Genomic DNA, 60,948 nt, shown 5'->3' on the forward strand with positions numbered 1-60,948 from the left:
CAGTATGGTGTTTACGATTAACCAACTTTATAGTAGCATCCAGATTCACACATCTTACAGTCGCTAATCAAACAACACCAATAAAAAACCACGCAGGGTTTCTATTACAAATTCTAACGCAATTATGTTACAGTCGTCTGAATAGCATTTTTTTACCAAGGTGACCCGTCAAGGTAAAACAACGTAACGGTTTATACAACACCATTTTTTTCGTTTTTTATATCCTATTAAATCAGTGCTATTGTAGGCTGGACTTGAAGTATGAAAATCGGTGGCCTTTAGAAACCTGTTAAGAAACACTAGAGATGTTAAAAGCGCATTTCGTTTAAAAACACAATCATTGGAACCCCTGTTGTTTGATCGCCAGCACCTTTATTTTTACACCTGAAATATTCGCGCCAGCATTTGTTTTTCAAGAACCTATCCAAGCTCTTAAATCCGTGTAAAAAAATGGCATCTTGCGACAGAAAGCGTCCTTTTCCAGCGTCTCTGCTCTCCAAATTGATCAAAACGGCTCCGAAAAGCTGCTTTTGCAACATTTTTGAGACTTCGGACTAACCGCCCGTTTTTTTGTACAACGGCCCATGGTTATTTATCGCTGGTTCCGAGTTCTTATCGTCCGCATCGTTGTACAGTTTTACCGCTTCTGCCCAATTGTTTTCCTTTTCGGCCATAATAAAAAATACTGTGTAAACTTGCCGCGTGTTTGTTTGAGTTGGGTTGTCGCAGGTAATGCGCGTTTAGGCTCTTATACGATTGAAGTACCTATCGATGGTAGGTAACCCCCTTTTCATTACAGGGATGGTAATCCCCTTTCAATGACTGTTAACTCTAAAAAAAATAGACTTTTCAAGCTGCGTGCTTAGGCCACTCTTATACAATTGCATTGCATATTGATAGCAACCACCTTTCGATGACTGTGGACTCAAAAAATAGGATTTTTTGGTTTAAGACCTGTCGCTATCCTTACTCTTAGGCCAGGGTTTCGGAGTTGGCTCAAGGCTTGGCGAAGTCGGTTTATTTGCCGGAGTCAGACTCTGGACTCGAGTATAGGAATACGTAACTACCAGAATCTGACGTGTACAAACTCCAAATTGCAAACGTGGAATATTTTCTAACTATAGTCACATTGTTATTCATCATTTTAATAAGATAATGTCTGAATTAATAAACAGGATGATACCAAAACCGAAAAAAGTGTTCGAAAACTTTAAGCCTTAGATTAGTAGGCCTACAATTATAAAAAAAATTATACCGACATTGTTTTAAATGGGGCCACCTATATGGCAAGAATTGGCTAAACTTTTACTCGTTAATAATTTCAGTAACTATATTACTAAGTCGTTATAGTTGGTCTGTACAACAATGGTCGTCTTAATTGAGCGTTTTGGTGATGATTCTAGTGTGGATATATCGCAATTGAACCTCTAGGCTGGCAAATAAAAACTACCGTAGAGCATTAAGTCTTTCTCTGTAAGATATTTAACACAAAATAACAAACACGAAACTGCTGTGGACCGATCAAATATTTTGCACAAGTCGGCATTTACATTTATTTATTGCACTTTAAGCTTTACGGGAATATGCACGATGAAAGTAACAATGCAAGTAGTTCAAACTTTAAAAGTCATGTAGACTTATTTCATACACAGGCCCCTAAACGTTTCTGCAAAGCGTGACAAGACAGTAGGACTGCATTTATATTGCCATAAATGTAAAATAATGGTAACATTAGTAATTGAATAGTGAGCATTAAATGATAGGTAAATTAGGCAATACAAGGGTTTGATGTACAGCAGGGGTTTCCAACCTAGGGGCCATAATAAATTTTAAACTTAATGAAACTTTTATGCCATTGCTGTTGCCATTCCCATCAACAAATCGTTGTGAATGTGGGTTTACAACAATTGCTACTTCTAAAGACAAAGCAGCGTAGTGTCTTGGATATTCAATATGACATGCGGCTGGCTCTTTCCACCACTAAACCAGCAAAGACATTGTCAGGGCAAAACAACCATCACATTAACTGAATATGTAATATCTACTGTACTATCATGTTTTTGTGTGTTTTATTTTTTATCATTCTAACTACTGGTTACTGTATAAACCAGTTTTTTAATTAAAATGAAGTTTCTTAAATTTTCCCAAAATTTTCAAAGGGCCGCGGTGTAAAACAGGTTGGTAACTCCTGGTGTACAGCAAGTATATGAGTAATTGCAATTTGAGCAAATTTATAACATGCTTCAGTAGCTTGCAAATATCGATCAATGGGAAAACGTACTCTACAAAAAGAAAGATACATTATGATAAACACATGAACGATTTTGTGATACAATTCTACAATACAACTTTTTGCTGCAGGCTTTAAATATTCGTTTTGTTGTAGATTTTATTATTGGAATTTTTTGCATAAATGATTGATAGTAGGGTTAAAGAGAACGTCCAAGATTTAAAATATTAAATAAATTGCTTAAAATGCCTCGCTATAAATCAGTTAAAAGCGGTCTATAAATGATATATAATATAATACTCGGTGATTATATAGTACGCGTTGCTTCAGCGACTAATACAAATAACATAAAAAAAACTAACATGAACGATATAAGATTCTTCGGAGCATAATGGTTGGATGTTGTAGTAAGACGTAAAAGGAATCAAAGCTCATAGAGGAGCAGGTACAACTTTAAACGTTTCAAATAACTCTATTCATTTTCAGCATAGACTAGCCAGTGTTATCTTACGGTGTTTAGAGAAACAAGATGTATTGCGCAGCAAGAATTCCAAAGCCCATACAGAAGTAGGTAGCATTTTGAACGTTTCGAATAGGATGTTAAAAATGAATAAGAGATATTGGAAACGTTCAAAAATGCTACCTACTTCTGTATGGGCTTTCATATTCTTACTACACAAAACATTTTGTTTCTCTAAACACCGTAAGATAACACTGGCTAGTCTATGCTGAAAATGAATGGAGTTATTTGAAACTTTTAAAATGCTACCTACTTCAGTATGGGCTTTAATATTCTTACGATTAAAAATTCGTCTTAAGATCCTTGGGCTGTCAGTTTACGTTAGCAAGAAGGCGGGGCAAATTCCCGCGCCTAAACCAAGTAGACCTGAGCGCCTGCGCCTGGCGGACTCGCGAACATGTTGTTGGCCACGTCGTCTGGGAACATCTCGCTGTAGAACTGGTTGTGTAACTCAAGCTGAAACTGGGCCACTTGGTCCTCTGGCACCAGGGACGCGGCGCACCCGCCCCAACCGGCACCGATCATACGGGACCCCAGGGCACCGTTGTCCCTGTGAAATTTAAAGGGGGACTTATTTTAAGGCCATTTTACACTGGAACTGAGCAAAGCGTGCTGAGGTGAGCTGGGCGTGAAAATCGTTTGTACTACGGCTGCGTTGACCAGTAATAACATATATATGGAATTATTAGTAATGGATTTCTTATAGTGTCGTTGCTCGTCCCTGCGAAAGTCGAACATTGAGCTTACTCTTAAACTAAACAGCGTTTTTTAAAACGTGTAACGTTAAACAGTGTAGATTACTTATTCAGCAGCGCAAACAAAGAACGATAAAATGGAATCCAGCCATAAGACCGAAATGAGAACAACATCAACGTCGGAATAAACCACAATACAATTCGTAACAAGACCAAAATAGGACTAATACCTAAAAGTCGTAATAACGTATAAATCGATATAGGACGTTATTTCGTCGAAATAAGACCTAAATGGCCCGAATCAGGCCCTTTGCAACCTTTTACCTAACCCTAAACCACACGCCGAACTTCATCACTAACTATCCTAAGAATTTCAACCCTGACACAACAATTGCAAATTACAATTACCAGAGGAGCTGCTTTTATTATTATTCCATAGACATGTCTGGTAATTTTACCTGCAGATCTGCGTAAGTTCATCAAGTTGCGGGCAGCTGCACTCGTACATCTTACTCAGGCTTTCGTGGCTGGCGTTTATAAGCTGTCCCAGCTCCACCAGCGCCTCTTTGCCCGATCGACTTGTGCATACGTCAAGAAACTTGTGCACTCGTCGCGCCTCGCTGAACACGTGCTGCGCCCTCTGGTGGAGCTTGAATGACGTCACTGTGCAGAATAAAGGCTTGATTTTGAATAAGTTCGCCAACACTTGCTATTCCGAAGGCAGTGTTTCTTAACCTTTATAGCGCTCGTACCCTTTGATCTTTCATGAAAATTCCTCGTACTCCCCGTCTACAATGGCCGACGGAAGTTAATAAAATTGTAATAATAGGAATTAAACTAAGTGTATTTATAAATTAAGTATTGAATGCATGCATTAAAAACAGTCTTGCAAGTTCAACAATATTTACAACAAACAAACAATCAGTCAATTTACTAATGGCTTTTTGTTGTTGCTTTTCGTAAATTACGCAATCTTCCCAAATATGCCTAAATAGCGCATAATTTCACACTTCATGTCGTACCCCCTGCTTTGGTGTTTCGTACCACAAAGGGGTACCCGTACCCCTGGTTAAGAACCCCATTCGAAACCGTATTGGACAGGTGGGATAATATTTGACCTTCAGATCGCAGACGGCTTTTCAGATTGTAAAAATCACCAACAAGTTGTCCCGACCGAAGGGTATTAATTCAAACTCTTTGTTTCGACTGAGAGACTAAAATTGCCATTGGGACAAGTAGCCTATTTGGTGAAATCCGAATTTCATTAGAGTTATAGAGCACAAGCAATTCACAAATTCGATTGGAATTACAATTAACCGCATTTTGTTTTAATTCAATGAATTATAAATCTAGAATTATCTAGTTGTCCAAGTCTGCTCAATAGCTGCTTTAATAGCGGCCTTTAGTAATTCAACTTCTTTTGAGCGTTCTCAAAGGCTAAAAACGTAAATTCTAGTTCAAATTCAAGTTGAAATTTGTTGTTTGAAGAATTCGGTAATTCTAATTTAGGTTGAAAAACTCAAAAACAAAACTGATTTTACTTCTAATCTAATTTAAAGAAAACTAAAATGAATTTAATTGTCCAAGTTTGATCACAGCCACCGCCCAACCTTACCATCTTGGGTGTTTTGGACACACTAGATATATTTTGTAGCTTTTTCAAATTAGATTAGAGTTAGAATTAGATCATTTTAGTTTTTTCAACCTAAATTAGAATTGGAAGTACCGTATTCTTAAAAAAACGAATTTCCACATGAATTTGAACTAGATTTACATTACAATTTTTATACATTTTAGCATATAGCCTATGCTTTTTAGAATGTAATCAACAAGTCGTTTCAACCAAAGAGTTTTATTTCAAGTTCTTTGTTTTGGCAAAAAAAAAATGCCGTTGGACAAAGTAACATTTTTCGGTAAAGCCCAAATTAGATTAGAACTAGAATTAGAGCACACGAGCAATTTAGAAACTAGATTAGAATTAGAATTAGAATTAGAATTAGCCACATTTTGCTCCTATTCATTGAATTAAAAAACTAGAATTATCTAGTTGTCCAAGTTTGCCCCCAACCTTACCATCTTGAGTGTTTTGGCTGAGCAGAGTAGCTTTCAATTCGTCGTCTGTAATCTCCAAAACTCTGCATACTTCCTCACGGCTGTAAGGCTCGCTGTGTAGAACCTCGTCCACCAGAGCCAGCATCTCGTCGAACGAAGCGTTGGCTGCCTTCTGAACGTCGAAGAACTTCTTTATGTTGGTTCGGTCGAGCGCCTTGTGCTTGGCCAAGATCTGAAAAAATGAGTCAGGCTAAACTAACGGAGTTTTTTTTATTCCTCCCTTACAAGCCCCAAAACTGTCAATTCTTCCCCAGCATAAAAACACGTAGTAATCTACATTTTCTATTGATATTTCGATGCGCCCTGCTAACATAAATTAAACATACAAGAAGAGTCGGCAAAGTTAATGAAAAGAAAAAATGTAAGACAGGTTTGCGCCAAAAGACTCGATACAAAATTTGGATGCGCTAATCGTCCAAAAATTGACTTTGTTTGAACGTATGACTCTACAGCAATGCTTCTTAAACTTTTTTAGTTCTGTTCACCCCTAGCATCTATCTCCAGATTTCATTCTCCCTTGTCTTTTTGGCAATTCTCACCTGTTTAATGAACAGGTTGAACACCCGGAATTATCCGTCCTGCTCGCAAGCTATCATCCATTTCTGACGGTTCACCCTTATTTATCGATTTTAGTTGGTTCACCCATGCAAAAATCTTATTCACCCTGGGGTAAACTATTCACCTGATTAGGAAACACTGCTGTACAGTATCGGGTCGGGAGATAAAGTGGAAGTTCATTAAAACTTTTCTTAGGTTTACTATTTGAAATAGGTAATGCTAAATTTTGTCGTGGTTACTACTTTTTTCACGTGTCGCCAACAAAGCCTTTGGTAAACTTGATCGAGTCTACCTGGGTTACAATCTTAAATCTCCCCCTAAATTTGCTCCCCTGAAATGGCACATGGAAAACTTTGTGAAATACGACAATGCTGAAAAACATTTTTAAGTTTACCATTTGAAATAGGTAATGTTGAATTTCGTCGTGGTCACAACTTTTTCTAGTGCAATTAACATATATATTACGAACGATGCCTTTAGTGCCCACAACCACAGAGGTCAACTGAATGAGCTGCTTTTTGTGGCAAAACTAGGGAAAAGTGTTTTATAAATATATAATATAACTTTAAAAACAAAAAATCTAGATAATGATATCTAATGATATTGTGTTTATAATTTAGGGTTTTTGCCCCACAAATGTAAGGCCCCATAGGGGGTAAACTCCTAAACCCCTGAAACTATCTACGTACCGCCCTATGTCATGTGTGAAACTTTTATTTATACAATTGTCGTCAACGACGCCTTCGGTAAACGCTTAACGGTGTCAGCCATGATGGCCGAAAAAGACGTGAGCTACCGGTCGTACGAATGCGAGCATGTGCTTCCCAGGATGCGCGATATGGAACAGATAGTACGTCGCTACCAGAGAGGACAAAATGCTGACAACGTCAACTTAAGCCTCGCATCTTGCCTCGATTTTATTGGAAACATTAATTTTGAATCTCCCCCTAAATTTACTCCCCTGGAATGGCACACGGCAAACTTTGTGAAATACGACCAGAGATATTGCTAAAGCGTCTGATCGACGGAAGCAGTCTGATTTAAAACATTTTTAGGTTTACTATTTGAAATAGGTAGTGTGGAATTTCCTCGTGCAATCGACATATATATTACCAACGATGCCTTAAGTAAACTTGTACCTGGGTTGCAATCTTGCACTCGGCCACCCTGGCGTTGAAATGCGAAGTCACGGCCTTCTCTGCCTTCACGCAGCTGTTTGTGATCACGAAAACTGCGCCCTTCGGAAGCGCCACGTCTTCCGCCCTCAGCGGGTTGAACGAAATATGTTTTGCCTGAAACACAGCAAAGAAGTTTGGTTTCCAGACCGAAAACAACATAATTAGGGTGGATTGCTAACTCAATACAGACCTGGACAACTAGATTTATTTAGATTGTCAAAATCAGATTTTTTATCAAATTAGATTAGAATTAAAATTACCGAATTCTTCAAAACCAAAACTTAAACTGATTTTTTAAAATGCATGGCCATGGTTTAAAGATGGTAAAAATTACCTACAATCCGTTTCTAACAAAGTATTAATATCGATTATTTGTTTCGACCGAGAGATTAAAAATACGGTGGGACAAGCAGCATTTTGGCTAAAATCCGAAATAGATTAGAACTAGGATTTACACAAAAGCAGTTCACGATTTCGATTAGAATTAGAATTAAACGCAATTTGCTCCAATCCATTGAATTAGAAAACTAGAATTATCTAGTTAACAATTCTGCTTAATAGCTGCTTTATTATGGCATTTTGAGGCTTAAAATGTTGTTTTTAGCGGCCTTAGGAATTAACTTTTTTGGGGGCATTTTTGATGGTATTGTGACAAATACGAGATATTTGCCCGCAATGTATGTGGTTTTTCCTCTAAACAGATTATTATCATTTATGGCAGTTCAGAAAATCTGGCTCGCTGTGTTTATTCTAATAAGACCCAAATTTCTCAGCAAAAAAATAGAAAAGTATTTGTAGCTTACATTAACTGTATAACATTTTGTTAAAGAATCAATTTGTAATTCGCCAATTTTAATAAATTATCTGTGAGAAGCTATGGTTTCAAAAATCCATTTTTTTATTTTTAATTAATTCAAAAAACAGAAGCTGTTTGCTAACTAACCGTTCCTTTTTCAGCAAGAAATGATATAGATTGGTCCATTCCACCTCCTTGTGTTCCAATGTACATTTCGCACTTTGCGCAAAGATCAGCAAAGTTGGTCTACAATTGAATAAGATAACAATACTTTTAAATGTGATAAAATCTTTAAATTTTGAAACTAACTAAGTTAAAAAAATAGTACTGTTTACTTGGATTTTAAGCTGGGTTTTGCAACAAAACACATTAAAAATACATGTAAAAAAAAATTATATCTTAAATAAAAAAAAATCCTCTAAAAAATTATTTCTTATTTTTCTTAAATAAAAACTATTATTAACTGAAACCAGTGTTAGTTTCAAGTCATTTTAAAGCAATAACTGAACTTATAACAAGAAAAATGCGACATATAGCAAGCAAACTGTTTTATGTGCAAAAATTATGACAAATTTGTCCAAAAGACTTGAGTCAAGTCAATGACTTAAGCAAGGTAAAGTCATTTGAAAACAGCAACTTAAGTGAAGTTATCGAGTCACATTACAACATTGATCAAAACCAATATGATAGCCCAGGGTAGAAAATGGTCACACCCTTGAAATATCCAAGTTGTTGCTGACGGCAGTAGCAAGCGCCGCTGCACAAACCATGGCACTGGAACTGGATAATCCCGCCGCCTTTGGGACATTTCCATGAACCATAATCTCCATTCCTGCCAATAATAATAGTTTTGACCATATTTGGAATTTAGTGCAAAGTGCTGGTTCATATGAAAAAAAATTAGCAACATTTTGTTGTATTTATTTTTTCAAAAGAAATATAAAATAAAGCTTAATTGTGTGTAATTTTAATAGTTTTTAGTTGTAACAGTTAATAGAGTTAAAATTGAATGTGAATTTTCAGTGAAATAATAAAGGTAAAGTGTTGTTTTTGTTGACAAAAAAGAAAAACTTCCAAAAGAAAACATATTTGCATTATGTATCCATACTTGTGTTTGGTATCCCAGTGTAGTTAAGTTAATAATTAATTTAAAATTGACGGGACAAACAAACAACAGGCGGGACAAACAAAACAACAGCTCTTACCCACTGGATTTGCAAGACAATCAAATTCACACACACCCTTCAACCCGCAAAGGATGTAATGATACCATTGTGGATTTGAGCTGTCAATAACATAACTTTCCACTGTGCTACTGTAGTCACTAAATAAAATTAGAAAAAAGTTTTTAGATGAGTTAAACAAGTGCTACTTTTTGTCAATTACGTAAATAAGAATTTTGAAAGTCAATTTATATAATTTGGTTTTCACAAGGGACTTTTGCACAATTTACAACACAAAAACATCTACTTCATGCAATTATGTAACATGTTTTCTGATTTAAATAAAACCAAATACACCTAATCCAATTGAAGATTGAGTAGAGATAACACAAAATTAGAAATTGACAAGTTATGTCAAAATGGGTTACTTGTAAATATTAGGTATATGCAACAAGTCAGCTCGCTCACCAAGTAAATAAAAATATTCAGCAGTATGAAACAAAAACCCAAAGCAGTGCAGGTTCAATAATAGTGTGAATATTACTTCACAACAGCAGTCCAAATGTCTCAAAGGTTTACTTTACCAAAAAAAGAATTATATATACTTTATAAAATATCTATTTGTATAATAAAGTATACCTAAACTTGCTTTCAATATTAGCAAATTTTAGTGTACCATCAGTTGTTTTGGCCACCACAAAACTGATATCTTGACTCACAGCCATAGGCAACACTGAATATCCACAATAATCAATATGTTCCCCAATTAAATTCACCTGAAAAAGTGATATAGTAAATTAATTAAAATATGATTACTGGCACTTCAGACAAAAAAAGCTTTTCAAAAATATATGCTAGTCTTGTTTTTTTTGCAATTTTCTTTTTACATTATATTTAAACTAAACTGTTAACTGAACAAATTTCTAATTTCTAATAATCTGCGTCTCATTTTCCTATGGCATTTTAATAGTTACCAAGAAACTATGTAATACTTCATGCAACAAATGTGTTGCTTGTGTCAAGGTATTTTTAGAGGTCAAGTTTTGTCAAGTCAAAATTTTTTATTTTTTTAGGTAAAAAAATAATTACTCTATACAAATTACTAATCTAGTAGATATATGCAATACAAATTAAAAAAAAGGAAAAACTTTTGACAAACCCTGCCAGGTGCACAACAAATAAAATCTGGTGATTTTCCATATTCTTGTTTGAAATGCTTGATAAGCATCTCATACCTGAAATAACCATTCAACAAATGAAAATACTTTTTTTAGTTAACACATGGTCTTAAAATAGAAAGTTTACCTCTGGAACTTGGGTGGGTCGCTTTCCCTGAGGCTGTTGACATTTTGAGGAACAACAGACATTATTAAATTAACTGATAATAAACTGATATACTATTAATATGGGTAAACTGAAAATAACTTTTATTAATTCCGAACGAAGTATGGTAACGATCCATTTTCCATAATTATGGAAGAATGAACCATAACCAAAGTTTTATATTTAAAGTTTGATAAAATCTATAGAATTAGTTTGCAATTAAGACGTACTTAGGCGCTGTTCTAGAATCCAACAATATTTATTAAATCAACGCAAAATATTTGGGTTAGGGTGCGAGTTAGCCTTAGGGTGTGGGTGGGTCAAGTAGGCTATTATTATATTCATTATTTAATAATAATACCCACCCTCCAGGTTGGAAAGTAAGGATTTATCCCCCGCGCATTTCAAGTAAAATGCGGTCAGTAGCGAAAAATCGCTCCAACGTGCAAAACTATCGTCGCGCTAAAGGTTTTCAGTATAGTACTCCATTTTCAGAGTGCAAGTTTTGCAAATAACGTTATTACAGCCGCGCAATTTCAAGATGCAAAATCGTCTCCCCCGTGCAAAATCCAAAGTTTCCAATCTGGCCCACCCTAACCCAAATCGCTAAACCGCACCCTAACCCAAATAATGAGCGCTGTAGTAGGATTCTAGACCAGCGCCAGTACCCACTTTTGCAATATATTTTGGTTAGGGTGTCGGTTAGTGTCTGGGGGAGTGAGGGTCAATACTATTTAATTTAATAATACTGCTTACCCAAAACGCTAACCCACACCCTAAACCAAATAATGTTCGTTGTGTAGTATTTTAGACATGCGCCAAAGTTTTCCCATCCGTTTGCCGAATTATCCGGTTATCGAACTTCAATTCTCAAAGTAGGTTTTAGCAATAAATCGTATTGTATTTGCACTTTGCAGATACTTTAATTTGGACCAACGTTGGTTTGGCTGTAGCGAACTCACGATAACAAATGTCGATACAAAAAATTGGTCAACCATGACCATCTCGCGGGAAATATCGGGAATTACCCTAAATTTTAACAATATCTTCACAAAGTTTAAAACCATTGCGAGTTTAAACTTGTTTTAAGCAATTTTTTAGCCACAAACATTAAGTCAAGGAGTAGAGCTAACAGTATAAACCTCCTGGAGTTAGAGCAAGACCAATAAATTCCAAGGATGGCAGTTTCGGCACAAAAAGTGAAGAGCAATATTACAACTGCATTTAAAATGCACGGACTTACTTTGAGAAGGTTGGCTTAACTTATTTTAGTATATTTGCAACTATTGGCGCTGATCTACAATCCTACCACAATTATTAAATCAACGCACAATATTTGGGTTACGGTTCGCGTTAGGTAGGTCAACTAATAGTAATTTAATATTTAAAAATATTGCATAAAATATAACCTACCCTAACCCAAACTCTAACCCTAACCCAAATAATGTGCGTTATGGAAGGATTCTAGACCAGCGCCAACAATTTGTGATGTTGGATAAATTGTTACCCAATAATTGTGTCTGCTACCCGGACTTAAAGGTGTATATAAGCAGCTGAATACAAATCACTGAATATTTCACCTAACTTGAGGTTGCATTAGTTATCCTTATGTTTATATAGTGATGCAAGCAGTTATTTAACGGAGATCTTAACCCCAGTAAATGATGTGGAGAGGGAAGATTGGATTGATCGCATTCTGGATGCCGTCCAGAAACAAAACTGTTAAGTATTTTTTGATATGCCTCTTATCTATAGTTCACACCATGCCTCTGGCCAAGATAATAAACAGGAATCTTTGGTCCAACTTTGACCAAATGTTTCATTTTGTCAAGTCTCCAGCTCGTCTCCAACTCTACAGCCTGAAATTAATCCATTTACTTAACTAAAATAAAGTTAATATTTCAGTATGCTTCCGACTTTGGTTGTTTTACATAGTGTTACTTCAATCCCGAGTCCGACTTTGCAGCCCTGGTTCACACTTTAGACTGCAAAATAATTTAAACCATCATCCATACCCAAAATAACCTCAATCCTGTTATGTGACTCAAAACTGCTGGAAGAGATTTCCCCTATGTATTACTGTTTAATCCCAATACACCAAGTCTTACGACAATACTGCCAAATATATAAGTATATAGAAAAAATGGTTATTACAAATATGATAGTGATTCACAATTTTTATTTTAGTGCCAATTTACAAAAGGTAGAAAGATAGATGGGGGCTAGTCTAGAATCCTACCACATTTGCATCTGGGGGTTTGTATTGCTAACTTTATTTGGGTTAGGGAGCAACCTAGTGATTGGCAAGTATTATTATTATGTATATTCTTCCCTATTTACTTCTTACAATTTTATTCTTGAAAACTCGTTTTGTTAACTGTAAAAAAGTTGTAGGACCATCTAGACCAGCGCCGATAACTGTTTATGCCAAAAAAAAACAAAACAAACCTAGTAGTTCTGATTTGCGAGGTCTGACCATCATCTGTTCACTTTTATCAATTTTTTCCAGTTCAAAATTCTTATTTTGCAACCTAACTGTTTGATTTATTATAGTGGCCAGTGACATTATTGATGCTGACATGGTGGAAGAAGCAATAAAAGAATGTGACACTGGCGATGAAGAAAGGTAAAAAATCACATCATAACTTATTATGTTTTGTTTCTGATTTTTACTGTTAAACTATTAAACCTGATGAGGTCAGCTGGTATCTGCTTCTGAAACGTCAGTTTAAAAGAGTGATTTCTAATATTGGTATGTTGCCTAGTGAAGCTAACTCTATTTTCATATCTCGGTTTAAAACTTGCATTTCACCTATATAATAGGACATTTTAGTTAGACATATTAGAAATATCAAAGTGCATATAGAAGTACATAGCATTTTGTAAATGTTTTGAATAAATCTTAAGATAATGGCTGGAGGTTGTAGTTAGACATAGAATTAATAATAAAGCCAATCAAGAAGTTGGTGACATTTTAATGTTTATAATAAGACTTAAAATATTGGTTGGAGGTTTAGTTCGACATATTAGGAATATCTAAGCCTATATAGAAGTAGGTAACGTTTTTTGGTTTTTTTTGTACATTTCAAATTGTAGTGCATTTTTACCCAGAATAAAAATTAATGGTTAAAAATAATAATCAAGCAAAACGTTTCCCACCCTCAATATTAATGTTTAATTTCTTAATTTAAAATTTACAGAAGTGTGTAAAAATACAAATGATCCTTTTTTGTGGACATTTAAAGTACTGAGAATTTTACTAAAAAAATGTTTATCTTCGTAGTGATCAAACTTTATTTGTGTTTGACGCATTTCAAACTCCAAAATACGTCTATAATGAAGAGAGAAAGAAGTTTATAAAGTAAGATTATAATCTTGTTTAACTGTAGATTTGTTTTTATAAATATAAACCTAAAAAAATAATTTACCGAAAAAAAAAAATCTACCAATAAAAAACATAAACTGCCGACCAAGCGTGTTTGCTTATGTATCCATGTCTAGCAACTAGCTAACAGCCTAACACTAACTTTGTATGCAACTTTGGGTTGATTTGTTTTCTGAAACATATGCTTTAAATTAGAGCTGAAGAACTTGGTCTTCCACCCCCAAAATTACTGGGATCCGCGGATGACAAAGCAGAATTGTTCAGAGAGCGATACAAAACCCTGTATCAAAGAACCTCAAGGCATAAGCTCTTTACCCCTCCTATCCCAGGTAAATTTAAGTTATAGATTTAGGTGAAGAAATCCATGGATTTGCAATCAAGCACTGTTACTGGCCCGATTTGTGTTAAACTGAAAGCTTCAGTACTTCAGTAAAAGTTGCAAGATTTATAATGCTTTCTCCACCTAAAGACCTCCATGTACGATTTCCTCACAAATGTTTTTTTCCTGATCTCGGAAAACTCCATCAATGATGGTTTCTATTTGCGTGTTTTCGCCGTTCGATTTTGACTTGGCAGTTTTCACCATTTTTTATCGTTGAGCCCTATGTAGAGATTTCAATTTTAATAAAATTTTATTTATGTGTTTTTTTTTTGAAAAACGATAAATTGTATTAAAATCTTTATTTCTTTACTTTCGCTCAACTATTTTTTATCAGGTCAAGGTAAAAAATCTGTGTTTTTCGTTAAATGCTCTAATTTTTATCAGGACTGGATGAGGCTAACGCTAAAAAGTTTCAGTTGAGAAATGTGGAGTATCTTCTTGGTTGCACAGCAAAGCTTAAGGAAATCATTGTGTTGGGGATGATCACACAACTAAAAGAGGTCGGTGTTGCAAAACTGATGTGTAACAAAAAACACCTAGATTAAATGTAAAACAGCGAATAACAATATTTTTTATATAAAAATAACAAAATTTCTTTGTTGCTACTAGGCATAGTAATATTAACCAAAAGCAGCTACTTTGATAACTGCAATTCTTAACCAGCTTTTTGGCAACTTATGCAAACCGCCTTTGTGATTGGTTACCCTTGCCGAAACGTTGGTTAATAATTACGATTACCAGACAAGCTGTTTTTCATTAATATAACAACACTGTTTGTTTTGTTTTAAGGCAAAATACTTTCTGGAAGATTTGTCAGGGGCGGTTGAGCTGGATCTAACAGAGGCAGTAAGGATTTACAACCAATATTTAAAAAATTAAACAATTATCCACATTTCTATTAAAAGATCGACCTTTTTTTTCTTTTTAATTAAAAGATAAATCCAACACATTTTTTTATCATTTTTTTTATTTTCTTTCGCCTGTTTTATTATTATTTAATCCAACATATATTTTTTTTTTTATTTCGCTTATTTCCTAGAAATTCCACACCGGTTTGTTTACTGAGAACAGCTTTGTGCTGGCCGAAGGATGGTACGAAGACGAAGTTTTTCATATTACCGCCTTCGGATTTCCACCACTTGAGGCAGCAAAGACAACAAGGTTTCTTTTTACTGAATAACTAACTTTGCTGAACACCAAGGTATTTCTTTGTAGCATAATGGTTGGAGGAAGACGTGATAAGAATATCATCCCATAAAGATGTAGGTATCATTTTGAACGTTTTTGAATAACTTTTCACTATGCTGAAAATGAATAAAGAGTTACACCAAACGTTTAAAATGATACCTACTTGTGCATGGGCTTTCATATTCTTATATTACGACCAACGTTACTGATTTTTTCGTTTTTGTATCAGAGCTTACTACGGGAACATCAACTTTTTTGGAGGCGCCAACCCTCTTTGTGCAAAAGCTTCCACCAAGTTGCAAGAGTTGGAACAGAAAAATGACGACGCAGTTTTTATGTTTTTATCAGACGTTTGGTTGGACCAGGTAGGAAAATGGTGCTTTTATGATAAAGACCTTTTTTTAAACACAATGCTAAATATCGCTGTTTTTCATCAGTCTAAAAGTCTATTTTATACCATAATATAAAAATAACAATTCAAAATTTTGCAAATGAATTTGGCATGAACACCTGGAGTTGGTTAGAAAAAAAATAAGAGTCCGACTCCGACTCTACGTATTTCACCCATTTCCACAAATAAAAAGCTGGATATTCAGCAATCCACATATAGGGGTGTCAATTAATCCACCCTTGATACAATAAAAAAATACTTCACGGTATGCTATCCGGCACGTCAGTTTATAACGTCACCTCTTAAATTGTCTTGCCTGCCGTGGTCCACGCGAACCAAGAAAATTTGGGGATCCGCGGTATGAAAAGTTTAAGAACCTCTGCATAAGGTGTTGCTGTTGTCTCCTATCTCACCTCTTTATATCCAATAACGTTGTTACAAAATCACCTGTTTCTCGTAGGAAAAGGTTATTCGAAAGCTGGAAACACTTTTCATCAGCTACCAGGACAACCCTCCCACTTGCATCGTTCTGTGCGGCACATTTTGCTCCAAACCCTACGGTCTAGGTCACGCCACTCTGGTGCAGGAAGGACTAGCAAACCTGGCCCGGGTTATTATGCGATTCCCCAATGTTCACAGCACGTAAGTCCCCAAGTACTTCAAAAAATATCTTCACAAAAAATATTAATGTTCTTTAAAGTCCATTTTCAACAAAATGCAGGCCAAGTCCCAGTCCAATTCACAATGTTCACAGCATGTAAGTAGCCAAATAATTCCCATTTTCAGCCAATAGCAACTAATGAATCCCTGTCCAATTCATTACTGTATAGTTACGCAAGGTGTACTCAAGTTACAGCATTGGCATAAAACAAGTAATGTTAGTTACACTATGCACGGATCAGTAATGTAGCTTGATAATGAATTGAAAGGTAAAAAGGTCGAGTAGATTGATATCATCTTAAATAAGACGTTTCGATACGAGCCTAAGTATTATCTTCAGTTAATATAAAATTGATGTTAAACTTCTAAAAATAGTAAACATGCTTCATCCTGACAAATATTCGCAAAGCAATTACAAACACAAGACAAATGCAAGTTGGCCTTTATTGCATTTTATATTTGCCTTAAATAACCCAATTTTACCAAAAAGTATTCAAATTAGCAACTTAACATACGCCAGGGGCAAATAAACTAATACCATTGTTATTAAAGAAAAATAAATTTATTTCTGCGTTTCTTAACCTGTGGGTAAAAACCTGAATATGGTAATTTTCACAATGACGTCAGATGTTATCCTTAACCGCAAAGAGCAAAAAATAATCTACAGCCAACATTTCTAATGTTATATTTTATAACTTATATACGAAAATTAAAACCCAGCAAGCCGGACATTAAAAATATGAAGAATAACTGATTCAATCATATTTACCTGTTTTTTTTTTTGCTTAGCAAAATTTATAATGATCATGCACAATGCACATGCGCATATTTTTATTGTAAAAACAAATTTTTGCCTGGTATTTGTATGATAACTGAAGCTTCGTGGAATTTTAAAATGTCGACCACCCGTATATTGCTGATTTTTGAAGGACCAAGTTGATTTTTGTTCCGTCATCGAGTGACCTGGGATTCGGAAAGATTTTGCCGCGTCCTGCTCTTCCCAGTGTGATCACGGAAAAGTTTCGCAGCAAAATTCCCAACGCCATTTTCGCATCAAATCCTTGCAGGTATACAGCGATGCAGTGTTGTAAATAAGTCGTTTTGAAAAGACTTAAGTCCCAGTCAAGTCTTTTGCTAAATATCAAGTCCAGTTCCAGCCCAAGTCATCAGATGACCAAGTCAAGTCATTTTGAGAGCAAGTCAACTTCAAACCATGTCATTGACCTAATGAATTAAACGTTTAACTATCAAAGTTGGTAACCTCGTCCGATTATGAACAATAATTTATGCAACCGAATAGAATAGAAAGACAGATAGTAAATTGTTATACGTCTAAAGATGGAGGTAAATAACTCAATTTTTATTGAATTGATTTTAATGAAAACACTTAATTTAAACCCAAGTTATTTCTATTTGCCACAATGATTTAAGTCCAAGTCATTTGTCCGAAAGACTTACGTCAAATCATCGGCTTAAGTCATTTCAACAATGTAGTGATGCCATTGAAAGCATGGGTTAAGTACACTTTTCCCAAACAATCAAGGTCGTTGCACTTACACTGCTATCAGTTTTGTATCAATAAAAACAAACATATACATTAAAGATGCAGTCGGCAGTCGGCCCTGTCTTGAGGATAGTTATTACGAATTAACCTAAAGTATTTTTTTGTGGTGCCTATTTCACTTGGTTGCATTATCAGACGAATAAAAATATATTAATTCTTTTTTAACAGAATACAATACTGCACGCAAGAAATTGTAGTCTTTCGTGAAGACATAGTCAAGAAAATGTGTCGAAATTCTTTGAGATGTCCCCAGAGCGACATTCCATCTCAGGTAAAAACAGCTTTTACAAGCAAATTTGCGTATTTATACCACTTCTATAATAGTAAATCTATCATGTTGCTTTTTGTTATGATAAAGTTTCAACCTGATTTTAAACTTATAAGTCTGACACAAAGTGTGAAAACATAACAGCCTACTTTTTCATTACGTGTCAATTGAAAAGAATAATGAGTAATCGTCGTATATTTCTCAAGACAATAGTTTTTCAAACGATTGTACCCGAATCCGAAGAACCAAATTTGGTTTAAATATGGTACTACAAGTGTGAAACTTAAAGATCAGTGTCTCAAGCTTTAGCATTGTCTTCGTGACTATATCGGAGTTCCGTAGCAAAGCTTAGGCGAACCAATTCTTTTACTAAACTTTTTGTGCCAAACAAAACCAACGTACGACATTACCACAATTAAGTTCAAATTAAATTAACACTTACGTATGGCTTTCATAGTTAAGTATTTATTAAATCTTGCTACGCAGCAGTTATATTAAGTCTAACCTTATCAAAATACTTCGGCTGCCCAAGTTTGGCAAAACCACGGGTTGAGAGTAACGCAAAATATAAATGGGGTAATCAGGTGGCACTACATAAAAACAATTTGTATTGTTTTCTCGACAAGCTTTCGCACAACTGTGCTTCATCAGGTCAAACTAGAAAATCGCCTTTTTTACTTAATGATCTTTTCTACTTTGGCCTGAATAAAGCACGCTTGATTTACCCTATATTTAGAATTAAAGAAATACGGCCACTTACCAAAATTAGTAAAATATAAAAACTCGCCCACTTTCTTACAGTTTGTGAAGAGCATACTGGCGCAAGGCAACCTCTCCCCCCTTCCCCTGCACGTAAGCCCTGTGTATTGGTCTTACGACCACGCACTGCGTCTCTACCCAGTTCCCGACCTGATACTCTTCTGCGATCGGCAGGCCGAAAATTTTCAAACGACGCAAGTTGGCTGCCTTTGCGTAAACCCGGTAGGTCTATTAGTTTTTTGGGCTTTTTTTTAAATGGAAATGTTTTTAGAAAGTTTGGGATCGAGTTCGCAGTATTGTAATAACTTAAGTCAACGACCTGGCTTACATGAAGTTAAGGTTGTCAAATGACTTGACTTAAATCACGGTGTTGAAAAGACTTGGCTTGACTCAAGACTTTTGGACAGAATGACTAGACTTGACTTAAGTGCTTCGGACAAATGACTTGAAATAAAGTGTTTTCTTTAGGCATTTTTTTTTTATTTAAAATTGAGATATTTATATAAAGTTTTGCACGTAGAACAGTTTGCTTGCAATATGTTGCATTTTTGTTATTTGTAGTTGAGTTCGAATGTATTTTCAACCATACGTTGTGTGTTCACAGGGGTCGTTTGCCTGCGGTGACTACTCTTTCTCAATGTACTACCCATCCAGCAGAACCGTCGACGATTGTAACGTGGATGAATCCTAGCGACTCCGCGCATTTTTCAAGTGGAACATCTGACAACTTGGTTGCTCAACTCATTAACAGCAATAGCTAGCGAAGCTGTGTTAAAAAGTTGGTCAAAGATGTTGCATCAACTGTACTACGGCTTCTCGTTAAGTCTGCCCGTTTAAACCAATTGCCAGCGGTGGAATAAATATGTTCTCGATCGAGACTCCATCTATAAATTGGATTCTCAAACTGTTTGCCGCGGCACACCAGTGCGCCTCGAAAGATTATAAGTTTACCGCCAAGCTTTTTCTAATTTAGTGCATCAAAGGCATACAAGAAACACTATTGTTTCGTGGAAGGTTTACCGCCAAGCTTTTTCTAATTCAGTGAAGTGAATTTAAGGCGTACAAGAAACATTATTCGTTTGTGGAAAGTGTTTTCCGAACTTTTTCTTTATTGTTGTTGTGCGACGCAAGCTAAAAAACGTGAGAAAAATGCGATAGAATGATGTCACCTTCGGTAGTGTTTTTTTAATACTTACTAAGCTTGTTAGACGTTAATTTGAAAAAAACAGGCACCGTGCACGTCCCAGCCAAGTCCTTCCTTGTCATAAAAGTTACTTGTTAAGCTATTCAAATTAGTAATCTCGTCTCAATTTTGCAAAGAAAGGTCTTATATGTTGTCTCATATATCTAAAGTACTCAATTTAATTAAAGAGTTCTCTATATTGTTGCTTGCAAACGATTAATTCAAAATCTATTGGAAAACATAATTTTATTTGCGACACCATTTCTTCTACCACAGTTGTTTTTTAAAAGAACGTTATGGTAATTCCCAGGCAGTCAAAAAGTACTATTCACGAAAAGCATGCAACATATATCGTTAAATATAAAAAATGAATTACAAAGTTAGTTTTCTTGCATTCCGGTTTATGTTTGGTTAATATTATCATTTAAAAACATTTCAAAAATTGAAATGAATTTTTTTTTTAAATTGGAATAAATTGTACAAGCCTATATAACTTCAGAAAAGCCTGTTATATATATTTAATAAATAGGTAAATGTCTCACTTGACAACAACAACACGTAAATTCTTCGAAAGGAACAAAGTTATTATTATGGGAACTTGGCCAGCGATGCCGGTTGTACGCTGCTACAGTACATACGTTGTACGGGAATGTGTAACAGTGCTTTATACGGGAGGATATGAGTAAATGGAACGACGCAAAAACAACAACAAAAAGTAACAATTGGATTCGAGTTTAAATATATGTGATGTAGCGAGTCTACATATATACGTGGCTTGCAACGGCATGCTTGAATGTATCGGGCTCTGTTTGGTAACCATGAATGTGTTTGCCTGTAAATAAGCCGCTAGAGAATAACCATCAACATTTTCACGCTTATTGTGTCGTAAGTTTTCGTCCAGGGAAATTTATATAAACGTAAGCTGCCCCCACAACACAGTTCTGTAAACAAGTCATTTTAAAAAGTCCAAGTCAAGTCATTTGTAGAATAACTTAAGTCCAAGTCAGGTCTTTTTGAATAATTAACAAGTCCAGTCACATGTAGAGGAAGTCAATTCTAATCAAGTCCTTCATAAATATCACACGTTACGCTATTAAAATTGGATAAACGAATAAAGTCATTTACCCAAAACACTTAAGTTAAGTCATTGGCTTGGTAAGAATATCAAACACCATGTTAAAAATGAATACAGAGTTATTGGAAACGTTCAAAATGATACCTACTTCTGCATGAATTTTGATATTTCGTCTTACTACAACCTCCAACCATTATGCTCCCAAGTTCATTGACTTGAGCCATTACAACACTGCCACAACCTAACACCTCAGGAAAACGAGAAAACAGTGTGAGATCAATTTAAAATCAAAAGCGAAAATAACATCACAGGGCAATGTTGCTCCTATGCGAGAGAACTGTCTGCAGGTCGGGAAAAAGCTGCCGAGTGGCTGTGTCGAGCAAGTGGTAAACCAGGTGCCTGTTGATCGTCTGGTTACTGAAAGACTCCAAAACTTCGGCCACCCCGCTCTTGAAGTGTGTTTGACCCACCAGTAGGGGTAGGGCGTCGGGGAGGGCGGACCCTAGGGCCTCTCTGGCCGCCTCCAGGACCTTTTCCGGGTTGGTGTCTTCCTCGTCGGCGCGCGTTTTCTTCCATTCGCCCTTTGGCCACAATGCGTCCTGGAGAGCCTGCCACATAAAATAAGGTCAGTTTTGAAGTTTACGAGGCCGTTTTGAGTTTTCTAGTGACATCCATAGTTGTGACTTGTGAGTAACAATGAAAAAAGTTTAGAAACAGAATCAGACATTTTTTAAGGAATATATATTTCGCCTATACTGTCATCGTCAGTTACTTAATTTGAAGAAAAAAAAAGGCAAAATGGTTTCAGTAAAAAAGTGCGACAGCGTCAATGCTGTCACGTGATTTATGTCATAATAATCATTTTTGCACTGGCTCAAAAAACACCTTGGATTTTTGAAAGTCCGACGCCTTTGTCTGAAAATGATGTGCATTTTAGGTTTCAGAAACATTTGCTTGTCTTTTTTAGCGTCACAGTACGTTTTATTTTAACCTGTGATTCACATCAACGCGTTAAAAATAGATGGCCCAATGCCATGGGTTAGAACAGACCTGGGCAACATCCGGGAAAAAAACAACAAAAAACAAAGAATAAAAAAACAAGAATATCTTCTGTATTTCTCGTAAGTTCTAAGCAAGTTTTGGAAACTTTACAGACAAATAGCGCCCTCTCTACTGTGGCACTCTCTCCAACGAAAGTTGAACAAACTTCGCCTAAATAGGCTAGTCCTATACTTATATATTTTTAGCACGTCGAAAGTATAGTCTTTAAAATATGAGCAAAATAACGACCGTTTTCTAAACTCTAAAATATACCGATTCACATTTTGGTAAACTAATTTAGGTAATGCATGTTGTGCATTTATCCCGATTTCTGTCGTATTTGGAATATGGCCGTTTTACCGAAAATAACACATAGGTAACTTAAAGCTTTAACAAGCAAAAAACGTTGTAAGTTTTTTTCTATGAATTTTTCATATTTTAATCTTAACTTTTGGGTCAACGCGGCCCACAACTTGATAAACGCCAATATATCAAGAAATGTACATTTTGTGTCTTTGCTTAATGCTTCTCGTCCCCTTGTAGATCTAAATTCAACTTTGGATTTCAGAAAAAATCAAGTTGCATTTTTGGCGCTTCGCGCGACGTCCTGTGGCCATCTTTAAATTATGACTTAAATTGTACATTTTCGCATAACTCCAAACGTAGTAACAAATTCGTTTTCACCGTCATTTAGGGTCGTATTATGTTTATTTCAGATCCTATTTTTGACCCGGCCCGCCACACCATTTTTAGTTTCCCATGCGGCCCGCGGATAGAAATAATTGCCCACCCCTGGGTTAGAAGGTTACTAAGCTCACTTTATGGCCCAACTTGTTTAATACCTATATAAAATACCAATGCGGATAGAAAATTGAAGTAGAGCCTGTGGATGGATGGATTTCAAAGACTGGAGTCGTGAGGCAATTGTGGCGCAATACGATCACATGTTAAAAGTGCGAGGTAATTTATATTTACGTACGTACAAGAATCATTGTCTGGTATTATTTTTTTGTATGTTTCACTTCTATTTTGAATTACATTTTAAAGTGCATGGTTTATCCCAACCATTATAATTTGACAAGGTACGTTTTTTGCATATTTCTAAAGTACCATCACTGTCTGGAATAAAATGGTGGTTGAAAAATGCGCTTAAACGACCATTTCCGGCCTTTGTGCACCAATTCTAAAGGAACCTGCACAAAACGCAGCTATGCTGTTGCATGATTACGTCACTCGGTATCCGGCCACTGCTGCACATTTTGGCAAATCACTGGGCGCCAGTTGCAAACTTACGAATTCATTGTGAAATGAGCAGTTTGTAAAGAAGTTATTTTAAATAACTTCAAATCGTTTTACTTACAAACTTAGATAATTAGCTCAATTTTATAATAAAATTTTAAAAGAAAACACTTTATTTCAACCCAAGTCATTTGACCAAATGACTAAAGTGAAGTAAAGTTATTTGAAAACGGTGTCAAGTCATCACAACACTAATAACATATACAACCTAATCAGGCATAAGATGACACACTAAATGTCAGAGCTCAAAGTCATATAGAGTTTTAAATAAATAAAAAACTAACGGTGAAAAATATGTTGAAAACGTTTACCGCAACACTCGTTTTATGAACCCCTAACTAAAAATCGGGCATGCGGAAAAGTAAAATAGGTGCTTAAAATATTAAAATGGCAAGTACAATTCATTACAAGTAATATAGCGTTCGCCATCAACCCACCGACAAATACTTCATCCACTTTTCCTTGACCGTGAGTTCTTGCAGATGCACGTTGAGGTAGTGGGTGGCGAAGCGGCCAACCGCGAGAAACGAGAGGGTGTTTACGCCAAGCTCCAAGCCCCAGATTCGCTTGGTTAAACGGAACAGCTTGCCTGGAAGAAAAAAACAACATTGGTTGTTGCCAAGTAGCGTCTCTATATGCTTGGTTTGATTCCCTCAAAGGCCCGGTAAGCGGTAAATACTCTAATTGTTAAAACTAAAAGTGAGGAGACAAATTCATAGAATGCTTAACACTTTAAAGTGTTAATTAAGCTTTGAAGAATAATGGTTGGAGGTTGTAGTAAGACGTAAGCCAATGCAGAAGTAGGTATCATTCTGAACGTTTCGAATAACTCTTAATTCATTTTCTGTTTTATTAGGTGTTAGCTAGCTTTAAACAATTTTAAAAATATAAATTGGCATAGATATTATGTTAAATAAAGATATATAAGACTAACTCAGTCTTAAAAATGTGTCAAGTATTATATGAATGTGTCTTTTCCACTTTTAATTTTACCAAGTTAAAGTATTTACCCCAGTAAGCAGACAGGCAACAGAAATGTTCAGTATAGGCGACGCCAGCTGAATACAGCAGCATGCCGGAATTAGAATCACATCAGCGTCGAAACAAAACACAGTGCGGAATTAGATCACAATATGACTTATTAATACCTGATATATTTCGGTTGCAATTGTCTGATAACGACGTTTACAAGCTTCTATTCATTCACTAATGTTTTGGTCGGTTGGCCTTACCAATTGGCCACTTAAAAGTGGAACGCAAAGTCATTTTAGGTATCGAAACGTGCTGGCCGACGTCGTATTTTCTTAACTTCAATAAGTCTTCATTGGCTTATAGGTTAAAAACCACTTTGAAAAAATGACGGCAATTTCCAAACTGGTAACTTTTAGAAGGATTAAGTTCAGTGGACACATGGAAATTCTAAATCGACGCAGACCGATGACGTTTTCATCGGCTAATGCACAGGGCAGTTGTAAAAAAAATAATCCTATTCCACCAAGTCACTAAAAACTAATTAATGGGAGAATGCCGAAAACTGCGTTAAGAAAAAGCAATGCGTGTATGAGCGTGGCGCTATACACTCCACGTCTAGGTGTTGTGCCTCATTCGAAGAACGCTTGTCAAAGTGCGAATTTAAAGAATTTTCAAACGTCAATTATTCATAGAGTTGGATGCTGTAGCGTTAAAAGAGCGAATGTGGATATTAATGTTGCAGCTATTTGACAATGTTGTCTATTATGCTGAGGCGATAGTATGAAAATTTCCAAATTTTTCGTACCCAATTCTGCCGTTTATTTCGGGTAATTGAAACCAATATAATTTAATGTGTTTACTGCCGATGGTTACGCCTAATTGTACATACGCCAATCGCAAGTTTAGATAAAGACCTGTCGCTGCAAAAGTAGAACTGATAAACAACAATGTTTAAAAAAACAGGATCGAATTGCTGAAGAGCTAAAAAGAGTTCACTGTTTAGTATTGTACTCACTCTAATGACAAAATATTAAGTTTTGGCAACAACCTTGGAATGTATTACAGTTAACACAACTGCTTCAAATGACAGTTGTTAAACATTTTGGAGATTACTTTTTTTTGTTTAATATACACATGTTAGCAAATTAAATTACATCCACCGACCTGCAACTGAAAACTCGCCGAGGAAATTGGCATCAACGTCTGCTTGGTTTTCCATGCGATCGCACCCATCGCCTTGCGTCCTTCGCGCCGGAGTCGACCAATGGGCGCGAAAAGTGTTTCGACAGGCCAGCAGGTTGTCCGGGGTCCGCCAGGGCCGGCCAAATGTGACGTGGTTGGCGTTCCGGGGGCCGTTAAACGGGGTAAAGTCGCGGTAAGCGTCCTGTAGCACTGAAGGCGCCGAGGCACGGCCGAGCACCAGGTTCTTAAGCTTCTTAACCGGTCCTATAGCGGCCGGCGTTATCTTCATGGCGGGTATGGTGTGCGTCATAGAGGGTACGCGTGACGTCAGCGTCGTCGAGGGGGCGCGTGACGTCAGTGTTGCGTCACCGGTTCCCGGGGCTTCCCCCACCGGTGGCAGCTGTGGCATGGACTTGGAGTGGTTTAGGTGCTGGTCGGTGGATGTTGGTGGAGGGCTGGGAACGTAGAAGTCACCGTCGTTGTCCGAAGAGAATGTGTCGGCGATTTTGAGGCTTGCTGAGCCCAGGAATTCCTGTAGCGCGTTTTTGAGCATTTTGTCGAACCTGGGGTTAAAGTTTTTATGTTATGGGAGATTGTCTGTTCGACATGAAACTGAAGACCACTCGCAAACAAATTAAATCACATTTGAACTTGATTACGTTGTCTGTGTTTTAACAAAAGAATAAAATAAAATTTTCAAAATAATTGCTCAAAACATTTTCGTTGAATACTGTAATGTGATCAAACCATTCCTTGATAATTCGACATATTTTTTATTTGGCTCGATAAGATTGCGTTAGAACGCTTTTGGAGGGGGGCACACTATTAGGACCTATTAAACAAAAATATCTGCAGAGTAATTAGCTGTAGATTCATAGTATTGAGACAAACGAGAAAATGAAACCGAATACGTAATACCATATGTTAACCTTAGTGTTTTATTTTATTTCAACACTGCTCCTAGTGGCGCGCTTTGCCTAGAGCATGTACGTGTCTCGTTTAAACGTGTCTTGTTTGCCCTACATTTGAGACGCGCCTGTGTTAGTGGTAACATCTACTCTGTTGCGGTGTAAGTTAAGTTTTATATTTATTCCGTGTTAATTGTTATTAGCGTTGATAACTTTGTGTGATTCTATTTGAATAAGGAACTAAGTTGTTGTTAACATCATTGTGTTTATGGTCTGTTAACTGATAAAGATTTCAGTGGACATCAACTTTCACCATATGCAATGGAATCGTACCTAAAACCGTCGGAATAGGTTCTAAATATCGCATTTTTTCCTTGAATAATTTTTCAAATGACTTGACTGGAATTTAAGTCATTTCAAAATGACTTGTTCACAACACTGGCTTTTAACGTACCTAGGTATGACGTCAGACGGCCTTCTGACGTATGCTAGACGTGGGTCGGAGTTGAAAGCGAGGAATTCCTTCATTTCGGCCGACTGGCAAATGGGAACGTGGCTGCAAAGCTAAAACACAGATAAAACTTGACCCAAACAGTTTGCTTTTTGATTGAAATTTATAATATTTAGTGAACGGTAGAAATGTGTAGTAAATGTTTTATATATTAATCGAAAACCACCAAGAAAATTCGACATGTATGCTACAAACAGAGCAATACTCTTGTCTGTGTATTGTCAAAAATATACCCTAGCGTAGTAATGATAGGCAAGTTCATACGACCACCTAAGAAATAGGTTCCATATTTAGGAACACAATACACGGGTTTCTTTAGTAATTTCAATAAAAATATAAAGCCATAATATTTGATAAAAGCGACATTTCGCAATTTACAGACGTTTCAGCAATAACTCATGCCATCGTCAGTGTAAAAATCAAGTGAAGATAAAACGCTTTTATCAAATATTATGGCTTTTATATTTTTATTGAATGTTCCATATTGTTTTGTAAATTATTAAGCTTAGTATGTGTTTCCACAACAGAATCTTGCCCTCCAACAGAACACATTATGCCGACCTTAAAAGTTCTAAAAGTTTGTAATAGCTTTAGAAACGGTAAATTGTTTATTTTATAACACAGTCGAATAAAACACCAATGATTTTGAACGAAGCAATGCATAAGCAAAGCTCTTTCGACCAACGAGCCTCTTAAAACCGAGTGTCGGGAAAAAATAACTTTGCACGAAATAGTTTTATTTGTTACGGACACAATAATGTGCCGCTATTTTGGAATATACTTCGACGCCTATATACCCACAAGTGTAAACTACCAGTTTTGCTTTTAGCTTGGTCGCTCAACAACAACACACGTGGTTTTCTCGCAAATTCAATGCGTAATAACCTGTTTTAACGCAGTAAACATTGCGTCACTATTTAAGGCAATGTGTCGTAATACGAACGGCTAGTCAACAAAAACAACAAGTTTAATGCACATCGGAACGAATGGTAAACACAACCAGACTTTGATAACTAGGTAATTCTAGTTTTCTAAATAAATGAATTAGGGCAAAATATGGTTAATTCTAATTCATTTCTAATAGTTAAAACAACCGTTAGAAAGTAAGTTGTGACAATAATGAACATTTGCTATGTTAACCGACAAACCTCCCTCGGGTACGAAATAAGGCGTAATAAAACAAGCTTTTCAGCCCAAGTACCTCTCTGAGATAGGCCTGCAAAAACAGGCGTCGTTTTTGGATGTACTCCTTGTCGCGGTTGCCGATTGGCATGGGGAACATGCGGGAGGGTCCCCGCACCCCCTGCGCGATCTTGCGAAGTGAGGGGTTCTCCCCCAGGCGATCCTGCAGCGTCAGGAATTCACGGAACCTCCGTTGAACCTGAAACATCAAAAACAGGTTACAATGTATTACAGCAAAAAATCTTTGGTTCTTTTTCTCTTCAATTGCTTGTAATTTTTTATCACAGGCTTCATAGTCACATATCTTGAAAGGACTTGCCCAGACCGAATTTAGAACAACAACGTCGAAATAAAACACAGTTCGGAATAACACCAAAATATGACTAATATCTGATAGTCGTATAACGTATAAATCGGAATAAGTCCTTAATCTGTCGAATTGAGGCCTGCGTAAAATGTTAGACTGGGGCATTTAGCTATATGACATGCAATTTTTTTTATTTTTTGTCCTTGTTATGAGGATCAATATCTATGAGAACACTGTGAACACACAATAAGGCCTAACGCAAAAAAATCTATAATGCCAAAGCATTAAGACCAACGGCATAACAAAGCCAATAACCTGACACATCAACAACAGGTTACAATGGACTCCAGCGCAATTGGCATTTGTTCGTTTTACAGATAACAAACAGCGTATTGTGATTGTTTTAAAGCCGCAACGGGCGTAACGGGCAGTCCTTAAACTCCATTTGCTTAAGGCTGTAACTGAGCCAAAGACTTTTAAAATGTCATTTTAAATTAGGTAATGATTTTTGAAGGACAAAATCAATAAGCCCTTTCATGAGTTCGATTGGAAAACGTTTGCCTCCGGGCGTATGCCGGATGCATTACGTAATTCAAGTTAAGTGTGTGTGTGTGGCATTAGTTGGAGAACCGAGCAAGGAAATAACGTGATCTTGAGGCAGAAAAAATACATAAATATATACATATTCTATTTACTTTTAGTTTTTGAGGAAATTGAGAAAAGTAACCTTGCAAAACTGACATTCAGCGATTACATTTTTACTTGTACAATATTTTACAAATAAATCACAACGAAAAATCTACCCTAACAGTCTTAGACGATTTTATGCACTTTTGGCCTTTCGTAACAGTATTTTCTTATAATTGTGAGTAAAGAAACATACATCGCAGTTTACCCACTTCCCATACAAAACAAATACCTGAACCCATGGTTAGAAGTTTTGTTAAGACGTGTATTCCAAACGAGTCTGAAAAACTTTACTTCAAACACTGAAAATGACCAGCGTAATTTTTAAAACAACCCTTGTTTATTCTAGATCCACTTTTAACTTCGACTCTTATGACGTTGACAATGCATATTGTTTTGATAGAACGTTCAAACAATGTTAACTAGAGAAGTAGTAGTACTGCATTTTTTATAACCTAAATACAGCTTTGAAACAATATGCACCAATTCACTGTATTTTATACAGTTAAATAACTCATTGTCAACTTACCTGAAACGATTTGCACCAACGTACTGTATATATCTAGTTAAAAATACTCACAGTCAACTTACCTGAAACAATTTGCTCCGATTTACTGTATATATTTAATATACAGTTAAATAACTCATAGTCAACTTACCTGGAACGATTTCAGATCGGAGCCTTCGCCGGTCGGTTGTTCGTCTTTAGCGCGCGAAAAAGCCTTCAGAAAGGTTTTCTTTTGTGCTGGAGGGCTAGCCACTGCGCTGTAGGTTATTCTGTACATTGTGTACTTATTCCCACTGTCGAAAGCCTCCGCCATCGTTACAGCTTCGGGAATGCGAACGTGTCGAAAGATCCGCTGATCCAGTAAGCTTGCGAAGAAATTAGCAGTTGAGGTTTGTTTAAGATTAGTTTGCGCCATTTATAACTTTGTACCCCGGTAGGGCGTTTTATCATTGGGCTTCTTAAACTGGGGTCCATGGAACCCTTGGGGGTTCGTGAACTAGTTTGAGGGGATCCATGAAGGCCTAGGTGAAATATGAAGTAATCAATTTTTTAAAGAAAAAAAAAATAAAAAAGTTTTGCACTGAATGTGTTTAGACTCCATTTCACTTTCACATTTTTAGACCAAAATTAGCACATTTCTGAAATATATTTGTATTGTGACGTTAATTTATAACGTCACCTCTGAAAATGTTTTGTCTACCGTAGTCCACCGTAAAGCAAAAACTTATGTGTCCACGGTAAAAAAAGTTTAAGAACCACTGCGTTAGTTTAAACAAGTAAACACAAGATTACGGCTTTAATAGCTTGAGAAGCGCACTTCTTCGAACAACGATCAGTCAGCAAGGTTTAAAACTTTTCATATAAATATGCAGTTTTCGCCATACGAATGAAATTAGTTTATCTATACAAATAAATAGTAAAAAATATTTAAACTATTAAAAAATGCAAAATAAACAAATGAAAAAGACAAGCTGCCGTGGGACCACACAAGGCTTAAACGGCAAAACTACGTTAATCAAAAATTTTAACACGTTATTCTGAAATTCTGACGATAAAGTCGTTATTAATACTGGTCTTATAGGCGGAATCCGACAAAACCTGGTAATACAACTAAGACTAATGTTACCTTCAGTTTCATTCAATTTTTTTGTTTTTTTAATGTAGTCTGACTCTAATCACCGATCTATGCATTCCAAATTAAAGGGTTAAGCAAAATTGAACAATTACATTACTTGACTTAAGTGTTTTGGACAAATTACTTGACTTAAACTTAAGTCATTTTATAATGTTTAAACCACTGTTAGATACCTCTTTTTCTTCTGTTCCGCTTCATCAAACTTAGGCGAGAAAAAGCCTCCTCGTTGAAAATGCTGCCCGAGACCAGATGACGACGACTGGGGCGCGGTTGTGCTTTCACCCTCGGGTGAGACTGTGGGTGAACTGGGGCGACTGGGTGGGGTTAGCTCACCACAGTCGGAAAAGTGTCCCTGCCTGGCGCCATTAGGCAATGACAGGAAGCTGTCAATCAACGAAGAATCCGGCGAGGTTGATGACAGTGCGTCGGGGTCACCAATTTCGCCACAGCGAACAGTTGGAATATCGAGAAGCACCGATTCGCCAGAAGCGTTGTTGTTGTTTGTGGTCGAGAAACGCGCGCTTGGCGATTGGGGTGGCGCATCGGCGTCATCGGCAACATAGTCGGCCGACACGAAGCCTGACATCTCATGGTCAGGCGAGAAAGCGAACGATGATTGCTGGTCAAGCGTCACCTCAACACTGTCGCTATCCGAAGAAGTAGCGTTGGACGAAGCGTCTTCATCATTATCAGCGTCTTGCTGTTCCTGCTCGCTCTCCAGCACTGTGACCACGGCGCCGTTGAGCCACAAAGGCGAGCTGAGCAGATCGATGAAGGGAAAGAGTACGTTACAAGCTATAAGCTCGCGTATGAGGTAGAGAGATGTACCGCTTAGTACGAAGTTCCGGGGTAGGAGGGCCTTAAGCAGGACGGCTACTAGGGATCGTAGGTGGTCGATCTCTGTGTCGGGAAGGTTGGACATTGCAAGGTGCCCGTGCAGCTTCTCGTAGGCGACCACTGTGAGCTGCTGTAGCCTGGAACGTGAACAGAGCGTAAGGTTTTTAAATCAGTAAAAAAACACAGTTGGAGGCCCAACTAAGACAAACGGCTACATAATTTTGTCTCTTGGCCCCTAGGTTAAAAAACACTGAGCTACAGTTTGAAGTGACCAAAACAATATTGAAGAAGTTGGAATAAAGTATATCATCATTCTAGGGATGTTTTATCTTCTAGGGATGTTTTAGATTCAGTCAAGCGATCAAAACGCCATATCAAATGGTCATTCGATTTAGTGGAGTAGTAGATTCATCTGAACTGAAAATTGCCCTAATTTATTTGCCATCCACAGCGGCCGAATGGTCCGCAAGTGCATATGTGGTGTGATACCATGATTTAATCTATCAATAGTCCTATAAAAGATACACACGCATACGTGTGCTAACTTGTAATCTAGCCTTTATAAAGTGATGAGGTATGGTAAGTGGGGGAAAAGTAGATGTTAGAAACTGGGTTATGGTTGAAATTATTAGGGAAGTTAGTGATGTACTTAGGGGTGGGGTAAAGTAAAATGTTGTATAGGCCTGATTCTGGCCATTAAGGTGTTATTCGGACAGATTTGGGATATATTCCGATTTATACGTTATTAAATGACTATTAGTCCCATTTTGGTCTTATTCCGAACTATGTTTAATTCCGACGTTGATGTTGTTTTAGAATTCTGTCTTATGGCTAGAGTCCCTTTAAACATCCCTATTCGAAAGCCAGTTTGTCGGTACCTGTCGGGGTCGTTGGCGCCATGTCGCCCGGCGCACCGTTGAGCCTCCTTAAAGCAGGTGTGATGACGTAGTAGGTGACGTAAGAGCAGCTGAGCGAAGACTTGCGAGTCGACTCTGGTGACTCGAGCCCGAATCTCGACGAAGATATGCTCGAAGAGTTCAAAGGCTTGCTGGACAAACTGCACGTCATCGCTCACCGTGTTGTACCTTGGAAAATTTACCATTAGTTTAGCGATGAAATATCCTAAAGCAAGGCATTGGTTTCAGATCAGAAATGTCCCAGAGCAAAGTGGTTTAATTTGGATTGTAATGATCAAATTTTTTCGCAGTTAGGATTGCTGTAATTAACTTTATCATTTTTTTTTGCATAAAGTAGATTTACACTAAGCAGGGTGGTCCAATTAGGATTGTAATCATCTGAGGCCACAACATATTATTTGAGAATTATTTTCGACACAAACAATTTAGGCAATGAACTCTCGTGGTTGTGTATGTTCAATATCCGTTTACATTTTGGCGTAGCTGCCCACTACATGTATGAGTTGGTAAAATAGTAGCGTGTGACACCATGCTTTGGTGTTTGCCAAAATTGCCAGAAAGAGGGCATTTGCCGCATGGACTTAAAACGCCAAAAATAACGCCCACATTTTACATGTAGCAATTACCGATTTAAGTAACCCAAGGCAGATGAGCCAAAAATTTCTGCCAGACAATTTTAACGCCAAATAGAAATCAAAATCAATCGAAACTTTTACACGTTGATTTTGTACGGCGTAGTTCGTCAAAGAACAAATGCCCCTCGGAATTCACTTTAAAGACTAAAACGATGTTCAGCTGCCAACAGTTATTAGGCCGTGGCGCAGCCTTGGACAGCTAGATTTATTTTTGCTTTATAAAATTAGATTAGAAATAAAATTAGAATTTACCGAAATTATCGAATTTTTAAAATTACGCATTTTAAGTGGAACTTCAATTTGAATTACCTTACAATTTTTATACGTTTTAACATATCCTAGATGCTTTTAGAGAGTAGAAATCACCAACAAGTCGTTCCAACCAAAGAAGTTTTTTCAAATTATTTTGTTTTCGCTGAGAGACTAAAAATGCCGTTGGACAAAGTAGCATTTGTGGTTAAATCGAATTTAAATTAACTATAGAATTAAAACAAACAAGCAATTCACAAACTAGATTAGAATTAGCCACATTTTGCTCTTATTCATTAAGTTAAGAAACTAGAATTATCTAGTTGTCCAAGTCTGCTGTTGTACAGACCACAACACATTAAAGCATTTTTTCCAAAATTAAAAAATTAATGCATGTATTTGTGATTCACAGCATCGCAGAACGGGCTTACCAGTCCAGAATAAAGTCCTTTACAATGTTGCCAGTCAACTCGCGTAGTTTTTTCGTAATTTCGTCGTCGAAAATCGCAAGAGAGGTCTCGGGCAAGCCAGATTGCGGCGCCGCTTCAATTGTGCTTTTCTTATTGGTAGAAAGGCCTGCGCGCAATTTGAATTCAATAGCTTAAACAACAATTCGCTCGGAAGAATGACGTTCGGCGGTTTGATTGCTGCCTTATAGGGTCTTTGTATTGGTCTGGACTAGCATAGTGTATGACAAGCATGACAGACGAAAAATGCCTTGGCGGACCGGGTCCATAATAATACAAATGGACATTAGAAATCTGTTGATTTCAGTCCAAAAATGTGAAAGTGTAATGAATGGTGTCTACATTTTAGTGAAAAATTTTGATTAAACTCTTTAAAAAAAAAAAATTGATTACTTAATTGATTCTATTTCCATTAGGCCTTCATGGACCCCTAAAACAAGTTTACGGACGCCTTGATAATTTAGCATTGTGTGGACATTTCAAAAAACACAATATGCACTATTGACGTCATAATCGTTTGAGGTTGTAACTGTTTGAAAGGTGAGTATTGTTTGAATCTCTCAAAATATTTTAATTAATAACTATTTGTATTCCACCCTTGTCGGAACTGGTGATCAAAACAAGAGCAACGTAATCTCGGACAAGCCATTTTTAATCTGCAACTAATTGTACAGATTATTTAAAGAGTATTTCTAGTTTTAAATCTAGAGGTCTAATAGACACAAAGTTCAGTGTTTTTCAGTCGACCCATGAACCTGAAACATCAACTCTATACAGCCGACAAAACTCTGCCAGTATTTAAATGGCTCATGGTGTACTGATTATGCCTTTTTAATTATCTTTGGATGACAAAATGTGAGCAAACCAGAACCCACTCCATGTGCATTTTTGCTACACGTACCACATATTTTAAAAATGTTATTTGACTGCAAAATCAATAAAAACTTTCCTAGATATCAAAAAAGTGCTGTTTGGCATTGGTGATATTTTATTAGAATTTAGGGTTATTCTAAAATATATAAAGCACTATTTGATTATTTACTAGCTACATCTTGGTAAAACCTGATGTATTGTTTCTGTTAAACGCAACTTTTAGCTTTATGTATTGTACTTAAGAATTACCATGAGAATTTTCAATCTATAGTAATGCTATAGTTTGTGAAAAAAAATCGAATTGTTTTTGGCGTGTGTTTAAAACGCGAGAACGGAACGCAAAATGGCCATGGAGAAAGGAAAGATATAAATAATTAAGGAAACCGGCTTTCTGATCTCATGCAAAATACAGTTACAAGCATCAGGAAATGAAAAACTACAGTTCGCTCTGCCATATTATGTTACTTACCGTTTTTGTTATAGAGGGATAGCAGAATGTGCTCGATTGGAAGCAAGGACGTGTTCACAATTGCAAAGTACAAGGATATGAACGAAACGAGAAAAGCCAGCAGAGCATTTATCGTCAACGGCCAAGTTGTCATTTGCACAACTATAAGGCCGAACAGGGTCATAAAAAACATGACCGCGGCTGCCTCCATGTTTGAACACTGCAAAACACAATTACAACCGGCTTGCCTTTATTAAATACAGCTAAGTAGGAGGATTAAATATTAAATTGCCACTCTTATAATATGTACTAATCAAGATTAGTCATAAACACATAGGAAAACGCATGGGATGCTAATATTACCTAATTAAATTATTTTGTATAAGTTAAATCCAGTTGTTTTAAGAAGTTTTCCATAAAAAACGTTTTTTTCGTGCAAATGCTCACAATTTTAGTTGTCTGTGTCTCAAATTTTATAAATACGATTTCAGCTTTACCTGTAATTCAATAGATTACCTGCTGCAATAATTTATGTCTGAAATTTGTTCAAAATTAAAAATTTTCTGTAAGGATTTTGTTATCCTGCAGGTTTAAAATTTTTCAATTCAAGCCCTGCCTTGCAAACTTTACAAATAATCTATGTAAGCTTTAAATATATTTTTTTTTACACAAACCTGTTAATATTCTTGCTGAAAAAGTATGTTGGTAATTTCCAAGTCTGTTTTTTCCTCTTCCCTGCAAGTTTCCATTGCCTTACACAGATGAATTGCGAGCAAATGTTTGCACTGCAGTAAACAAGAACAACAAAGAATGTGCAGTTGACCAACACCAAACATTTTGTTTCTGTGGCAATTTAACCACAACAGGATGTTATTGAGTTCTACTTTACATGGCAACTTGTGTACCATATTGCAATTCAAATTAAAGATTATTGCCGGTTTGGCCAATTGTAAACAGTTTTTATTTTGATGTTTAGCAGTAATTTACAATTAATTTGGTGAAATAACAACTAAAAAGTATGTAAGTTAAAGCATAAAGAAAAAAAAAATATATATAAAGCTTTACACTTTTGATGTCAAACTTATTCCAAATAACACTGTTCTAGTTAGGAGCATAATGGTTGGAGGTTGTAGTAAGACATAGTAAGAATAATAAAGCTCATAAAGAAGTAGGTATCATCTAACGCTTTGGCTCTAAAAGATAATGGTTGAAGATTGTAGTGAGACGTAGTAAGAATATCAATGCCCATACAGAAGTAAGTATCATTTTCAACATGTTGATGTTCTGTATGGTGTGCATTGGCATTGACATTCTTACCACCTAACACTGAACTAGTTCTGTTTTAAGCACATAAAACCCCTCGAAAAGGACAAGCCAATCAAACTATTAATCCCATATTGGCACAAGGTGTGTACTTACCATCAGTAATTCACCACGCTTCATTACACCAAAAGAGTAGGAAAGACATGGACAGAATTGCAGAGAACTGGGACAAGTATATACCCTGCCAGATGAACCACAGACCTGGTATGAACAACATTTATACATGTCAACGATTATTTGCTAACAACTTCAAAACAACATAGAATTTTATAAAAGAAAAATATTTTTGGGTACACTATGCACGGATATGTAATATAGCTTGATAATGAATTACAAAGCCAAAAAAGTCGAGTAGATCGACATCATCTTGATTAAGACGTTTACATTAACTGAAGATGATGTCGATCTACTCGACCTTCTTGGCTTTGTATTTCAAATCTATTTAACCTGATAAACGTCTTTTCCAGTGTGGCTAAATATATGAGTTACAGCATTTCTGTCGACCAGATCAAGAGCAGAGAGAAGTGGTTGACCAAATACACAATTTAATCTGAAATAAGAAATATTAAATTAATTTGAAGGCTAAGACTTGTCGGAGAAGTCAAAAATTCTACTTACACTGATAGAAGTCTGCTAGACACTGCAAATAAGAAAACAAGTGTTTTAATGAAATAATTAGGCATACTTATGCTCAATGAGACATATGTACAAACATATGTGTGTTAACAACTGGAGTCTAACCCTTCTACAGCTGCTTTTTAACCAACGATTACGGCTTACATATCATAGTACCCTGAAAGCCATTGCAGACTCACCGAATCTGTTGATCAATGATTCAAGCAGAGCAGGTTAGAAAAACAACTAGCCTGCAGTGAGGTTCGAACTCACGACCTCCGGTCAAGCCCGAGTGATTATGGGCCTAGTAGACTTATAGCAATACCAAGCGTTACAGTTAAATAAGCGTTTTATTGCTTATAATGATCTGCCTACTCTGCTTGCATCATTGAATGACAGATTCGGTGAGTCTGCAATGGCTTTCAGCATACTCATGCTCTGACTACATTTCTTTAATTAGACACAATGCATGGGATTAATAACAACCAACACACAGAATAAACGACATATTTTTTCTTTGTTAGTGCAAAACAACAAATGCACAACTATCTTAAAATATATACTGGGATCTACTAATGGTAGAATATTGTGTTTTACTCACATTCTCTGTGCTTTTTATATTCTTGCTTCACTTCATCAAGTAGTTGGGATGTCACAAGGTCAATTACAGAACTCATGACATAATACAATGCAATTAAAATGCCCTAAAAATGTCAAAAATGCTTAAGAATTGACAAATGCAGTTTAAAGCACATTCACAAATTTAAGCAATCAAATGCAACTAAGAATAACAATACCCACGGCCAACAATTTCCTAAAAATAGTCCACAAAATAAATATCAAAAACAGTTAGTACAGAAAAATTATGTATTTAAATATCATAGCATACTAAATAGTTGGTATTCAACAGAAATGGTAAAGATAATTATCATAATACCTAGGTTGGAACGCCAATGACTGCAACTTAAAGACAGGAAAATAATAAATAACAGCAATAACATGATTATTTTAACTTTAAAGAACGAAATCAACAGTTTAACCTTTTTAAATATTATATTATATTTTTTAAAGGTACAAATATAATACAAAATGGTTTAAAATTATTACGTCCAATTTTTAACATAGCCCTTAAAATTGTCACCAGGAGTAACATAAACCCTTATATTGTGATACAAACTGGTCACAACCCCCTGGTATGCTGTCCTTGGAACTCCAGATTTAAAGTCTGACATAATGCCTAGAGCATTTGCAATTGTTTTAAAAGTAGATGCTGATGAATACTCAATTTTAACTTCTTTGTGACCACCAGTATACTGCATAAGATCTTGCAAAGTTATTTTCGGAATTTCGTTTAGTTTGTTGAAAAATAGTTTATCGTATGAATTTTTGCGTAAATAGGAAACTTCTACTTTGCTCCAATCCACTGGTTCCGAATTTAACTTTATAAACTTCAAGTGCTTGTCATAAAACTGTCCGTTGCTCACCCCCACTCTGCCAAATGTTTTCGTCCGACTGATTTCTGGACGAATGCAGGAACGATCATTTCTTTGCGCCGGTTCCCGAAGCCAGTCGTCCCAAAACGCTGCCGGCCACTTTGGCTCCAATTCCTGCCAGTATGATTTGCTTAACATCCAACCAAGTCCTGGGAAGAAGTCGGTGCGATAAAGCATCGTCTGGCCATGATCTACATCTATTGAGTTCTCTTTGCCATTATCATTCCAAGCTGAAATGCACATCAGTGTTTCATCTTGCAAAAGTACATCGTGTAACCTTAAAAAGTAGGAGAAAAAATCTGGAGCAATTTCAAGGTCATCTTCCACGATTATTAGTGCATCTGCAGCAGGATACCTGGCAAAAACCTCATTGATAGCCCATTTGAAATGGGCAGCAAGTTTGTAGTAGCCTTTTAAATTTGCATGTTTCGAAGGTATGTTATTTTCCATCATTGTATGCTGCATGTAGCTCAACTTATCTCCATAGCTTTCAATTACCTTCTTTGTTTCACTGTGGCCGCCGTCCTGGCTGACAATGATCGGAAAATTGTTTACAGTTCTGTATTTGAGAAGAAGGTCCAGGGACTTTGAAACAGATGGTCTATTGCAGGCCATAACCAAAACAGGGATGACAGTGGATGAAACTTTTACAGAGACAGATTTTGTTGTCGTTGTAGTGGGTTTTACAAAGGTTTCGTTATTGGTTTTATATTGCTTTAGAGTATTCAGGTGGTTTTGTATTTGTTTTAACAGAGCACGATGTGTTGATATTTCTTCAGCCAATAAATGTAATTTGGGGTTAACTTGATTAACAAACTTTGGATTGTAAACTTTACCATCAAAACTTTCCGCATCATCCAGTTGAGGTATAAACAGATAAAACCACACCAAAACCATGGCAAATACGCCTAAAAAAACCAACCCCTTTGTTCTTAATTTACGCATTTTGTTTCATTATGTATTACCTTTAAAAAAGTATTAATTTACTAGAAATTAAAGGTAATTACTCTAGTATTAATATAATACAATATTAAAGAATACGAAAAGGCTATTTGTTCTTGCACCCATATTGGGGAACACTAATTTACGGAATGATGAATGGTCGGAACGCTCACAGTATTATTATTAAATATAATAACACTTGACCCACCTTCACCCAAACCCCACCCTAAACCAAATATTGTGCGTTGGTTTAATAATTGTTTTAACGGGGTAACACTTAAATTAGTGAGCGTTCTGACCATTCATCATTCCGTAAATTAGTATTACCCCCATATGTGATTATGCACTGAATTGGGTTAGGGTTAGTCAGGGAATGGGTTTGCATGGTGGTATAATTAAACTTTATTTTGGTCAGGGTGCGCGTTTCAATTTTGATGGGTCAAGTATTATAATCGCTGGTCTAAAATCCTATCACTTGTATTTTTACAGTAGAAACGAAACGAGTTGTAAAAAATTAAATTGCAGGAAAGACTCAAACGCTAATTCTCTAAACCAAATAATGTTAGTAATATAAGCCGACAGACGAAAACGTGCCTTTCGCGCAAGTCTATAACCACAAAGCATCTTATTTTGGTTAAGCAATATTGTTAATACTTGACCGACCCGAACCCAAACAATGTGCGTTGATCTAATATTGTTTGAACGCTATGGTAGGATTCTAGACCAGCGTCAAAAACTTAGTTAAGAAAAAGTCAAAACAGATGGTAGTTTGCCCAAACAATACCACTGTACCCTGTCGCTTTATTTCAAATAATCAAATAACATTGTAGAGAAAGTTTACTATTATGACTTTTGCTTTTATTATTTTCAATCGTCACCAAACTCACTCGAGCATGAATACTAAAAACTACGCACTCTAATGATTAAAAGCATAGAAGTCTTACATTCTGGGCACGACCGTAGATTGTTTATGGGGCGGTCCAAACCCAGGCCCGCGGGCCACACGTGGCTCACGACATCATCGTTGGTGACCCGCCAAGCTCTGTTGAATTATTCCAATATGTAAAGTCAAAGGTTTAAACAAAGAAATATAAGTGGCCAACGAACAACAAGCATACTGCAATTGTTTAGTTATGATTACATTTTTCGGGTACAACATTAAATAAACCAGTTTACTATCGCATATTCAGTTCGGATCCAGGGGTTGGCAAGAACAAGAACGTCTAGTATTTGGTGTGGGTTAAACCGGTTTAAAACTCACCGCACGTCCTACATGAAACTTTTTAAAATGGCTGTTTTGAGAATGGCTGTTCGTTTTGTTTTCCGTCTTTTTATTGTGAACATAACATGAAAAGTACGACCCTATATAAATTCCTATTTTTGCCACTTAAACGATAAAATATATCGCGCTTCTGGAAAGTATTGGTTTACGGGTTTTCACTGTGACTAAAGGATAACGCTCTGACCCGTTTCATGATGAAATTTCAGCCATTCTACGCTTATAAATGCAGTCTTCTTCTAAATTAAACTTTTTGTCAAATACGCAGGCTTTGCGCGCACCAATTTTACCAGTTTCATAATAATAACTTTATTTGATTTGCCCACAAGTTCGAATTATTACAGCAAGGTAATCGTTGATACAGTCCTGACAAGCATGTAGCCTGCTTTATGTGGCCTGCAAAATATGCAAGAAATTTTGTGGCCCGTGATGCTGTCAACCTTGGACCACCCTGATTTCTGCTTGCAAAACCTTAATAAATAAATCTTAAATCGCGTTGTTCAAGGCACGAGGATCGCCACCTTGCCTAAATGTTTGTTTTTGTTTAATGAATGGAAACCGACGTTATTGCTACACCAGAATCAGCTCAGTGCAGCAACAACATACAGGCCTAACAGTTTTTATGTCGTTGAGTACACAGTGACAAAGAGGGGCGGGTATCTACTTTTTATCGGCTGGGAGATATTAAAATTCATAGAGACTATGACACAAAATTACACATTATGTGACGGCATAGAACAAGTAATTTAAACATTACATGCTTTACCTCGTTGAGAATCTGCCACTGAAAGATTAGTCTCAACACGTACATCTGTTTATTGTGTAACGTTCGTAATTGCAAACACGTTTTAAAGCAACAGATTTGTCCTGAACGTTATCATGACGACACTCAGGTAACCCAATGTCATTTTACGTTAATTTTTCAGCCGATCGCAGTCTGTTGTACACGTTCCATTGATGGTACGAAGGGCTGCCTGGTGTTCCATGTGTGGGGGTATGGGTCAGATTAATGAGTCTTCATTTATATAATTGCCAAGATGAATCGACCACACTCCTACAAGATTTGAGATGGCCTGTCTTCGTGAGGCCAGACAGGTCCAATTCTTTCCTTTAGTTCAGATACATGAACAGTCAATTTTGCTGTCTGAGTAGAAGCTATAAAAGCCATTTTATATTGATTGAACACGCTATTTATAGACGAGAATCAGTTAAGAAAATTTCTGCGATAAAGAAAGATTTACGTCATTAATTCTTATAATACTTAACAAAATATCACGTGATAACAAGGCGTGGTTTAAACCTTTTTCTCTCGACTCTTATAGACGGAAATAATATTTTTGTCCAAATATGGCTTGAACAAAAGCGCTTCGCTCTACATTGCGACGTAACTGGCGTTCGATTCTAAAATAATGGATTGTTGACAATAAGGCGAATTTCAAAACAAAGCGCTCACATTAAACGGATATACGTAACATCACATTCAGCTCTGACGCATAAAAATTGGTGTAACAAGGCATTCGTTGCAAACTCTAGCAAGATATATCGGCAATCGAATTTAAACAAAAACTTTCATGACGCAACATTAAGGCGATAAAACAAAGAATTAATTTGATGTGCTGACGTGTTGCGACAAATACTCCCTTTGCAAAGGTTTTGCAGTCATTTCGAATATATAGGAATGACATTATTTTCCAATTGTTTTCGTGTGTTGTGTTTCAGCTGTTGTGAAATGCTTATGGAGCATTGGACGCGAAATTGTCCGATCATTTAACGCATTTGCGCAATTGTTTTTGGTTCGATTCCTGATTCCTCGAGAAAATGAGAAAATTTTCGTTTGTGCCTGAACTGGCAAGGAGGATTTTGATGTCAGCGTTCGCTGGTTGCTTGAAATGTGTTTCATCGACACGCCAGAGCAGTTTGCTGTGGCTTTTTGCTTTTCAGGAAATCTGTGCGGCTTGCAGGTGAAAATCCCTGCGCGGTGCGTTGCAATTCTGACGTCACCAGGAAGCCGTTGTTTTTGCGCGTTGCATCTCGATCTATCGCTTTGTCCAACGCTTGTTGTGTTTGTTTTCTGAAATTTCAAAATATTTTTCCGGCAGATGTGTGTTCGAAATTATCTGTAGCAACACTCAGTATTCAAGTTATTTATATTTTGGTTATAGACACACATATTTTCTATACTTATATATATATATATAGGCGCGACAGGTTACACTTAAAGTTTGAGACAATTAATTACTGCAATTTGTAATTACTCACGTTACATCTTTTGCGATTCAATACAAAATTAAATTCTATTGATTTTTAACATTGAGCAACATTTCCTTAAAAATTTGCATTTTTTTAGTTTGCACAATTCGTTCAATGTAAGTTTTAAAATAACGACGCATCACAAGAAAATGCGCTTTGAAATTGCTGCTTATTCACTATTGATTTTAACAAAGGCAGGTAATGGGCTTATCCCTAATTCGTGTTTATAGACTTACACGATTTTGAAGCATATATTTCGCGTGTGGAAAAATCATTATGCTTTTCTTCGAGGTATTTAGACTCGTGTTTGTTTTTTAACTACCTAACTAAACGCGGCTGCGTATGACAAGAGTTCCCTAAACTAAAACCCAAAACCGTACCAAATGTTTAAAAGAATTCGGAAATTTAACACAAAATTATTTCGTGCACAACAAAATTAAATCATGATTCACAAGTTTAACGCGTTGATTTCAAACTATTGAGCTCCAAGCACAAAATTAAGCTCTTTTAACATTTATCAAAAGATCGTGCGATCGATGTTTAAGCTTAGACTTCATAGATATAGACTATACATAATTTGCGAAATGCGATACATAATGGTTTAATAAAAAGTCGCACTAAAACAATTTACAGACCTTTCGGTCGGTATTTTAATAATTATACATATATATATTAAAAGTATAAGATTTTCACCTGATAAACTAGGCAGAATCAGTTATTGTGAAATCCATAATTCCGTTTCGTTTTCCATGATTCCAAACGGTGGTGATGTCTTTATCGACAACGCTTGTTTGTATTTCGTGTTTCGAATTCCAAGCAAATGCTTTGCTGACGCTATGGAGCGTCTCTTCACGTATCTTTCGATGAGATTATTTTCTTCTAAAGCTGGCTTCTTGCAAGTTCCAAACATGACAGTTTTTAGGCGGCCGTTTGTAGGTGGTCCATACAGATTAAGGCACATATTTTTTTTTTTTGAGCTTCGTTTCTTCAGTCTTCTTGGGAAAGTAGTTTGCAGGTGGTTCGTTCGTCACACGCGGGCATCAATTTGTGGGGGTATGGGTCCGATTAATGAGTCTTCATTTATATAATTGCCAAGATGAATCGACCACACTCCTACAAGATTTGAGATGGCCTGTCTTCGTGAGGCCAGACAGGTCCAATTCTTTCCTTTAGTTCAGATACATGAACAGTCAATTTTGCTGTCTGAGTAGAAGCTATAAAAGCCATTTTATATTGATTGAACACGCTATTTATAGACGAGAATCAGTTAAGAAAATTTCTGCGATAAAGAAAGATTTACGTCATTAATTCTTATAATACTTAACAAAATATCACGTGATAACAAGGCGTGGTTTAAACCTTTTTCTCTCGACTCTTATAGACGGAAATAATATTTTTGTCCAAATATGGCTTGAACAAAAGCGCTTCGCTCTACATTGCGACGTAACTGGCGTTCGATTCTAAAATAATGGATTGTTGACAATAAGGCGAATTTCAAAACAAAGCGCTCACATTAAACGGATATACGTAACATCACATTCAGCTCATATGAAGTTAGTTTAAGCAAGGGTAATTTCAAAATATTAAGCAATTTGTTATTTAAATGAACTGTAAACACTTTGTACACGACAAATTATCAAAGTTAGGTTTGCTGTATACAAAATGTACAAATAGGAAGGTTACGCATCCAACATAAAGGTTACTATTGTTAACTTACAGTCTACGGCTCTACGCTATATTTTTAAACACAGTCAGAAAAATACATCGTCAAAATACAGTGTGTTGTAAAAATTAAAAGATACACACACATGTGTAAGGCATCATATTGTATTGTATAATGCCGACTGATAAGTTTATATATATTATTGTTCTCGAACCGAAAATCCTGTTATGCAAGACAAAATATCACAATCAGGTTTGCTTTAATTATAAATATACAATACATTTTTACTACGATCATAAAATTACATGGTTAACAAATGTAGGCTAGGTATAAAATTTACATGCAGGCTATGATAGGTATAAATTTCTTAAAAAAAATGAAATGGACTCGCGTTATGCAGCATTAATATGAACGACCTGCTTCATATTTGAAAAAAAAAAACAGTTTAGCCTATGTACACTTAGGAAGAATTACCCTCATAATACCAGCGGTCACATCAAAATTTAATCATTAGCTTTTTAACCAATTTGAAAACCAGTTTCCCGCCGCTGCCCCAAATGTGGTGCTTTTTGTGACGGTCACTGCGCCCATGGCCCAGCCTGCTCCAGGTACAAAAGCTATTTCAACCCCAGCTAAGCACAAGCCAACGAACCCGCCAATGACCGCACCAATAAGTGAAGATGCCCGCGTAACCTTGCGCGTGTAAAATTTTCGTTTGAAGTGATTTATTTTATTCCAGCAATCTAAATTCAATCTGTCAAGCATCAGTTCCAGCTTTTGACTGAATTCTTTTTTAAACTCATCCAGTTGTACTTCGGTTTTAAGATTTTTCACCGCAGCACCTTTGAATTCCTTGTGGAAGAGCTTTAAATCGTCTTCCTCTGCATATTTGCCATCGAGAAGCTGCAAAAAAGGCCGAATACCTTTTACTTTCACATATAAAAGCAAGGATAATATATATATCAAGAGAGGGATATAAACAATAAAAGGCGCTTAAAGTTAAATAAAGGAATTGTATGGCGTTTGTATTGAGGAAAGTTGTTCATTGAATGTTCCAAAGTTGAATACACAAACCCATTTATGCTACTAAGGCTCTAGCCTTACAGGCCCTGGAAAAATTCGTCCCTTTTTTTAAATTAAATTTTGTTGCAGTATGCATAACTTAAATATTTCATGTTTGTACTTTTATATCTTTTTGTAGTTTGGGTTGCAACATTAGGCGCTTTTCTAATAAACAGCCTTAGGCCTACAGTGACCCTTAATCCGGCCCTTTCGACAGCGAATAAATAGAAACGTTTTTAGTGTTTACCTTATCTGTATCGTTGTTATACTTCTCGGCAAGAACGTGACACAACAACTCAGCACTGTTCCTTACATTTTTCTGAAATAGAAAAAAAAAACAGACGTTGTTTTATTATCTTTCAGTCAAAAACAGTGTTTCTTAAACTGTGTGCGGGTCCCAACGCATAGGCGTAGCCAGGGGGGGGGGGAGGGCTGAGGGGTCAATGGCCCCCCAAAAATTTATAAGTATTTTACTCTTAATACTTTGTTTTTTAGGATTTATGAGCAGTACCACAACAGTCGATCACAGGCATACAACACCTTCAATTGTCATGCACTGTTACGTCACAAACGATGTAGTTAATATTACATTTGCTGTACATTAATGTAGTTTTACTACTTAAAAGTAATTTTTTGCTGTTTGAATGGTTTTCTTGGAAAACGAGTATTGCGTTAACACTCAGTCAGTTGCTTCTAATAATGGTTTGCTAACATTTTTATTGTGTTCGTTACGGCGGTAAATACAATGACAAAAGCTAAACAAAAAGTTCAAACTTTTTCGCCCTCACCAAATTTTTCGGCTCGCTACGCCACTGTCCCAACGCACCAGTGTTTATCGAGCTTTTCACAACTAGACTGTAAAACGTTTCAGGTTTTGGAAAACAAACTATATGTCATATAAATAAGCATGCAGACAAACCACCCAGTCTTGAATGTACGTCATCAAGCAGATCAACGTTTCTTAAACTAGTGAAAGGTTCACCCTAGGAAAGGGCTGAAACTAATAATCGATTTCGGCTTACCTTCACCACTGCCCCAGAATTATTACCATTTTTGCCAAGGTGAACCAACAGATATGGGTAAATGGGAGGTGAATGATTTATTTGTAATTCGATTGATGTTTCTAAATTTTCTATTAAATATTGTTGTTTATTAAAATAGATTTGATGATTATGTGATTAATTTATAAATTTTTCAACCCTGTTAACTTTATCTATGGACGACTTTTGTTAATCGCAACACACAGCAGATGTAGAGTTTGCCCAATTCAAAAATAATAACAGATACATTTGGGCACACTATTTGCACGGATTTGTTATAAGGTTGATAATGGATCTCAAAGTCAAAAAAGTCGAGTGAATCGACATCATCCTGATTAGGACGTTTCGATAAGAACTAGTATCATTCGTTACATTAACTGAACGTGTTAAAGTTCGCATCGAAACGTCTTAATCAGGATTATGTCGATCTACTCGACTTTTTTGACTTTGCAATTCATTATCAAGCAAAGACAGCTTACATTGTTTTTGCATTTGGGTGGTAGGGGTAACCAGAACAAAAAACAAAATACTAAATTAGATGTCTAATATAATAATTCAATAATATTTATCTATCACCATATCGTGTATATTAAGGCCAAATATTATAATTCGTGCTGAAATTACTTAAACGAATATGCTGACTTAAGTGCACCTAAGTTACTGTTTCAAATGACAATTTTGCAATATTGACGTATTGTGTGTCGTCACACCTTTTTAAACACAAACAACACAATGGTAAATTTTGCGCTATTTTGAGGACAAATACGATAGTTACATTGAGCGTTTTAATTAAAATAATATTTAATATAAAATTTTGACAGTTTAAATTCAATTTTTTAGTGTTGTCTTACTAGATTCAGATTCAACTTCTTAGTGGCCATCATAGAAATGCCCCTGATGTTTTTTTGCAACGATGAACTTTCTTCTTCGTACAGTTCAACCGGCTCCTCCTTGGTAGCTTCAAATTCTTCTAAGACATCTGTTCGAAAACGTTCATTCTTTGCTTCGAAGTCTTCAATGCTGATAGGATTAGCACCATCACAAATCTAAAATAACCTCTACAATAATCCATCGCCGTTGATAATAATTTATTTATTTATGTAACTTGCAATTACCTCATTAACTTTTTTTAGGTACCTTTCTTCAAGTTCCAAGCGTTTTTCAAAAAAAGTGAGATGCTTTTTTCTCTGCAGAAGTAAATCATGTTTTAACATAGAAGTCAGTTTTATTATTTATCGAAACATGCCGGGTTGATAAATTTCTAACGTTTTTGCAATTTGGCTTGATTTGTATTTTGGAATTGGGGGTTGCTACGGGTAAGTAAGGCGCAGGCTCTTAAGGCGAGAGCCGACGGCTGCCTAATTCTCTTATACGTTCCTTGTTATAAACCTGACTCCAAGGAACAAGCCGCTAAAATACCTGGCCTTAACTTCTTGAACTCTAGAAAGAGCCACTTCACTCAGTTGATATTGCTCTTTGGGGATTTTCACAAAGCTTAGTACACACGATTAAGTAACATGGTGATCCAAGCCCAAGGCTGCACCCAGTCGAATAGTATAAAGTAGAATAAAATCGCGAAAAACTAGCCCCACTCGCCCGAGCGTTGGTCACCCCTCAGTAGACACCGATCACGTGTATAGTGACGTCAAGTTAGGCAACCCAGTGGGGTAAAAGAGAAAAAAATACTTCCTATCCCTACAGCATCTTACGTAACACCTAGACAGCTGGTTTAATGTTCAAACGCACGGTAGAAATTATGAGCTTAACGCATTTTTTGGGTGATTTTCGTTCAGCTGTGCAATCGAAAACTCTCCACATTTATTTGCTCACCACATCTTACAAAATTCCGTTTTGTAAAACAGTGTGCGAATAATGATCATGTGCTAGAGGCGCCAGGTCTTCGTCTAACACTGAAACGATCTGTGAATTTTAACTAAATAACCGCAAATGTTTGGCGTTTCGCGATTTGCCGCCCTCTCCTTAAATATATAAGTTGAATTTTTAGCCCTACATCCAAAACAAAATTCATCGTAGTTCCACGCCTGTTCGCGTTAATTCACGAGCAAGGGGGAATTTTATTATGGTGAAAGCTTTGATTCGTTTTTCGATGTATAATAAAAATGCGTGAAAATCATTACTCAATATCGCTCACCCTCTGAAAGCTAACATACCTTTAGGAGATTGTTTTTTTCCGACAACTTCATGTTCTCACGTTTAACGACCTCGAGTGCCAATTTTTCTGACGGAATGCTGTCAGTAACCATATAAAAGTTTTCGTTTAGTTCTGTTGTTGCACAGCTATTTGCAGTATCTTGCAGTTTTTGAAAATCATCCTCCGAGAGGTACTTTTTTCCATATACCTATTATAATTACCCTAACATCAATACCAATCCCTTATATCCAGACTAGAACAAGGGTTCTTAAACTGGGGTCCATGGACCCCTTGGGGGTCCGTAAACTAGTTTTAGGGGGTCCATAAACGCCTAATTGAAATATTAGTGTATATTTTAGAAGTAATTCAATTTATTAAAGAAAATAATTTAATTAAAAATAGAACGGTTTTACACTGACTGTAATTAGACTTCATTTCACTTTCACATTTTTGGACCGAAATCAGCAGATTTAAGTCTATTTGCATTGTGACGTAAATTTATGACGTCATTTTTTTTAATTTTTTGGCCTAGCGTGGTCCGCGCGAGCTCCCAAAAAATTTTAGGGGTCCGTGGAAAAAAGTTTAAGAACCCCTGGACTAGAACAACTAGATAATTCTAGTTTTCTAATTCAATCAATTACAGCAAAATGCCGCTAATTCTAATTCTAATCCAATTTATGAATTGCTTGTGCTATTTTATTCTAGTTCTAATATAATTTGGATTTTACCAAAAAAGCTATTTTGTTCAACGGCATTTTTAGTCTCTCTGTCGCAACAAAGAATTTAAATTAATACACGTTGGTCGAAACGACTTGCAGGTCATTTTTACAGTCTAAAAAGTATCCTATAGGATATTGTTAAAACACATCAAAATTGGCTCAGGAATAGCCATTCACATTCTTATGAGAATAATTTGCGACTTAAACTATATTGATTAAAAATATAATTCCAGTTCAAATTCTAGTTTATTAATCGTTTCGTTGGCTTTCATAGGATGCTGAAACGTTGGTATAGAATTAAAATGATCAAACGAACTGTTTTTGGATTCATATTACCATGCCTGGTAGCAACAGTTTATTCGGTTTGTGTTCGCCAGTCCTAGAATGTTTGGTGATGTCAAAAGGCGTGGAGTTTTTTTCCAATAGGTAACCAAATTCTGCAGGAACCACACAAAACAAACCTTGTAGGTGTTTGTAGTGTAAACATTTTTCACCCGATTGACAAGCTTTAAACATTCTGTTGAACAGGATTTCAAAGTCTGTAATTTGAACAAAACGGAAAAGTTAAAAAAAAGCATTACTGCATTATTAAACTAATAAATACTTGCAATGTTAACAGCTTCCTTGTATTTACCTGGTTAAGATCATTAATAGCAGTATAGAGGTGCAATCTTTTGTCCAACTCAAGTTTTGTGTTTTCCCACATTGCAATAAACCCTGGTGTTTCATACAAAGGACGTCTTTTGTTGTTCGATGTGGCATCAGCAATGAATTTGTCATGTTTCTTTTTAAAATCCGAAGCTGCAATGCTTAACTGCGGCACCGAAGTATAAATAAGTGATTCATATTCTAATAACCGACTAATTAGTATGTCCTATACTTACGTCGGCCATTGCTGTATCATAGTTCTCCACTACTGAGTTCGAAATCTTCCGAAGGCCCGCCTTGGCTTTTTCCTAACGTAAAGTTAAAGTCATTGGTGAAAAATATGTTTTGAAAACCTACTTTCGTAGTTGGTTTATTGGAACTTATTAGTAAAATTTTGTTAGTTTTCGTTCACCTGTTGTAGTCTTGCTTGTACGGCGAAATCCATTTTAGCCAAGTTAAGAAAAATGTCCTTCAAAGCGGTACGCTCCCCTTGCTGTATTTCCAATTCAACTTGACGGTCTTGTTCCAAACTAGGTGTGCTGCTTTCCGCAGAATCATTCTGAATGTAAATCGGGTGTTTTAACTAGTGTTGCAAACAAATCAAATGATCAAAGTTCAAGTCAAGTCTTTGCAAAACATAACAAGTTAAATTCGTTCAAGTCATCAGTTGCTCAAGCCAAGGCCCAGTCAAGTCGTTATTTAATTAAGTCTACTTCAAGTCAATTAAGTCCTTGTCATAAAAATAAAATCTTAAACTATTGTGTTAACCTTGTCCATAAAGAGCATTACCGCAACTAAAAAAATTATATAAACAAATATATAGGAAGGGAATTGTTTTACGTGAGATAAAACCAATTTTATCAAAAAATCTTAGATAAAAACATTTAATTTTAACCAAAATCATTTGACACGAATACTTGAATCCAAGTTAAGTTATTTGTCCATAAAACTTAAGTCAAGGCAAGTCATTTTATTCGAAAAACTTAAATCCAAGTCAAGCTATTTGTCGATAAAACTTAAGTCTAGTCATTAAGTCATTTTGTTCGAGAGACCCAAGTCATGTCAAATCATTACACAAAGAGTGACTGAAGTCATTACAACACTGGCTTTAATACGCAACCTGGTTTACTCGCATATGTCCTTACTTCTTCTCATATTCTCATAACATGAAATAGAAATTACAAAAAAGTAATGTGATTTTACTCGTTATAGCTTACGTCTGACTTTGTGTTGGTTTCGTAGTCAAGAAGAGCCTTTTCTCGAGCCTCGGTCTCCTTTTTCTCAAACTCTGATTCGTCCAAATATTGCGATTTGTTTGTCGTAGCCACTTTGAGATGCCGCTGGAAAACAAATATTTGGATAGAACAAATTTTAAAAACCCTTATTTGTAACTTAGCGATTGTTTTCAATAAATAGATTTGTTAAACAAAAGACAGTAACTTATTGTATCTCTGTGTATTAAGACAAATTGGTGTTATGCGTTTAGTTCAACTAAACGAGAAAGGGTTCTGTAAAACAACTGAAAGAAGTCTTGAGTTTTACTACTTGTGATGTCTTATTCGGATGACAAATAAGATTTAGCAACCAATATGAGCTTCTGGGGTTGCTCTCGCCATTGCAAACCAGTAAGGTGTGTTGGTGATGGCCAAAATAGTGTTGGATTGCAAGCGCCCTTTCACATCACCTGGATCTAATAAAGGTCTCACGACATTTTTCGGGGCTTAGTGCATATATTTCGCGTGACAATGCAAGTCGCGCTTGAAGTAAGACGGCTCTCTTGAATGTAATTTAGTGTACTAATGGAAACAATTTTTTAGTGTACTAATGGAAACAAAGAGGCCGCTATTAAAAAATATTAAGGCTTTCGCGACCCAAACTTAATGGTCCCGCCACCAATATTGGGGTCGCGACATACTATTTCGGACCCCTGCTTATATAACAATGTGTCATTTAAAACATAAATTAATCTGAAATACGCTATTGCTGCCAGGCATAATATATAATGGAGTGTTGCTCTTCCAGCAATATTATATATTAGATCGACGTTTCGACGTGCTATACAGAACGCCTTCATCAGGATACTGACGTATTATGTAAAACAAGATCAGTGTCTATTATATATACTGCTGGAAGAGCAACACTCCATTATATAAATTAATCTATGATGTGTTAAAATTTTCAGCAAAATTGGTTTTATTTGTCAAAATTCGTCAGTTTTTTTACCCCTCAAATATTATAAAATACGAGATGTTATGACCTACACTTGTTTTATTCGTAAAGTTCTGTTAAATTGGTATAGTTTCTCAATATAGCCTAATGAAAAAAATGTTTTTATTGAACACAGAGGCTTTTCAACTATTTGAACAGAGGCTTTTCAACTATTTTTGAGTGACTCTTACGTTATTTGAGTTACCAATGTATAGTAATGACTTAAGTCAATGACTTGAGTTAAGTGCACTTTAGTCACGGTTTTTAAATGACTTGACTTAAGTCGTTATATCAGTGATTTGACTTGAAAATACCTTGCTCTAATAAATACTTGGCTGGGACTTAACTTAGACTTAATCTATTTGGTGTTTTCGAGAAAACTTGTCAGCACCAACACATCGTGTGTCCCATGGCAGTTTTCTAACTTTTTTTTGAAGGACACAGACTATGTTGCCTTACCATTGAATGTATTGATGTTGCATGTTTGCGCATTAGACCCTTTTATGACGTAACGTTTTTACTATGGCCCCTTGAAAAAAAATTACGGGATCCACTCCTGCTAAATCCTATTCCTTTTTGTAGGATCAAGTTAATAAATTTTAAAACTTCGATTTTGTTTGAGAATTCCTACAGCGTGAATAAAGATTTGCCCAAACGTTGCCTATACGCCAGTGGTTCTTAACCTTTGGTAACCTGTCGAACCCCTATGTTATTCTGCAAGCGTTCGTCGAACCCCAAATTTTTGCTCAGTAATAGTTTCTTCCTCCTAGCAGCTGAAACTGGGCACATTCAAATTATAAACTTGCATTTATATAGGTTAATAGCGTTACATGACACGTTGGCAAATAAAGAGATTCGAATTTAGCTTGAAATAACAGCATTGATGTTTCAGAGGACGTTTTCACCCTTGAAACCACTGCGACGAACCCCAAGGATTCGATCGAACCCTGGTTAAGAACCACTGCTATACGCAATATGTTAGTGTTCATATTTTCTAGCGGAGTAAATATATATGTCAGTAAGGAAGAAACAGGGTGATGTTGATTTCTGCCAATGTATAATGTGTGGCTCGTTGCAGATAACCAAGTAGGAAAAGTGTCTCTTGTCTCTGACTTATTGGCCAGCCCTTTCAGATACAAACAACACTTACGGCTATCTCCTGACGATAAAATTCTTCGCATTCTCCCATTACTTTGGCCATTGTTCCTTCTGCGTTTGCCTACAGTGACAAGAAAAAAAAAATCGTAGGTTTGCCGTAAAGAGCATGACGCACTTGCCCCCGTCTGGAATTTCAAAGTTCTATTATTGATAGTGTTTATAATTATATTACCTAATATTTATAACTTAATATTTAAGTTACTAATGGAATAATATCGATTTGTATATAAATCTTTCCTGACAAAAAATCGTATGTGCATGTTAATATCATAGGTACCGGCACTGAAGTTAAATTATGAATTTTTTGCGGGCGCCTCTGTTATAAAATGTTTTGCGGGCGCTTCTGCTATTGGGTACCTCATACAACAGTTTTGGGTCGATGTTTCTTCCCGCGAGTTTGCCAGAATAGAGCAAGCTCAGGTTGATCATGTCTCCACCTCGCAAAACAACACCGTTCAACTCTTTCACGACGATGTCGTCGAAAAGATGATGGGCAAGTTGATCGCAATACTCGCGAAAATCCTCGTCAATGTCTAAAACGGAAAATCTTTGAACAAAAGAAACTATTCCTAATATTTGTATATGCCAGTGTTATAAACACGTCATTTTAAAATCACTTAAGTCCCAGTCAAGTCATTTATAGACTAGCGTAGATCCAAGACAAGGCTTTTGAATAAAAACAAGATCTCTAAGTCACGTCCTTAACTAAAAAGTTTAACTATTAGAAGGGCAATGTCTGGATTAAAAAATCAGAAAAAATAAACATATAGCAAGCGATCAGTTTGTATGTTCAAAAATTAGAATAACTAGCTCAATCTTATAGTAAAATACTTAATGAAAACGCATCATTTTAACCCAAGTCATTTGTTCAAAAGACTTAAGCCAAGTCAAGTCATTTTGCCAAAGTCATTGACTTAAATCATCACAACACACCGGTATTCGCACCAAACAAGATTTGACAAAACATACTAATTTAAAGAGTTAAAAACATACCTTCAATAAAGGCAATTGTTTTTTATTTAAATTGCATAACAGACTCACTTTTTATGAGACAGACTTGATTGTCGGGGCCTCTCCGACGGACCTTTTTACCTGGATCTGGCAAAAGGTAACATTCGACTTTTCGAAAGGATGATTGGATATTCTTGCAGACTGATTTATGCTCCAGACTGAACTCCTTTCTTTCGCTGAATACATTCGCCAAATACTTTTCACCTCCTTCAACTCCAAATCCGACTTCTTCATCATCCCAATCGCGTACCATGAAGGAAAGAGCCTGAACCGACAGTTTTGATGTTTACTCCATTTACAAACAAGCTAGGGACAGCAGACCGTTTAGAAACAAGAAAGCAGTTTAATGTGAAACACGTACGGTAGGCTACAACAGAAAATATACGGTTATATGAAACAGTAGAACCTTAAAATAAAGACAAAATTACTGTAGCTGAAGTTAAGACTGAAATGGATTAAAATTTGACCAATGATTACGGCTTACGTATAATTCGTACACCGATCTAAGATGCAAGCAGGGTAGGCTAGAAAAACAACTAGCCTGCAGTGAGGTTAATTAAGACTGAAACGGATTGAAATTTTACTAACTAACTTGTGGTCTTAACTAGTTTAATTCAATATCCAACACATATTTGACTTTGTACTACCATACTAACTAGGCCAGCCTTTCTTAACCTGGGGTAAAATTACCCCTGGGGGTAAATTTCCTCACTTTAGGGGGTAAATTAGCTATAAATCAAAATATCCACATCAGCTGACGGTACAAAAAAATAGTGCCAGCTGTAGGTATTGTTAGCATAGTTTCCTAGAACTACTAATTTGAAGCTAGCCTAGTAGCCTATTGATTTTTTATCGCCTTTTATCGATAACGTTATGCTTCGCTAATTGATCATTTTTTTAGTTTCTTGACAATATCCTTATCTTTCAGTTACTTCATTAATACGTAATTTATTGTTTGAATAAATCAGGTTCTTCGGCAGTCACGGCATAGATTAAGGCAGTGGTCTCCAACCTGTGGGTCGCGACCCCCAGTGAGGTCGCCTAAAATTTTTGTGGGGTCGCTATAACTCACCATATTCGTAATGTTTTAGTACGATTTGTGTATTTAGTTTTCTTTACAATAAGGTATAAAAATTGCTGTTTTTAGCTCTTAAAGACCTGCTATGTCAAGGAACGTACATTTGACAAAATTTGTGTTTTTTGATTTAGCGCAGCAAATGTCGCACTTTTTCTAAAACCACACCAAGTTACATGTACAATTGTGTCAAATGTAGACAGTAGACGGAGATGTTTAAAATCGTCCCTCATTTGTAACATCATAACAAATGCTGTTGATTTCTAGTAAAACATCTGCGTTTTCTAAGGCTGCATTCCACAGGCCAAATTAGAAAGCATATTCACTTAGAAACACAAACAGGCAAAGAGGCTTATCACTAAAAACATTTTTTTACGTCATTATGAATACGTTTCCCGGCGAAGTAGGTGCCCGTTCTGCTGCATTCTAGCACTTGTTTTAACATTGCCTATAATTGTCTCCAAAATGGGGTCGCAATGTAAATTCTGATTACATCTTATTTAAATTGGGGTCGCTTAATTCAAAGATTGGAGACCACTGGAGAACGTGTCTGCGAGCAGTTTTGTAAGTTCCGATACACTTTTTGAAATTTCAGTGCTGGTTATACAAGTGATTGCCTAATTTTGTCACTGGGTACGGCTTAACTGGCCAAGTTAGTTTATTGTTGTTCTTTTTAGTCCAATGATTAAGGCTCTAAAGAACTCATTGACTGATTATTATAGTCTGTAAAAGTAAGAAAAAATTTAATCTTAAAAATGGCGTGTCCCAAAAGAAGAGAAAGTACCAGAAAATATTTTATTGAGAATGGTCTTTAAGTTCCTCAGTGTGTCTCGTGCGTGGAAACATTTTTGAACAGTACCATGAAACCGGCTCTTTTAAAAAGGCACCTAGCAAATTCTCATCCAATTATGATGAGCAAAAACTGGCGTTTTTTAGGCAAAACTGTCCAGTCTGAAATGAAAAAAATAGACCAAACTGGAATGTTTTGACAACAACTCGTTGCCAAACGCAAGGGAACCCGTCGCATTGATTATACCTGATGTAATTTGTTACTTTCCTTTTTCTAATAGATGAGAACTATTTTATATAATGGGGGATAAATCTGATATTCATCTTTGTTAAAGAGGTAAAACATACAGAAAGGGTTAAGAACCCCTGAACTAGGCGAACTTATTTCGACAATAGCTTTCCCAAGGCACACGATATACATTTTACCTGGTAGGGCGTTTCGGCCTTTTTTTCACGCGTCATCATACCAAAGTCTGAAAATACCTGCAAAAAACGTTTGGATTATCTTAATGATGGACACACACACACGTCTGTTTAATAACAATTGTGACCTAGCCCCTCGGAAGCTGCTTTTGACCAACGATTACAGCTTCCGTAACATTGTACTGCACCGAAACCATGGATGAATCTGTCGATCAATGATGCAAGTAAGGCACGCCATAAAAACAATAAGCCTGCAGTAAGGTTCGAACTCACGACCTCCGGTCATACCGGAACCGAACGGTCTGTAGGCTAGTTGTTTTTTTATATCATTTATCGACGGATTCGGTGAGTCTGCGATGGCTTTTCGGTGTACTATTGAATTATCTTAGTATTAAATTAATCTTAGATATCTATTGTACTTCGTAAAAATGCCGTGATTTTCCTAGCTCGCACACCTGTGACACTTATCGCTCAAAATATTTATTTAACTTTTGGCACATATGTATTTTTTATTCAAGTAAGCGGTATCATGTTGCGTACACAAAGAAAGAAGCTACATTAATTATATTGCAGAAAAGGGTGTTGTAAACATTTCATTTAGAACTTCGGCAAAACCCTATTACCCGCAGATGATGCAGATCAGAGCTGTCTATGTTTTGTGGCACGTTGTACATTTGATATGAGCTGATCAGCGAACTGAGGGCAAAAAGCACAGAGTCGGAGTTTACGCTAGTCTGACTGTCAAACACCCCTTGCGTGTCCATTAGAAAAACAGCAACCTGCAAAATAAGTCTGCTGTAACATCAGCCGTCACGGTCACGGTAAACACAAACAAGAAGGCAGCGTTTTCAAAGAAGCTCTATAGTAGCGGGGTGGCTAACACGCTACTCGCGAGCCGCATGCGTCTCTTCACCCAGTTATATGCGGCTCTTGCGTTCATGCTGCGCTTATGATTTTTTAGAATGTTTCGATTACCTTTGGTTAAGTTATGGATTATTGTCGGTTTCGACTCAGACTGTTTGCCTAAGGCCATTGTATTTTTTGTAACACTTTTGAAACAAGATAAACGCAAAAAATATGCGCAAATAATATTGATATACGACATTTTATCAAGAAATGAAAATTTAGTATAATTTAATACGTCGCGTCTCCTTCTAAATTAAAATTTTGTCCATTTAACGAAATAAAGGCACTCTTTGAATCTGATTGGTTGTCCACCCCTGCTACGCACTTACCTATCCAAATTACTATTTATGACGTAAAGTTATTATAAGCTTAAACAGATAATATAGTATGTTTAATAAATATGTTAAGAAATCTATATTTTACAGACACATTTAAAACGTATTTTAAATGGGTAAATAATACACATATATCATTTAAAAATTCGAGAAGCCATTTGAAAATATAAATTATTTCGATCATAATATAATTTATAATAAATCGGTAAAATTGCCTTTTGATTTTGCTTAGTCGTCACAATGATTGGACTGTTTGTCATAACAATGCCTTCTGTGTGACGCTCATTTCCTCCTCTCCAATCAAAACCTTTACCAACGTCATCTTCAAGATCTGCCAGCCAATCTTCAGACTAAATAATACTGTATTTACGCATTGAAAAATTATATTAATTGAGAACTATGTTTGGTTTTGCAGACTTGTTAGATGGTTTAATTACAAGTTAGGCCTTAGCGAACGTGAACTTTCGTGAATGTGTTAATCAGTGTTGTAAACAAGTCATTTTTAAATAATTTAAGTCTCAGTCAAGTCATTCGAAAAATAACTTAAATCCAAGTAAGTCTTTCATGCTTGTGGGCTATCTTAAAAAAGGTGCCACTACCTATATTTCATTGCCAACTTACTTTTTTTTTCTCAAGAAACTTAAGATATCGCAGTAAAAGGTTTAAGAGAAACGACTTTCCCTTTCTAAATGCTCCTGCAATAGAATAAAGAGCGATTGGCAGATTAACCACTTCGGGTTGACCAAAGATGTCTTCAATGATTTCCGGGTCGATGACAAGCTGTGATTGAGACCAAAATTGCTTTTTGGCTCGTTTGGTAATCTCCACGGCTGCAACAAAGTGCAACCGTATGTCAGGGTTGCCCGCAAGCAAGGTGTGGTTAGATCTATTCGAGTAAGGACAATTTAGTACAAAACACTCAAATATGTTAATGAAACTTTACAATTATTGCACGACAAAATCGTTTTAACGAGCAAAGATTAGGCAATTGGTTTCATGTATGACTTTCAGTGTGATCCTTCAGGGACGCATAAAAAAATGTTCGACAAAGAGCTTGCTGCTGAACGGCCATATCGTGTTACGCTTCGCCGCGAGATTTACTTCCTTATTTCGGAAAAGCGCATGCAACCTACTGAGAGTCAAGCTGCAAATTGTGCCCTTGCCGGAACACTATGAAAAATAGAAATGAGCTATGTATACCAACTGTACTGTGAACGCGCTTTCTGTCATTTGTCATATTTAGTCTGGTCATTTTTAATAAAATATGACGATACCATCTAAAATATCAATAAGACAGTCTGTGAAACTAAAAATCGTTTAAATAAAATATGACGATAACATTCGAACTATCAATAAGATAGTCTGTGAAACTGAAAAATGAACAGCTCGATATTATGATAATAATGCTACATACATTATGTCTAAAGTTTATTTTAACACTCAGTACGTATGTAATGAATCAGAAAATGTTTTATTAAGTAATTTAAATTAACTAAACAACAGTTTACTTACAATTAATTTCTTCAACAGGACTGTAATCGCAGTTGAGTATATCAAAATCCATTACATCTGAATTTGAGATTAAAACTTAAAACAAACAATCAAGGTGAACTGTAACGTGGAAATAGTATTTCTTTTAACCTCTCCAAACTATTTACTAAGCGTAATATGATTTCCACAAAGTCGCCTGTCTCTGATACGCTGTTGCCACCAGAATGAGGAACTTGTGCTCAGTACAGTGTACACTAGTAACCTGATGCGCAGGTGACATCAAAAGTAAAAAAGGTTTACAAAGTTTGGTGGATTTCACATACGTAATAGCAGTTATTTTGAATTTCTATCTTCGGAACTGAATAACAACTAATATACATGAAATGTATTTTTAGGAGCCAAAACAACGCCGAAGTAGGTTGTGAAATTTACATAATCGCCCAATGATAATTTTTGGTAAGAAGTCTATATTCATTTTTGTCTCAAAAGTTTAGAAAATCCTACTAGCATACTTTTACTTAACTAGCTATTAAAGCGCTAACAATCAACCCACCACTGGGCCAAGTGTAGCCTACGTTATAGTAAAGTGACAATTACATTCGCATTATAGATTTTACGCAGGGAAATAAAACATCATTTATTATCAAGTTTGACAAAAGACCGTTCACAACAAGCTCATATTCGTGTAATGTACAGGCAAAATGTTGGCCAAAATAAAAAAACTTTTTTGTCGACAATCGGGAGAGCCCCGATACCGTGACTGTCCCGGCTAAAACGG

At 36.2% G+C, this 60,948-nt stretch overlaps 7 protein-coding genes across 8 annotated transcripts; 1 reads left to right on the plus strand and 6 right to left on the minus strand.

The window, feature by feature from the left end:
* Positions 1-2,971: 2,971 nt before the first annotated feature.
* Positions 2,972-10,667, minus strand: LOC146166592 (N-acetylgalactosamine kinase-like). Its single transcript, XM_083388905.1, has 10 exons — positions 10,558-10,667; positions 10,412-10,487; positions 9,892-10,028; positions 9,295-9,413; positions 8,803-8,921; positions 8,237-8,335; positions 7,255-7,407; positions 5,519-5,729; positions 3,904-4,108; positions 2,972-3,300 (listed from the first exon to the last, which is right to left on the minus strand). Exons 1-10 carry the CDS (start codon positions 10,617-10,619, stop codon positions 3,102-3,104), a joined length of 1,380 nt encoding a protein of 459 aa, XP_083245031.1. The 5' UTR covers positions 10,620-10,667; the 3' UTR covers positions 2,972-3,101.
* A 1,086-nt stretch (positions 10,668-11,753) lies between these two features.
* On the plus strand, positions 11,754-19,863 carry LOC146166593 (DNA polymerase epsilon subunit 2-like). Its single transcript, XM_083391469.1, has 14 exons — positions 11,754-11,827; positions 12,196-12,296; positions 13,129-13,201; positions 13,859-13,936; positions 14,156-14,289; positions 14,727-14,842; positions 15,132-15,188; positions 15,382-15,503; positions 15,760-15,895; positions 16,382-16,563; positions 17,511-17,648; positions 18,314-18,416; positions 19,215-19,394; positions 19,777-19,863. Exons 1-14 carry the CDS (start codon positions 11,754-11,756, stop codon positions 19,861-19,863), a joined length of 1,581 nt encoding a protein of 526 aa, XP_083247595.1.
* A 1,480-nt stretch (positions 19,864-21,343) lies between these two features.
* LOC146166594 (sorting nexin-19-like) lies at positions 21,344-37,038 on the minus strand. The gene is made up of 12 exons (XM_083393671.1): positions 37,008-37,038; positions 36,263-36,373; positions 35,610-35,808; positions 34,232-34,376; positions 32,878-33,084; positions 31,336-32,136; positions 30,179-30,392; positions 28,545-28,724; positions 27,287-27,396; positions 25,907-26,487; positions 24,208-24,359; positions 21,344-22,038 (listed from the first exon to the last, which is right to left on the minus strand). The coding sequence occupies exons 3-12, from the start codon at positions 35,797-35,799 to the stop codon at positions 21,736-21,738; spliced, it is 2,883 nt and encodes a 960-aa protein (XP_083249797.1). The 5' UTR covers positions 35,800-35,808; positions 36,263-36,373; positions 37,008-37,038; the 3' UTR covers positions 21,344-21,735.
* On the minus strand, positions 36,975-38,380 carry LOC146166595 (zinc finger SWIM domain-containing protein 7-like). The gene is made up of 4 exons (XM_083391564.1): positions 38,128-38,380; positions 37,530-37,551; positions 37,359-37,461; positions 36,975-37,112 (listed from the first exon to the last, which is right to left on the minus strand). Exons 1-4 carry the CDS (start codon positions 38,201-38,203, stop codon positions 36,975-36,977), a joined length of 339 nt encoding a protein of 112 aa, XP_083247690.1. The 5' UTR covers positions 38,204-38,380.
* Positions 38,381-38,486: 106 nt separating this feature from the next.
* Positions 38,487-39,981, minus strand: LOC146166596 (alpha-1,3-mannosyl-glycoprotein 2-beta-N-acetylglucosaminyltransferase-like). Its single transcript, XM_083393756.1, has one exon. The coding sequence runs from the start codon at positions 39,962-39,964 to the stop codon at positions 38,630-38,632; it is 1,335 nt and encodes a 444-aa protein (XP_083249882.1). The 5' UTR covers positions 39,965-39,981; the 3' UTR covers positions 38,487-38,629.
* A 5,060-nt stretch (positions 39,982-45,041) lies between these two features.
* Positions 45,042-51,319, minus strand: LOC146166597 (uncharacterized). Of its 2 annotated transcripts, XM_083388982.1 has the most exons (9): positions 51,187-51,319; positions 51,011-51,082; positions 50,761-50,940; positions 50,588-50,665; positions 49,427-49,615; positions 48,371-48,442; positions 48,107-48,301; positions 46,463-46,534; positions 45,042-46,056 (listed from the first exon to the last, which is right to left on the minus strand). In XM_083388982.1, the coding sequence occupies exons 1-9, from the start codon at positions 51,217-51,219 to the stop codon at positions 45,664-45,666; spliced, it is 1,284 nt and encodes a 427-aa protein (XP_083245108.1). In that variant the 5' UTR covers positions 51,220-51,319; the 3' UTR covers positions 45,042-45,663. The 2 variants fall into 2 exon arrangements, with proteins under 2 accessions (XP_083245108.1, XP_083245109.1); XM_083388983.1 differs by lacking the exons at positions 51,011-51,082; positions 51,187-51,319 and having other exon boundaries at positions 50,463-50,665; positions 50,761-50,832.
* Positions 51,320-51,973: 654 nt separating this feature from the next.
* On the minus strand, positions 51,974-60,376 carry LOC146166598 (atlastin-2-like). Its single transcript, XM_083391663.1, has 9 exons — positions 60,192-60,376; positions 59,301-59,509; positions 58,895-59,029; positions 58,062-58,217; positions 57,442-57,498; positions 55,182-55,416; positions 54,498-54,673; positions 54,133-54,201; positions 51,974-52,114 (listed from the first exon to the last, which is right to left on the minus strand). The coding sequence occupies exons 1-9, from the start codon at positions 60,241-60,243 to the stop codon at positions 51,974-51,976; spliced, it is 1,230 nt and encodes a 409-aa protein (XP_083247789.1). The 5' UTR covers positions 60,244-60,376.
* Positions 60,377-60,948: the final 572 nt, after the last annotated feature.

Source organism: Ascidiella aspersa, chromosome 1, assembly GCF_963924565.1.
Source record: "Ascidiella aspersa chromosome 1, kaAscAspe10.2, whole genome shotgun sequence".
NCBI lineage: Eukaryota > Metazoa > Chordata > Ascidiacea > Phlebobranchia > Ascidiidae > Ascidiella > Ascidiella aspersa.

Excerpts from the sequence above, each read along its gene's own strand:
- LOC146166592 (XM_083388905.1), bottom strand. The coding sequence starts at position 10,619 with ATGTCTGTTGTTCCTCAAAATGTCAACAGCCTCAGGGAAAGCGACCCA. Across the intron at positions 10,488-10,557 it reads GACCCACCCAAGTTCCAGAG|GTATGAGATGCTTATCAAGC; the intron begins GTAAACTTTCTA and ends TGGTTATTTCAG. Across the intron at positions 10,029-10,411 it reads TTTGTTGTGCACCTGGCAGG|GTGAATTTAATTGGGGAACA; the intron begins GTTTGTCAAAAG and ends TCACTTTTTCAG.
- LOC146166594 (XM_083393671.1), bottom strand. The coding sequence starts at position 35,799 with ATGGAGGCAGCCGCGGTCATGTTTTTTATGACCCTGTTCGGCCTTATA. Across the intron at positions 33,085-34,231 it reads AAGGACTTTATTCTGGACTG|GTACAACACGGTGAGCGATG; the intron begins GTAAGCCCGTTC and ends AAATTTTCCAAG. Across the intron at positions 26,488-27,286 it reads CCGTCTGACGTCATACCTAG|GTTCGACAAAATGCTCAAAA; the intron begins GTACGTTAAAAG and ends CTTTAACCCCAG.
- LOC146166595 (XM_083391564.1), bottom strand. The coding sequence starts at position 38,203 with ATGAGTTCTGTAATTGACCTTGTGACATCCCAACTACTTGATGAAGTG. Across the intron at positions 37,462-37,529 it reads TCTAGCAGACTTCTATCAGT|ATTAAATTGTGTATTTGGTC; the intron begins GTAAGTAGAATT and ends TTCTTATTTCAG. Across the intron at positions 37,113-37,358 it reads CTGGAAAAGACGTTTATCAG|GTCTGTGGTTCATCTGGCAG; the intron begins GTTAAATAGATT and ends TGTTCATACCAG.
- LOC146166597 (XM_083388982.1), bottom strand. The coding sequence starts at position 51,219 with ATGGATTTCGCCGTACAAGCAAGACTACAACAG. Across the intron at positions 49,616-50,587 it reads ACACTACAAACACCTACAAG|GTATATGGAAAAAAGTACCT; the intron begins GTTTGTTTTGTG and ends TAATTATAATAG. Across the intron at positions 46,057-46,462 it reads ATAACAACGATACAGATAAG|CTTCTCGATGGCAAATATGC; the intron begins GTAAACACTAAA and ends CCTTTTTTGCAG.
- LOC146166593 (XM_083391469.1), top strand. The coding sequence starts at position 11,754 with ATGGCAGTTTCGGCACAAAAAGTGAAGAGCAATATTACAACTGCATTT. Across the intron at positions 12,297-13,128 it reads TGCCGTCCAGAAACAAAACT|TGGCCAGTGACATTATTGAT; the intron begins GTTAAGTATTTT and ends GATTTATTATAG. Across the intron at positions 17,649-18,313 it reads TTCGCATCAAATCCTTGCAG|AATACAATACTGCACGCAAG; the intron begins GTATACAGCGAT and ends CTTTTTTAACAG.
- LOC146166596 (XM_083393756.1), bottom strand. The coding sequence starts at position 39,964 with ATGCGTAAATTAAGAACAAAGGGGTTGGTTTTTTTAGGCGTATTTGCC.
- LOC146166598 (XM_083391663.1), bottom strand. The coding sequence starts at position 60,243 with ATGGATTTTGATATACTCAACTGCGATTACAGTCCTGTTGAAGAAATT. Across the intron at positions 54,202-54,497 it reads ACCCAAAACTGTTGTATGAG|GCAAACGCAGAAGGAACAAT; the intron begins GTACCCAATAGC and ends TTGTCACTGTAG. Across the intron at positions 52,115-54,132 it reads TTTATCGTCAGGAGATAGCC|CGGCATCTCAAAGTGGCTAC; the intron begins GTAAGTGTTGTT and ends TTTGTTTTCCAG.